General features: G+C 39.4%; 3 protein-coding genes across 3 annotated transcripts; 2 read left to right on the top strand and 1 right to left on the bottom strand.

Annotated features, from left to right (window-relative positions):
- Positions 1–16930: 16930 nt before the first annotated feature.
- Positions 16931–46106, top strand: LOC102081174 (mucin-2-like). The gene is made up of 51 exons (XM_025904617.1): positions 16931–17036; positions 17179–17434; positions 17982–18096; positions 18442–18532; positions 18619–18752; positions 18849–19065; positions 19283–19408; positions 19504–19618; positions 19704–19854; positions 19975–20088; positions 20169–20238; positions 20343–20480; positions 22136–22300; positions 22615–22709; positions 22793–22919; positions 23027–23282; positions 23394–23446; positions 23532–23644; positions 23826–23977; positions 24100–24238; positions 24716–24826; positions 24935–25114; positions 25385–25624; positions 25707–25863; positions 27290–27418; positions 27517–28207; positions 28862–29569; positions 30952–31092; positions 31292–31921; positions 32576–37088; positions 37768–37874; positions 38361–38903; positions 39258–39552; positions 39869–40510; positions 40632–40806; positions 40886–41133; positions 41237–41420; positions 41511–41721; positions 41822–41997; positions 42118–42187; positions 42329–42429; positions 42905–42936; positions 43489–43666; positions 43754–43858; positions 44220–44260; positions 44357–44479; positions 44606–44704; positions 44834–44962; positions 45061–45100; positions 45529–45652; positions 45756–46106. Exons 1-51 carry the CDS (start codon positions 16961–16963, stop codon positions 45961–45963), a joined length of 14034 nt encoding a protein of 4677 aa, XP_025760402.1. The 5' UTR covers positions 16931–16960; the 3' UTR covers positions 45964–46106.
- A 12255-nt stretch (positions 46107–58361) lies between these two features.
- On the top strand, positions 58362–64570 carry LOC109194580 (mucin-2-like). The gene is given in 22 exon segments (XM_025904618.1): positions 58362–58400; positions 58642–58753; positions 58981–59071; positions 59153–59286; positions 59403–59616; positions 60230–60355; positions 60450–60564; positions 60650–60725; positions 60727–60798; positions 60900–61013; positions 61089–61161; positions 61242–61379; positions 61668–61823; positions 61980–62074; positions 62151–62277; positions 62394–62649; positions 62790–62842; positions 62926–63026; positions 63211–63362; positions 63484–63622; positions 63886–63996; positions 64192–64570. Coding segments are annotated over 21 exon segments (2658 nt in total). The 5' UTR covers positions 58362–58400; positions 58642–58648; the 3' UTR covers positions 64402–64570.
- A 3046-nt stretch (positions 64571–67616) lies between these two features.
- Positions 67617–69911, bottom strand: LOC109200191 (uncharacterized). The gene is made up of 3 exons (XM_025904619.1): positions 69662–69911; positions 69216–69351; positions 67617–68930 (listed from the first exon to the last, which is right to left on the bottom strand). Exons 2-3 carry the CDS (start codon positions 69327–69329, stop codon positions 68178–68180), a joined length of 867 nt encoding a protein of 288 aa, XP_025760404.1. The 5' UTR covers positions 69330–69351; positions 69662–69911; the 3' UTR covers positions 67617–68177.
- Between the last annotated feature and the right edge of the window lie 2178 nt (positions 69912–72089).

Raw genomic sequence — 72089 nt, 5'->3', positions numbered from 1 at the left:
AGGACAATACTCGGTGTATAAATGCTCAATCAACAATATTTTATTTCCATACAATTCAACACTTAAGAGCATAAGAACCATCATGATGGGGAGACCTGCCTGCAGAGGGTCACAGCAAGTCTCAAAATGGTGACGGGTTACTCAGCCTTTTATAGCCTCTAGTAGCCCCCACCTAGTCGTAAAAGCCTAAACATTCGCATTCTTTCTCTCACACGGCGCCTAAGTTATGACCTCGGCTCCCTGTCTTTCTGCTCTCTGTAAAGGTGGGGGTATGGAATGTGGTCTGTCTTTTCTATAATCAGAACAACAAGGCCTTCTGCACCCAACATTCTCCTCATGATTCAGCAGTATGCAATGTCAAGAAACCATGTAACACGTTCAACAGTGTCGAATAATACAGATCAATCCAATAGATCTAATGATTTTCACACTCTTTTAGGTCAGAAGTATAATGCAAAATAAAACTACATACTGATCACACACTCTATAGTAAGAGGTATAATATGATCTACAGCAGTATCATAATTCAACTACTTTGATTACATATATAAGGTAACATATGATAACAGAATAATCTCACAGGGTCCCAACATAATTTCTTCAGAAGTACCAGAGGTGTGGACTCGAGTCACATGACTTGGACTCGAGTCAGACTCGAGTCATTAATTTTATGACTGTAGACTTGACTTGAAAAAAGGTTGTAAGACTTGTGACTTGACTTGGACTTTTACACCAGTGACTTGGGACTTGAATTGGACTTGAACCTGTTTACTTGAAAAGACTTGATATTTTACCCAAATCTAAAATTTAACATACATATTATATAAAAAGTGCGGACCATTAATTCACTTTATTCATTCATTCATTCTTACCACACTCCGTATGTATGTGAGCGTGGGCTGTAGCACAGCCAATCAAATTAACCAGATTTGAAAAAAACAAGAACAAAAACGCTCGAGCCAAAAATGCTTCCAAGAGTAATTTCTTTCGGGTACATAAACTACGAAGTAGTCAACAAAAAACGAAATGCAATATGCAAAACATGCAAGAAGAGAATCACAGACGGAGATGGAACAACTTCCAACTTTGTCCGACATTTGAAGTTGCATAAAGAACGGTAGGTGGTGCTTTTTTTTTTTTTTTTTTTGCTACGATGAGACAGCTGACTTAGCTAACTTCATCTTATTAGCAAATGTTCTTCGGGCTACGTTGATGATACTGTTTGGCTTTAACAGGTATGATATGTTTGTCATGCTATTTTAAACCCGGTCCTGCAAGCGCATCCAAAAATAACATGCAACTTGTTAGCTCAGAATTGTCGGTGAATGGTGAGCAGGGTCCGTTTCAGAAAGTGGGTTCTGTAGCTGTACTCAGTCTCTCTCCGTCTCCTCCCCATCATTAACCCCGTAGATTTAACCCAGTTTAGACTGACAAATATTTATTTTACCATCACATCACAATTCAAAATCACTGTGTTTAATTTGCAATTAGTGTATGGTCGTGTTTAACTTTTGCATGTCTGAGCCAGGGAAAAAAAATTTTTTTGGTTAGAAAATCTGGCCCACCTTAGTGTGTAATTGAGTAGTCCTGCTATACATGGCCTTTTTCTTCTGTCATTTATGTCAATACATCAAATAAAATACTTTGATCTTATATTATTAGCTGTTGTTTATTTGCAAAGGTTATTCTCAACAGGGGTGCTAGACAAAAACGGCGTTTTCTACAGACAGCCTAGCATACGCTCTCCACTTGCGAGTGAAAAAAGAAAAAGAAAAAACACCCCTTCCCTATTGGTGTTAGAGTTTACCATGTCAGCCAATCAAAAAAAATGATAAGGCAACATGTGACATTTGGTTGTTTAGGGATAAGGGGAAGTTTTTAGGAGTGACACCCGCGACGGAAAGCGGGCGAGCGAAAGAAAGAGAGAGAGAGAGTTTTCATATGTGAGACATTAGTGACGTTTAGCGTGTTTGGAGGCTGTAGTTAGTTTGTTGTGTAGTTATTGTTTTGTATTGTGTGTTGGTTAGACTGCTGAATTTCATATTTGATCTAAAAAAGCTGTCAAAGGCAGATTCCAGTGTAAACGCTGTCTCCACATAGAAAACTGGACTGTTGCACCTCCAGTTGTCAGACCTGCAGGGTTTAGGCCTGTGCTGTTCTCCTCTGTCTTATACTGAACACAAACTACATTTTTTGGACTGGCACAAATAATTTGTGTGCCTTCTTATTTGATGCAGCACACCTGATTGTTCTGTAAATAGATTTAAATGGTTATATAAAAAACGCCTGAGGCCTTGGCTGCATTTTTAGGTAAATAGTACCATATAACTTTGTTGTTTGCAAAACTTGTGCATAATTTTTAGAAATGTACAATTTCTATTTGCATTTCAAGTTATGAAAATGATTCGTTAAACATGTAAAAAAATATAACTTTTTTCTACTCGGATTCTGAATTTTTTGTCTGAATTTAGATCAACTGTGCTAATATAGTATACCAAAATGAAAAAAATAACTCAAATTTCAGATATTTGAGGTTGTGCTGTAAATAATGATACCAAACAAGGCAAGAATAACATATTTTAAAAGTGAAATATAGAAGTAAAATCAAAAGTAGTCAAGAACGGCCAATTATACCCGGGACCCCAGAGGGTTAAAAAAAAAGACTTGAAAGGACTTGAAATTCAAAGTTTCAGACTTGGGACTTGACTTGAAAGTTGTCTGTCTTGACTTGCGACTTGACTCTGACTTGCTTGACTTTACTTGAGACTTGACTTGTGACTTGAGGATAAAGACTTGGGACTTACTTGAGACTTGCAAAACAATGACTTGGTCCCACCTCTGGTAAGTACTGTATATGATGCCAGTATTTTCCCACATTTGTGTGTAAAATACCATCAAAATTAAGTTTTGATGGTAAGTTTTGAGTGAGGAAGTTTTATTCTTTCTCACATTTCTTTCTGTCTCCTTTCACTTTTTAAAGGTTGCCCTGCCATGCTGTTTATTCATGTGGTAAATAAATAGTTTATGAAAATATCACTAAATCTGTCTTTTATTATTTTTAATATTCAGTAATGGTCATGTCTCACCTCTAGTCTTCTCTGTCTTAATTTCAAGTTTCCACCATATGTTGTAGATAGTTCAGGAGGTAAACCAAGCAGTCTCTGGGTTTCGGCTAAGTACTGTTTAGAATACCAGAATAGGGAGAAAGGTGTAGGTTTAAGTTTATTAGACTGATACATATATACCAACAAGACAGTGTACATCACTGTCACAACGACGTTTGTTTTCATTCAAAGGCTTTACGGTTTTTCCCATAATACCTGGTGGGTCGGTCTCTAGTCAAAATGCCCGGGCTGATTTTTTGTCCCAGTCCAGCCCTGGCGCGTATAGGACACTGGAAACAAAGCTCCCCACAGGATTTTCCGCACCGGAAGTAGCATATGCTAACGTGCACATAGTCTATAGAAGAGATCTCTACACAAGGCTTGCTTTTCTTGATTTTACTGAAGACCTTTTAAGCCTTTTCCTCTCTCAAGGCTTCTCCTTGTTTTTTCTTTTGTTTTGTAACTGAAATATACAGAAAATTAAAAATAAATTGCCAGCTAATACACACATCTTAATAACAGACTTAATGATTAGCCTAGCTTGATGCATGCGTTACATTAGTGTCACATTTCAGTCTGTGTAACACATATCAAAGTTGTTTCTGAACACATTAATACTCAAAAAAAAAAACGTTTCCCAAGGTAGGGCACATTTAGCGTGTACATGAACTTGTTCACTCTTTCATTCTGCAAAAGCACAGTTCACAGCATTACTTAAGAAAATACATCAAAGATAGGTTGATGATGCAAGCGCTCTCTCGCTCCCGTTGCCATGCATACAATACAAAGATCGCTTGCGATAAAGATGTCTCGCTCTGATTTGATTTCAAACCCAAAACATTTTAACCGTTTTTAGCATGAATTTACTACAAACTTAGTTATCTCCTTGCTTACGTAACTTAATGACATCATGCACTAATTACTGTCTTTTGACCAAAAGGCATCACAACGCTGGTTAGTTCTATAGTACTCATTTTTGAAATTTTAGTTGTAGTCCAGAAGTACTTGTCTCATTTTTGATATCTTAATGACTGAATCAAAAACAGAATAACAAATGAGTGTCACTTTATGATCCAGAGGTTTTCTGAAATGGGTTTCTAACCTTATGTCGCCCGTTTTTATTTAAAGACACATTCCCTGCATGGCCTTCATCACCTTCCAGGTGAAAGTAGAACATTGTGTAACCAGCACCAAAATCCTGCTATAGCCAGTGGTCTGTTATTTTGCTGATGCCCCATAGTCTGTATCAACTGGTAATACTCTGTTACATTACCCTCTTTAAAATGTGGCTGAAACAGTTTAGCGGGGTAAGAGTGGCTGTCGACATGCAGACACATGAACTCAATGCGCAACTTTCAAAATTAAACGGGTTGCATCTATAACTACCTATAAATTTCTCATTTTTGACAAAACCAAGAACGACAAACTAAGGTAAACGTCTTAATACATGAAACAAGAAATGCATGTCCCTCCAGGCATGGAGAATGTTTTTTAAACACATTATCATAACAGTAGAAGGCGATCTGGCTAGATGGAAATGTCTACCTATATCACTAATGGGAAGGGTTGCCGCTATAAAAATGATGATCTTACCAAAAAAAAATTATTTATTCTCAATGATCTCAACTAAACCACCACAAGATTGGTTCAGATCTCTAGACTCATATATGTCCACATTCCTTTGGAAAGATAAACCCCACGTATAAGCATAAAAACACTACAAAAGACCAAATATAAAAGAGGGTTAGAATTACCTAACTTTCGGCACTACTTCTTAGCCAACAGGCTTCTATTTATCTCAGGATGGCTAAAACATACCTTCTTAGATGAACCTTGGCTAGATGTAGAACAAGCACTTTGCAATAATCTAGAGATTTCAGATCTACCATTTATCAGCTCAAACATCCAACGACATGAATGCTTCAAAAGCATCAGCATCAGCTCTTCTCTGACAGCATGGTGGGATTATCTAAAATTGACGGAGTCTTCATTAATCCCATGCAAACGTACACCTATCTGGAACAACCCTGACATATTACAAAACAATAATATGATAAACTTTCCAGATTGGAGTTGTAAAGGAATCAAATACAGAATGCTTCCTAAAACAGACGAATCAATATCATTTCCTATTGCAAAATGGGAAGCGTATTTATCAGTTAACTTAGACCAAACCCCCCACCCCCGGCTTCTGCTCCGCGGCTGCTGAGTGACCCCTCATCTGGGGCTCTCCTCAGCTCTTTCCGGGAGAGTGGCTCGTTGCCCCTCTGTTGATCTTCCTTCGTCTCTTGTGTGCTGAGGGCCTCTGGATGTCTGGAGCCTGGATCTCCTCCATACCTCCTTCATGCCCTGGAGGACAGGGCTATGGCCTCCAGCAGATCATTACATGAAGGAACCTTTTAAATACAAGCCCGCTCATGCTCACAGGTGTACACACGGGTGCTCACACACACAAACTACACCCTTTTTGGCTCCTACCTCAAAACACACTGTGCGCTGTCGATCCTATGTGCTGCACAATAATATTCAGTGTTTAGTATTTACTGTTATATTCACATAGATCATCGCGATGATGTTGTTTATTGTATTGCTCTGTTTTTTTTTGCTTGTTTTCTCTTTTTTCTTTCTCAACAGGTGTTCCAGGTGATTGATATATGTATTTTTTGTGTGTTTGTTTTGTTGGCTTTTGTTTTTTGCCCTTTATCACCATTCCTCATACCCGCTGTTTTTCTTTCCCTCTTTCTTTCTCCCTTTTCTTTCCCCCAGTCATGTCTGTCCCATGTGTAGCAAGTGAAAATAAAATAAAATAAACAATAAAAGCAAAGGTGACTCAAATAGACCAATACGGCAAGGCCGGGTTGGTCCATTTGTTAAAGTAAATCCATTGGGCATCTTTCTTTGCATTTAGACAATAATTCTGATGGCAAAAGAACCAAACGGGACAGGCGGAAAAAAACCCCCCCACACATTATCAGTGCCTAGCGTTAGCATGTTGTAGAGCTTTGCTGTGTGCCAACCTGACAGTAGCTGATACGCTCACCTTTTTTATGAACAAACTTGCTAACACTAAATGCAGTATTGCGCATTCTGATCAGCCATGAGAGAAAGTTCAAGGAGAAAGTTCAATGGCACAAATTTTAGACCCAAGTCAACACCAGTAAGCAAAGGTTTTTCTTGAAATAACAAATCAATATGTATTGGTGGTATTAACTCAACAATTCAGCTGCCTACTGTGTATTTTTCTCTTTCTACAAGTCCCTGATTATTTCCTTCTGTGTTGGTGTTATCCATTTGACTGGATGTATCTTTATAAAACAGGACTCTGCTGAACTGTGTGTCCAGGGTGTTCCTGCTGTAGTTAAGCATTCGATTATTCCTCAGTACAAGTTTGTCTCCCAGAGTGTTATCAACCTGAGGTTTTTTTTAATTTATTTTATTGGTCCTTTATATATCCAGGTAAGAATCTCATTGAGATTAAAAATCTCATTTCCAAGAGAGACCTGGCATCATGGCAACAAAAAGGAAAAAAGCGTGCATCCGGGATAATTTATAACCAAAATTTGCATCATTTGCATCATTGCATCATTAAATTTGCATCAAAATTTGCATCATTAGCCAAGTGCATGCTGTCTCCATGTGAAATTCTGAGACGCGTATAAATGTAAGAGTCATTCAGACCCAAATAATCTTCGCCTCTTGAAGGCGAAGATCCTCCGAAAGACTGCTGTCAAAGTGATGCACATTTATTGAAATGACTGAGTTCTGTTTGCAGACATTCTCCTGACTGGCTATGGATGAGAGCCATAATTGTTTAGGTTCAAAATGTCTTTTGATGAAACCCTGCATTGTTTCTCTGTTCCACGCTCTTCAGCCGACTGTCTTCGTCTGACAGCTCTTATCTCTTTGCCTGCTTTTTTGACAGAGATTTTATGTTTCTCAGCAACATTCATGTGATGCGCATTCCCTGGAGGCAGTCTTTTTGCAAGTCTGGCAGTGTACACCATCAGACCGCTCCCTTCTTGTTTTTCAGTATTAACATTTCTCACAATGTTTGAAACTACATCACTCACAACGCCCGTGACAGCCGATTTCAGATGAGACTTAGCGATTTTAAATCCTATTTTTGTCAATGGTGCTGCAAACCTAAACAGACTGTGAAACATTCCTTCTAAACCATTACAGCATTTCATACTCATTCCCGTAAAACCAAGGAGATCGCCACCTGCTTGATTGCGATTATAGTCGAGTCATCTGGCGTCATTCCTGGATTGGATACTTTGCACAGTTGACTCTGGAAACCTGTGGTTCAAACCTGTGGCCTTCCTTCATGAAGCTGGGTTGTTCTCAGTGTTCCTCAATGGGACCTGCCTTCTCCAGAATTGTACATTTTTAAAATGTATAGCTTGAAAGTGTTTAGTATTTGGAATGAAGGACAGTTTGTTTTGATTTTACAAACAATGTGACTGTTTTTCTGTAGTTATATTTACGGTTCAATTAAGACAAGAGCTGAGTAAGCAGGAGACAAGCCATGCACAAAATATTATGTTCACATAATATTTCTCAAGTATTGGAAGCTAAATTACATTTTATTCATCTTAAAATGTTCTTTTTAAAAGACTGTTGTGCATTCATGTTTAAGTATTCAAATATAAAACACTGCCTAGATTTTTGCTGATTGATGGTCATTATGTTTAGTGTAATAGAAGTTCAGTAAATGGTGTAGTCAACAAATGTCAGTTTTCCTCAGATGTCTAACAGTTATGCAGATGTAATGCTTGGTAACTATCTGTAATAAATGTGCCACTTTCATTTGTGTATTGATTGCTAAACCCCAATATTAAGCCCTAGAAATCACTTCTAACAGAAATCAACCAAGGCAGACCAGACATTGTGCATGTTGCTTCACACACGTGTCAGTAGATGGCAGCAAAAGACTGTAATTTAGCTTTGTAAGGTCAGACGTGCTCTGCTTTCTGTTGGGACAGACATAGGCAAGCCCCATCTCCCTGTCTTCTTCATTTGCTATTCTCATCTTAGTATGTAATGTAATTTATAAGTGACCTTGTGATTGAGTCTTCTCATTCAGGGTTAAAGCCAGTTATCAGCCTCCAGCCTGTGTTAGAGGGTACTCCTGTACTTAGTCCTTACTATGCAGCCTGGGATAAATAGCTATGTACACCGTACATCGTACAATTTGAGTGCTCAAGTCTAGCAGAAAAGCACTGAAACCTAGGAGTTTAACCCTGGGATGAGAGAAACTCAATGTTTTCAATAAACTGAGTTTCTTTTCTTTTCTTCCTTTCTTCCTTTCTTCCTTTCTTTCTTTCTTTCTTTCTTTTGATAATAAATGTACAGTCGCTGCCTACAAATGGAAGTTTGAACCTAAAGACACATTTCTCACAAAAGTCAGCTTATCACAAGTATTATAATGCCACATATTCATGGTGTCTTGTCTGTCAATTTTGAGACTCTCCTCCTGTTACGGTCGAATGCTGGTATTGGGGATCCATTGACGAGGGCTGTTCAGTACACATGTATGTGCTTAACTCCAGGTAAACCTACAGAGTGACTGAATGTACTCATATCTGTTCTGGACCTGAGAACTCAGATTCCATCTCAAAGTTCATCTCACAGCTGAAAGTGTTGGGATGGAATTATTTGAAGTGCCTCAATTCTATGCTTTATATTAATTAAAATGCCATATAACCATATATTGTAGTATTAAGTGGACACGACCCTGAAAATAAAGGCATTAGACAACGTGTCCTTGGGGGGTAGAATACTGTAGACTCTCGCTCACGCTTGCCTGGGAGAAAGTAGATAACAGGGGACCATCTCCTATTGGAAAGTTACTGAAACACTGTAGTTTAGACTAGAGAGGGACCAGCAGGCACCAAGACTGGAGAAACAAAGGTTGTTGATTTCTGTGTGTCAATGTGTGCTGCTAGAACTGCCCCAGTGGATTTTGATGTTGGATGCTGAGCTATGAAAATGCCCAAGTAGATGTAATAAAATTAATAGATGGTTTAGGCTCACTGAGAGAGAGAAAGAATGTGAATGCTTGTTGGGAGGGGGGCCGAAGCTATAAGAATGTGAGAAACGGTCAGACACTTTGAGATTTTGCTGGACACCCTCCTGTGCAAATCACCCATCCGGACGTTTGTAATGCTCAAAGTGTTGTTTGGAATAAAGAGAATTGCATGGACTAAAGTAATTGTTGAATGAGCATTTAACACTGAGTGTTGTTCTTCCTTCAGCCCAAAGATCAACGAATCGGGGTATTTTAACAAAAGCTAAGCTCTGAATGTGTTGAACCTGCTTTCAGGAACAGATTGCAGGTTTAACTCTTAGCCTAACTTTCAAGTCCAAGTTGGTTAACTCTAAGGTTGGCAGCTGACCTTTGACTATCACCTGTTATGGAACTTTAAGTATAAATAATTTGAATCCAGTGGACTAAGGAATGTGAACGCGTGTCAATGCTGACTACGATATTATTTTTTTTAAATGAGCTCAGTCATTTTAATCAGTGTCATCCAGTGTGTGTGTGTGTGTGTGTGTGTGTGGTGAATGGTGGTGGTGGTGGTGGGGGGGGGGGGGGGGGGGGGGGGGTCGTATTAATTAAGACTTTCTTACTAGACAAAGCTGTAATCCTACCTAATTTTACAGTCATACAGTTGGGTTTTTTTCCCATTTAGTGATTACTGAGATATATTGAATATATTGAATTGTGTTTTATTTTTGGGGTTTTTTTGGACCTGCAAAACATTTTTAAAATTAGCAGAATTTTGCAAACAAAAACCAAAAACCAATTTAAACAAAATAAATAGCACTAACAACATTTAAATGGCATTTTATATAGATAAGGAACAAATTTCTTAATTACCAAAGTGAAGAAAATGGCATCTTACACTAAGTTTGTTAGGTGAACCCCACTATTCTGGGTAGCAACTGGCTCAATCTTAATCCAGTGATTGCTTTACTTTTTCTATGGCCCCTGCTTACCTTCTGTATTATTTACCCATTTTTCCTTTTTCTTTTCTTTTTTTTTTTGTTTGTCAATTTGTAGCTAAAGTCTGTGTTAGACATGCCTGTAACAAGGTCTGACATTTAGCCTGTTCCCTGTGGATCATAGGCTGCCACACCTGTTTGCAGTGTTGGGAAGGTTACTTTTAAGATGTATTCCACTACAAATTACAGAATACATGCCTCAAAATGTATTTTGTAATGTATTCTGTTAAGCTACTCAATGACAGTAATGTAATAGTTAGTCATTATTAGTAATAAAACTCACACAGCAATAGTACACTGAAGATACTGAAGTTTCGCCCATCTCATTCTTCTTATGGTGGTGTGGAAATTTCCAAGTGAGACACGCATTCCTGCCTGTGGACTGCAGGCTCTGTTGTGCTGGCTCTGGGTCCATTGTGTAATTGACGCCAACAACATTAACAGGATGCTTACATTACAGCCTCTTATTGTGTGTTATGTTTGGGACCGCCGTGTATTCTATTTATTGCAACAAAGTAACTATATTCTGATTATCACCTATGAAATGGTAACTGTAACGGAATTTAGTTACTCATATTTTATATTTTAAATACGTAATGCTGGTACATGTATTCTGTTACTTCCCAACACTGCCTGTTTAATATCTAATAATACTTGCCTCATCCACCCTGACACACTCATGTTCTTTGCTTTCTGTACCTTCTGCTTGCTTTTGTTTCTCCCTATGTTCTTTGTTCATTCAGCCTGACTTCAGGAAACTCGTCTGCCTGCCTACTCTCATCATCAAACCTCCTCATATTCATTCCGTCTGACTCTGCCAATGAGGAACAGAAATCACAAAAATGCTGAAATAATAGATCACTGTCTGGCCTACATTTATAAGCCTCAGCTTTTGCAGATATCATGACAGGATTACATAGATGGCATATGTTTATAAAAACATCACTCTACAAATGAGCTACATGTTTCATTTTCATTAAGGACACAGTCACCAGTGCTTCTGCAGTGTGCGTTTTTACTACTGGATGAAGAGTAGTTTAACTGAACAAAAGTCACACATGGACTCGTAATCTCTGCAAAAAGAAGGGAAAATTTTTAACTTTTAAGTGACTAACATCAAGATACGTTCATTGAGTATTACATTTCAGTTGAGTACTTTAGTTGACATGTGGGTGCCCTCCAGAGGCCAATACATATATTACTATCTGGTTTTTACACATTACACATTACCAGTGTTGGGTAAGTTACTTTAAATTAGTAACTTAGTTACATTACTAGTTACTTCTCTAAAAAAGTAACTCAGTTACTTCAAGTTACTCGTTACTTTCAAAGTAACTAGTTACTAGGGAAAGTAACTTTGGTTTTACTCAGAATTCTCTTGTTAATGTGTTGCTTCCGTAACTGGATACCCAGCCAGACTGCCAGTCTTCTAGTTTGCTTACTTGCCACAAGTGCACTGTGCCACCTACCAATAGAAAGGAAAAAATAATGTGCACATTTCCACGAGAGAAATCCCACGCCTGGACCGTCGTTGACCGCTGCCATGATTCTAGCCTGCTTTTTACATCCAACACAAAAACTGCAGTCGTGGTGCTTTTGATTGTACTCAGAACTTGGAAATTCTGCCTTCTGAATAGGAAGATGTAGGTAACACCAGACTGCAGATGAGCTGCATACAGAGCTGGACTGGGACAAAAAAATCGTCCCGGGCATTTTGACTAGAGACCGGCCCGCCATTATAGGAAAAATCATAAAGCCTTTGAATGAAAACAAACGCTGTTGTGACAGTGATGTACACTGTTCTGATGGTATATATGTATCAATCTATCAATTGTTTGTTGTAAGACTCAGATAATTATTTTTTTAAAAGCGAGACATTTTAAATGAGAATAAGAAAGAAAAGTATTTCCTTGTCCCCCCCTTTCCCTGTTAATGCCCTACCTGGCCCCCTGGTTAAACTTTGCTAGACCCGCCCCTGCACAGTTACCAGCTGTCAGCTACATAGAAAAGGATCCTGGTGTTATTTGTCTCTCAGAAACAGTTCATAACTTCCCTTCAACTCATTCATGTCACCTAAAAGGTAAACCTGTTTCTACATCACCTGTTCAGCTCTGATGATTCAGTAAGGACATCTCCTGGTTTCATCTTCATGTTTCCCTCTCACCACATATCCAAACCGATATCATGACCAGCAGCTTTACAGCTGTGGCTCCAGCAAACATCAGCTGATACTAGAAATTAATATTAAATAAATTCTAACAACAGCTGATCAAGCTTAAACGTGCTGCTGTTGTTTAACGCGACATCCGCTGGTTTCCTCTTTCTGGCGCAAAGTGGGCGATAAATAAACAAGAGAGAAAAGCTGATCAGCTGATCATTGATCAGTTTCGTGATTGAAGTAGAAACAGGAGAGGAGAGAATGAGAGAAGAAGAGGCAGCTGTGCAGCTTCAGCTTTGTGTCTTTTTCATTGTAGCTGAAGTCCGGGACAAACTGTGTTCCTTTTCACCTCAATACGAAACGCGTAATATTTTCTCTGAATACCAGACGATTCTGTTTTTTAGGGGACGGTTGGCAACTCTAATAATTAACCGTATGAACAAAATAAAGTTCAAAATCAGTGACATAGCACCCACCCAGCTGTATAGAAACTCCGTCATGCTAGCTAGCACGCAGTACGAAAATGTCAGCATACCGAAAATAAACTCCACCTAAACTTGGTTTATATCTGACTCCGATAGACTGCAGGTCATAACTTCTTACCTGAAGTTCAGTTCACCTGACACTCGGACGGGCGGCCGCTTCGGGTCTCTCCTCTTGCCTCCCTTTTCCTTCATCCACCTGCTGGCCTCCACCACTTGCTAATGTTATTGAATCTGTGGAAGCTCCGCGATATCCACCACACGAAGTAACGAGTAACGAGCCTATCTAAATCCCAGTAACGAGTAACGCGTTCCTGGTTTTGGCATAATAACTAGTTACCGTGCTCGTTACCACAATAATAACGTAGTTACTGTAACGCGTTACTTAATAACGCGTTAGTCCCAACACTGCACATTACACATGTTGAAAGTGCAAAAATATTCTTGACATGCTGTGAATAATATTATTAAAATTGAAGGCTATTATACAGTGGCATTACTTTAAATAGAGCAAAACTGTATTTTGACTAAAGTTAAGGTCTCCACTTGTTTCAGAAAAAGCATTCTGTCATTTGTTTGCTTTATGCTTTTATGTTTGATTATGCTTTAAAGACATCAAAATGCATAGTGGGATTAGTACATATATATATATATATATATATATATATATATAGATAGATAGATAGATATATATATAGATATATATATATATGGCTTGGACAGTCTCGGTCGTTGTGTCCTTGGGCAAGACACTTCACCCGTTGCCTACTGGTGGTGGTCAGAGGGCCCGGTGGCGCCAGTGTTCGGCAGCCTTGCCTCTGTCAGTGCGCCCCAGGGTGGCTGTGGCTACAATGTAGCTTACCGTCACCAGTGTGCGAATGGGTGGATGATTGAATGTGTAAAGTGCTTTGGGGTCCTTAGGGACTAGAAAAGCGCTATACAAATACAGGCCATTTGCTATGCACAGAGAGTTGGGTAGCTGTGGCTACCACAGCTACCCACAGCTACGACCATCAAAATCGTCGTTTTTGATGGTCAACATAATCATGACTAGTTGACTAATCGTGGCAGCCCTAGTTCTGACTTATTAAACTATGATTTTTATGTCATTTGTTAGAATAGTGGCAAATTTTGGCCTAGATGGCTTGCCACAGTTGGGCGTCCCTGCTGCTGCAGGACTGGGGGGGAGATAGGCCACCACACCACCCGTCAGTGCATTGGTGGTTCTCGGTGCTCAGGCATGTACTGGCTTGCTGTCTGCTTGGTGGGACCTGGCCCCCATGGCTCGGTCGGGCGCCCTCAGGTATCTAGGCCCGGGGATTAGTCCACTCTGGCACAGTGTTGGTCGCAGAGCCTGTGGTCCCGTCGCCACAGCCCCTTGTGGCTTATGCATGGTCCTGTTTGTTTTGATTGTAATAATTTAAAAGTAATTAAGATCGAACAAATCATGACAATCAAGTGAACCAGTATGACAAAAGCTGTATTGACCCACTTGGGAAAGTAAATCTGTTGGGCATTTTTCTTGGCCTTCAGGCAATAATTCTGAATGCTACAGTACCAGACAGGACAGGCAAAAAGGGGAAAAAAAGTAATTCATGACTAGAGGTTGTGTAACTGCTTTTAGAAAACCCATAATATACTGTATTATATAACTGCTTATACTTGTACTTGTGACGCACAAATGCACAAAATCGAAACTCACTGAACATGCTGCCAAATTTTTACATTTAAAGCAGTTTGAAAAATGTACATTTCGTAAATTTTGTTTTGAAGAAACATCTTTAAAGCTGCATTTGATGTTTAGTTTTCCTCTCACTAAGCTGTTGAAGATTTATCCCATACAAATATTTAGTAAGCTGTTACCAAAATACAGATGTTTGGCAGAATTTGGTAGAAGGTGATGAAAGTAGCTTAATGTGTTCTAAAAGTAAAAAAGAAACCTACTGTCCAGACTATATGTGAGAGTTGAAAAGTTTACAGCTTAACATGCCACCAGACCTGTGCATGTAAACACGACACTGAAAGTCTGTAGTGATGGTCACTAAGGATGTAGACCAGTCAGTTTATTTGCACATCCTGTGCAATTCATGAGTCAGAAGCAATTTAGATATTGCCTTACACACTCTTACTGCACTACCAAATATTAACTTTATGTAAGTAATATAATTTTATGATATGTTTTAAAATATATTTTATTGTTAAATGGGAATGTCTTGATTTTACGGTAGCATTTATTGTTTTGTGGGATTTTAGTAGGATTTAATACATCCAATATTGCGGAAACAAAAAAATCTTCAACGGAGCTGTGTGTATTTATTCATATTATAATTTCATTCACAATTCTTGATATCAAGATACGATCACTGTCCCACAATTTGCTTTGCAGAGATGCTATTTTAATTTTGTTATATTCACTTTATTTTTTTTTATTTTCCATGTTGAATTAACTAAAGTAGTAGTTTTTTATCAGCATTCATATTATTAGAAAATACCTTATAAACAGGGAAATTAAAGATTAAACTCTCAAAGAGGGAGTTGTGTGTGAAGGCCATCCAGGTATTTTTTTAAACAAGTGTTGAATTTATGGTTATACAAGGCTGGACTCTGTGCTATTGTACATTTGGAAAGTTTCCAAGGCCAATTTACAATCACCATTTATTTACCATGGATGCTCTTGAAGTTCTGGGTGGGAGGTGGAGCTCCTGGAATAAAACTACTCATGGAACAGAGACAACAAGCAAACATGACGATGAAATTAGGATTAGGAGTTTGGAACCTTTTGTTGTTTTTTCTTTTTTTGCTGTAGAGATGTGATCGCTGCACCCCTGGGCATTTTCAGAGCAGATATTTTAAACATTTTCAAGGCTGCCAAACACATTGCCTCATATCACTATTGATAGACAAATAATAATAATCTTCCAGGTCTGACAGAGTAGCTTTGTTAGGAAAGAAACATTTAAAACATTGTAATATTTTGACATATAGAACAAAATTAAATAATAAAATAAAGTTGGGGGGGATAGTGTTTGCACGCTCGCCACTGAGGAGCAGTAGAAGGCCAACAGCAGCTTCAGGTCAAGGATTTTCTTCCTCAGGACAAATAAAGAGTGTGGCCGCTGCTGGGCTCTCTTTACCTGGGCGTTGGTATTTCAGGTCCCAAACGTAAAGTACAAATATTTAATAAGTTATTTAGTTTTAAGGAGCTTCAGTTTCAGTTTATTTTCTGTGCACCAATGGGATCAATTCTCAACCTCCACCCTGTACGCTGTCTCATCTTCATCAGAGATGAGCCCAATAGCGGTGGTGACATTGGTATACTCAGCAGTGACATTGGTTGAGTTGGTGTTCAGTCATAGATGTATAGGGCATACAGTAGGGGGCTGAGAATGCAGCCCTACAGGGATATATGAGTACACTGGTGAAAATTAGTTAAAGATGTGCATTGGCCAATTGTATATGTAATGTGTAAAACACACCCGATCAAATTGAGACTTTTCTTTTCTCGATTTGAAGCTCCTTCCTGCTTGTGAATTTGCAACATTCCCAAGAATGAGCTACTAGAGATAAAGCTGAAGGAATCAAACCCTGCTGCTTAATGGCTTTTGAGTAGAACATGAAAGCCTTGACATGAATAAGCTCCTGAGTATTGCAGGATGTTTGTCAATGATCTTATCAAATGTAAAGCAGATGGTAGACAAGGTGGCATAGGCTTTGTTTAAAGCAGCTCACGTAGGTTTCAGATTATGTTAGGTGATACCTGCATGGTCATAGTCACTCATGAGATCTTTACTTTCTTGGCAGATTTGTAAGAAATCTTACATCCCAGTGTCTCATTTTTAACCATTCATTTCGATTTCTAATAAATTATAATTATTGGGTTCTTATGAAACAATAGATTTAGAACAGAGGAGCATGCTGTCAGTAAAGCTGTTTCATTGCTGCCTCTGTCGTCTTGAAATGAAGATATTTAACTGAAGTGCAAACATACTTGTTCAATCAAGAGGAAGGATGTAATAATTAGTTATATGGGAATTGTGAAGGGCGTTGGACAGCCATCCAGCACATGTTTTCCACGAATGGCAATAAATCTTCATGTCTTACTCAGAAATAAGGTGTGAAAAAAAAAGGTCAGCTCTCAATATAAAGGGCTGTCAAGAACAACTTTCTACATTATCTGCTCTGGAAACAGCAAGTCCACAGTGGCAAAAATGAGGGGGAGTTTGGTGGGGTTGTGTGTCCTTGCTTTGACTATAGCCCATGTCACTGAGATCCAAGCCAGATGGGGTAAGGCTCAAATAATTATGGTCTGCTTTTAAACGTCGATGATTTAAATAGAATTTTTCTGCTTCAATAATGCATATATGAACACAACATTTATAATACTTCTACCAGTATTCAGCTTTTATTTATGTGAATGTTTTTCCAGTCCGCAACCATGTGAGCAGCATCTGTAGCACATGGGGCAGGGAGCACTTCAAGACGTTCGATGGTGATGTGTACCAGTTTCCTGGCATGTGTGAATACAACCTGGTCTCTGACTGCCATGACACCTTCCCGGAGTTCTCTGTGCACATGAAGAGGAAGGAAAACGATGGAAACCCAACAGTCAGTTATGTGGTGGTCACCATCAGCGATTTTGCATTTCACCTCAGCAAGGATGTGGTCACTGTAAACGACCTGCCGTAAGTTAGAAAACAAGCAACTCTGATATAATTATGATGACAATGATAATCTTTTATCTCAGATATATAAAACCAATATATACACATATTCCTAATGACATGAATTAACCACTCAGTCATCAAGTCTGAAATAGAGTAGGAAGAAATATCCACATGCTTATTAATCTCTGATTCACTGATTCATTGATTGATTCACCATGTTCATCATTACCCACACTTCCCCTCAGCACTTGTATACACTAAAAAAAAAACGACACTAAAATAGCATAATTATATATATTATCAGTCATCAATTTCATTAATTTCACATTTTGTTGACTCCAAAGATAAAATGTTAGTGTGGTCGTTGAATCTGGCTTCACTTTTATACATTAACCCAGACTTTCAGACAGTACTCTTAAGTATGGCAATATAAGTGAACATTTGAAGTACACAGAGTGATTTATAATGCAAAATACTTTATTCAGTACAGAGATGTGTCTTATATATGTTAATTATAGATATAAATGAATTATAATTGTTAAAAAGATATTATTTTTCTTCTCAGTGTCAAACTTCCACACTACCAGGCCGGAGTACAAGTGGAAAGAAATGCAGTCTACATCAAGCTCCAGTCCAAAGTTGGCATCATTGTCATGTGGAACCTTGATGATGCAGTCATGGTAAATCCTTAAAACAGACAGATCCAATAGGACATTTTATTTTAACACATTTCTTTTATTAATGACTAACAGCCCAACCTCCAGAAATACTGAGCCATACTTTTATATTTTTGTCTGTGTGACATTTAAATAAAAACATTGCCTTTGAGTAGAATTGCCGACTACCTGATTCACTACAACAATAGTTACAGTGGTTACTATTGTACCTGTGTACATGTAAAGTCCTTGCATGTGGCAATTTTGATGCATTAATTTCATTTTATTTTGTCATGTTATATATTTTTATATCTTAAACATGTCATGTCTGGTTTCTAAAACTTTTTCTTTCTTTACTCCGTGTTTAAGGTGGAAATTGATAATGATTACACTAACCGCACTTGTGGACTTTGTGGAGATTTTAACGGTGTTCCAGTCTACAATGAGTTCCTCCTTGATGGTAAAAGCTGTTTATCATTTATTATTTTTTAAATCTATAATATGCTGACTATTGTGTGTCCCTACTAATGTAACTGTATGCAAAAGGTCGCAAAATCAGCCCCATTGAGTTTGGCAACATACATAAAGTCCATCGTCCAAATGATGATTGTGAGGACCCATATGAAGAGGAAGATGTGTCACAGGAAGCTATGAATGTGCCAGAGTCATGCAAAGAGTTTGTGAGTTTTGTTACCTACTTCAGCCAGGTTTAACGAAAGAGATCTGATGGTTTTTATTTGCATTAACTAATTGTGCATGTGTTTACTCTCTTTTAGCAAAACACCTGTGAAGAGATGCTGCATGCAGAAACCTGGAGCTCCTGCACCAAACTGATTGAACCTGAGCCTTACATTCAGGCCTGTGTGCAGGACATGTGTGGCTGTACCAACCATTCAGATGACTTTTGTGTCTGCAGCACACTCTCTGAGTTCTCTCGACAGTGTTCCCATGCAGGAGGGGAGCCTCCCAACTGGAGGACTTCTGAGTTCTGTGGTAAAATTTTGTTTTCTCTTTCTGTTTGGCTTTTATTTTTGTCTTTTATATATTAAGGGGTAGAGAGAGTATCAAAACACTGAAATATATATCAAAATTTGGGAAACGTCAGAAGTAAAATAAGTGCACAAAAAAATCTGGTGTTCTAACACACAAGTGAAAAACTTCAACAAGTTGATGTTTAAACACTTTGCGTAAATCCCCACTTCCTTCACAGCCAAACAGTGCCCATTCAACATGGTTTATGAAGAGAGTGGATCCCCTTGTGTGGATACCTGCACACATCAAAACACAAGCTCATTCTGTGAGGACCACAAAATGGACGGCTGCTTCTGTCCTCCTGGTTAGTGCTCATAACAAATAAGTTTCTTTCTACACACCTGTTAAAGCTTCCCTTTTCATGGGACTTTATCATCAAATGCCAACCTTCCGTTTCAGGAACTGTGTTCGATGACATTTCCATGAGGGGGTGTATTGCTCAGTCTGAATGCCAGTGCAAGCATGAAAAAATCTATGAATCTGGTGAAGTTTACAAACAGGAGCGAGAGGAATGGTAATGTTCATAATGCTACCAGAATGTAATTTTTTACAATGTGTTCATACATTTTTTAATCTTAATGAATTTGTTTGTTTTTCAGCACATGTTTTGAGGGTAGATGGGCTTGTGAAAGTCTTTCAACACCTTCTACATGTGCGGTTGAAGAAGGTTCACATGTAACCACCTTTGATGGGAAAGACTTCACCTTCCACGGAGACTGCTACTACACCCTGGCCAAGGTGAAAAGAAAGGTAAATGAGCCTTAGCTTTGTACTATCAAATTTTAGAAGATACTGTGTTGGGCACATGCAAGGTAAAAATAATGGATTAGGCTAATTTGTGTACTTTTTCTCACATTATGTATATTCCAGGATGATGCAAGCCCTAAGTTTACCATCCTGGTCCAACTGGTACCGTGTGCACACCAAGAGTATGACACCTGTCTGAAGACCCTCAAAATCCTGCTGAACAATGACAGAAACAATGTGAGTTCAATACTGGGCTCGTGCTTTAAATAGATACTGACAGCTGCAACATTCTAATGAGCAATTCTGTTTTTATTCAGGTGTTAACATTCACTGCTGATGGTGCAGTAAAGCAGAATATGCAGACTATCAGTTTGCCGTACTTCTCAGGTTGGTCAGAAAATAAGGAATTTTCGATTTAAGGTGTTACTTTCATTTATGCTGAGACGTAAGAAGTTAGCCAAACTGATTTTTGTCTTTCTCTTTATTCACAGGGGATATCAGTGTATTCCATGCTTCGTCCTTTCACATCATCCTCCAGACCAGTTTTGGTTTGCAAATTCAGATCCAACATGTACCCCTCATGCAAGTCTATGTCAGCCTGGAGCAGAGCTACAGAGAAAAGACACGTGGTAAGTTTTACATTAGTCTTAAAGCATTATATCATGAGGACTAATATGCATTTATTAAATAACCATTTACTGCAAGACTTGAAGAATGTTGTCTGTTGAAGATGATTATAGTAATTTTGATGTATCTGTGTATTTCGAAACAAACCTTGCCATTTGCAGCTTAAACAAATTAAACACCAGGAGATTATATTGACTTCAATGATTGATATGTTTTTCTTTAAAAATTAAACACTTTAAATGCTTTTTTTTTTTATGCTGTATGATCAGCGATGTGCTTTAAAACTAGTTTTGGCTAAAAGGTTGAAATAAATGACCTCACTCTTAGAGTTACGGCGAGAAATTTAGAAATAATGAGGGCACTCGTAGTAGAGTGTTAGCTTCTTCAGATGAAAAGGAACCAGCTAAGATGGTGTGGGCAGCTAACTGGTATGCCAAAATGAAAAGCTTATCTGGAAGGTTCAGCGCGGCCACATCCAGATGCCTTCCTGACCGCTCCGCTCCGACTATGCACCTTTGTAGTTTTTTTACTTATTTTTGCTCTGGTTTACATTCCAAAATCCTCTAGTTTTATAGTCTGCGGTTACATTTCACGGTGTGTTATACTTGTATAAGTATGCATGTGACGAATAAAGAATCTTGAACCTTGAAAGAAGTCACTGAGGTAGCCACAGAACATAACAAAGAAATTTTGTGTTATGTGACCTAGGATGATCTCAGGATTGTTCCACTCTGAATACCACCCAACAAGCAAGCCATTAAAAACTATTTGGTTTCATACATTTATTGTGTGGATGCCTCAGGCATCCACACTATTGAGTTCCTGTTTCTCTTTAAACTTTATTCTTCAAGTTGCTCACCCATTTTTCGGCACTTAACTAGTCCCTCAGTTTTCAGCCGATTTTCTCCGTTCAAACTCTAAACTGTTCTGCTATTTCTGCTAATTCCAGCTATATCTTTTGGTGTTTATTACTATTATACTTTTTAAAATATTACACTTTTTGTGTCCCATTGAAATGAATGGAAAACTTCCACAATTCTGCTAAAACTTGCTTGTTTTTCAAACTTAACTACACTGGTGACGGCAAGCTACATTGTAGCCACAGCTGCCCTGGGGCGCACTGACAGAGGTACAGCCTGAAGTACACAGCCTGATGAAGCACACAGAGGCAGTACCTCTGATTGGTGAATTTGAGCAGAACCAGGTTGTTCTGCCTCTTTTCAGCAGAAATTCTGCTCATTCACCTCTTTTCAGCGCAACGTTCTGCTTCTTTGCCTCTTTTCTGCAGAAATTCTGCTGATTCACCTCTTTTCTGCAAAATTTTTAGCCTTTTCACCCCTTATCAGCACAATTCTCAGCAGCTTGTGCTAATTTCAGCGGAATTGTCAGTCTGTCCACCTCTTCTTTGCGAGAATGAGTTTGGGTCAATTAGATGAGTAACTGCCTTGAGTCTGGCAGGGCCAGGTTCGAATCCTGCTCAGGGTGACATTTTTTTTTCACCACCATAGAACTTTTTGCAACTTTTCATCTTTTTCAGCTTTTCAGCAGACAGCTTCAGCGTTAAGGCATCCACACAGCATTTTCGCAGGAAATGCAAATGTTTCTAGTTTAATTTGCATTTCATGATCATTTCTTCATTAAAAATCTGTATTTTTAGGTTTATGTGGGAACTACAACATGGTCCTGTCTGATGACATGAACACTCGTCAGGGAATTGTGGAGGGAAGTGCAGCAGCGTTTAGTAACTCCTGGAAGGCTAGCCATGTATGCCAAGACAGAGAAGAAAGACTCGATGACCCTTGTTCTTTCAGCGTGGAAAATGGTAGGATAATTAGTAATTCTAAATTGCCCATAGGTGTCAATGTGAGAGCGAATGGTTGTTTGTCTCTATGTGTTAGCCTTGTGACAGACTGGCAACGTGTCCAGGGTGTACCCTGTGTCCAGGGTGTACCCTGCTTCTTACCATAAGATGCCCCCCCCCCACCTAGGATAAGTGGAAGAGAATGGATGGATGGAAGTTTATTTCTTTAATTGCTATCATTTGCTTGAAACTGATTTTCCAGGTTCTAAATGCAACATATTTCAACAAGCAAGAAGTATAAACAAGAAATTAAATTTGTACTCATCTACTTGTAGAAAAGTATGCCAATCACTGGTGCGCCTTGCTACGACAGCCAAATAGTACCTTTGCAGAGTGCCATTCTGTGGTGGATCCTGAGATTTACTACAAGGTACAACAAAACCTCTCTGTGTGTCTTAAACTAAATACGGTGGGACTGTAATACAATAAAAATGTGTTCAATGTTTTTTACAGCGATGTATTTATGCTAGCTGTAACTGTGAGAAGAGTGAGGACTGCCTGTGTGCTGTTTTCTCCTCCTACGCCAGAGCTTGTGCATCAAAGGGAGTGTTATTGACAGACTGGAGAGAGAATGTGTGCGGTAAGGGTATCTGAAACAGCTCAGTAATGAAGTTTGATGAGCATGTTCTCTTTTATTAGTCAGTCCAAAACTATGAAGTAATCACTGTCATATTTTCTGTAAAACAGACAAATACACCAAGAACTGCCCAGAATCTCAGACCTTCTCTTACAAAAATCAAAGATGCCAGCTGACTTGCAGATCTTTGAGCTTAAAGCAGCAGAGCTGCACCTCTGATTTCTTGCCTGTGGATGGCTGTTCCTGCGCTGAGGATCACTACCTAGATGACAATGGCATCTGTGTCCCAGTGGCAAAGTGTCCCTGTTACCATAATGAAGTCTACGTTAAGTCAGGCAAGTCCATCAGCATCAACAACGAGCACTGGTGAGTCATTTCAGGACTTCAAATGAAAAAACCCTAAACTAAGGATTAAGCAGGACTGTAACACATTTAGGATTTTTGTGTTGCATTTTTATATTTTGGTGTCTTTTTTAGCGTATGCACTAACGGAGTTCTTCATTGCCATTCTGGGAGAACCCGCATGTCAAGTCAGTTTTTTCTTCTTCTTCAATGCAAGCATTTTGTTAAGACAATATACAGCATATTAAAGCAATTTTTCTTTTCCCCCTACAGTTTCTACAGCTTGCCCTTCTTCTAAAGAATACTTCAACTGCTCCACTGCAAGCACAGGAGTTGTTGGAGTGCAGTGTGTTCGAACTTGTTTAAATCTGGAAAATGATGATTGTGTGAGTTGTTTTTGATGCTGTGCTTTAGCTGATCTCTCAGTCTCAAAAAACTGAATCTATTATATATTATTTAATCTTATACGCATACACTCAGTAGTAGACAGTTTTGTATGACAATTTTTAACTGTGTCTGATATTTTTTATTTTATTTTTTATCAATGTGGTCTTTGTATCCTCCCAGGATGCCACCGAATGTGAATCTGGTTGTCGGTGTCCCAGTGGCCTCCTTGATGATGGTAAAGGTTTCTGTGTGAAAGAAAGTGACTGTCCATGCAAACATGAAGGCCATCTCTATGCCTCTGGAACACGAATACCAAACCAGTGCAACACCTGGTAGGATCTTGTTGTATTTTCTAATGAATTACTGTAGATTAATAAACAGTGTTTGACATATATGGCATGTTTTTTTCACAGTATTAAAATTGTATTGTATTTACTTTTCTTGATACATTTAGTACCTGCCAAAGTGGAAAATGGACATGCACAGAGAAAAAATGTCCAGGAACTTGCATTATTTATGGAAGTGGTCACTACACCACATTTGATCAGAAAAAATATGCATTTCAAGGACAGTGTGGCTATATTGCTGTAAAGGTAAATAATGTATGCCAAAATCATCTGAAGAACAACTGTCACCTGAATTCACCTCCTCATGCCCTTGTCCAATGTTTCTCATAAAAATGAACATTGAACAATTAAGAACAAAGTCTGTCATGTAACTCTAAATTCCATAGTAAAAAAAAGATACATGCCATTCACACTGTATCTTTTGTTCACCAAATACAATTACTTGCTTAGAACTCTTTGGTGAAATTGCAAGAATATGCCATATATTTTAAATAATATCAGGATGAGGAATCAGGAAAGTCTTTTGTAAAGATTTCAGACGCGATTAAGAATTACCTACACTGTGACTCCAAAATTCATTACATAAAGATTCACAGGCTGTTAGTCAATATATAATGCATAAGTGCATAATATTGATCTGGTTATCATCTACCTTAACTACAAAAAACACAAAATTTAACAATTTGTTGTTGTTGTTTTGTTTTTGGTTTTTTTTTTTTACAGAACAACTGTGGCAATAAAACAGTGCATGACAGCTTTGGAGTTATCATTGAAAATGTACCTTGTGGCTCTACGGGCACCACCTGCTCTAAAAAAGTCAGAATTCAACTGGGGGTAAGATCAGATACAAACACTTTTCTCATGCCAACAATAGTAAATCTAAATAAATATATTTTTAGCATTTTAACTGAACCAAGATGAATTTAATTTCCTTCATTACAGAGAATAGAAATCAAACTATCAAGGGGAAGATTTGAAGAGGATGATCTGGGACATGGGCCTCTGATCAAGTACAGAATAAGGAAGGTTGGCTTGTATGTGGTTGTAGAATCTGTCATCGGTGTGGCAGTGATGTGGGATCGCAAAACAGCTGTTCGGATTCTGCTGGAACCAACACACTTTGTGAGTCACAGTGACTGTTACATTAAATCCTTACACTAAAGTGGTTAATATTTGATATATTCAATGCAGTATACCCCTTTTGTCTCACCGCAAACTTCTTGTTTGCAATACCAAATATTGAAAAAATACAAAGAATCACTTTTAAAATAAAAAAAAAACTTCTTAAAAGAGCCTAATGTATTAATGAAATGTATGGTAACTGTAAATCACTATATTATATTTATCAACATCACACATTGTTTGATTGACTCTTTTTGTATGACTATACAGGGAGAGGTGTGTGGCCTGTGTGGAAATTTTGATGGTGATGGACAGAATGACTACACCACCCAGGGTCAGCTGGTGGTGAGCAATCTACTCGAATTTGCAAACAGCTGGAAAGTGTCTAGCTCTTGTCCAGATGCGGAGGAGAACATTGATCCTTGTGCAGTAACCCCCAGTCGACATAAGTGGGCAAAAATGATGTGTAGCATCATAATTGGAGAAACATTTAAAGAATGCCACAGAAAGGTAATGCCAATTTGTAGGATTCCATTTCATGTAATTATGAAACACTTTGCTAAAAAATTATCATCAAATTTGCACTGGACAGGTTAGCCCCATTCCATTTTATGAAAACTGTGTGAAAGACTCATGTGCCTGCGACACTGGGGGAGACTGTGAATGTTTATGCACAGCAGTTGCAGTTTATGCTCAGGCTTGCAATGAGCATGATGTTTGCATTGCATGGAGAACTCCAGAGATCTGTCGTAAGTAACATTTTTTTTAAATTTGATTTTCAAACTTTTTCTGAAACATGACTTTCTCTTTGAGGCCTTAAATTCTTGTGAGCATAGTGTTAACAATGACAGAAATGTCTGTTTTATGCATCAGTTTGCTCAGGAAATAAACCCCCTTCATTTTTTATACTTTGTATATTGTTATTAATTAGTAAGCTTAACTTTTTCTGTGTCAAGCTATGCTCAATAACCAATAACATCCAAACTGGACACATGTTTTTGTAAGTTTATGAAAAATCTGAAACTGAAATCTCTCATTTTAAAAACATATTCAGACCATTAATTAATTAGTGTATGGTATTTAGTGACATATATCAATGAGACTGCAGATTTGCAGCCGAATCACTAATTTGGAATTATACTGTGTTGATCTTTATAAATAAATGCATGTAATATATGGTTTTTGGGATCATTAAAAAAGCTGATTATGTGTTTAATTGCAAAAGACAATGGATGTAGCAAAATGATTGTTCCAGAGTTGTACTCTATGGAAAAGGATATACAGTTATAGAGGGATCATTCTTAGATAACAAAAAGTTTTTTGTATGTAAAAATAAAGTTAAAGATTTTATCATAGCATGGCTTATAGTCTTACAGAGCATACTGTATATAACCCATGCTTTCATTTGTTGTACTGTTTGACAATAAAGCAGATTTTCTCTTCTGTCTCATGCAACATAAGAATTACCCATTATTAGCAATTATTTTTGTAGGAGAAAAGTGTGAGGAGGCCACTCTCATGTCCAAAATGGCCTTTCATTTTCCATTTGGTCCTGTCTAAATGAGTCAGTCTTGATACATTCACAATGAACAAGCACTTGGCAAACAATAAAGGAAGAGCTTGTTTAAAAAAGGATTATGAAAACAACAGGATTCACCTCACTATAGTTTTTTTCTAATCATGATATTTTAGTTTTTCATTGTTAAAAGCAACATTTCTTTCTAAAAACACATTTTCATAGTAGAATATTGGTTGTAGGTATTATCATTTTCTGATTAATGATAATTGTAACAAAATATGTGGAAAAAGTAAAATGCATCCCACATATTTGCATTCAGAATAAGTAAAGACACTGTAGATGTAAACTCAGATCCAATATATTGCAGACAATATTTTAATCAATGTGTTAGATTTGCATATGGAACACCATTAGTTCAATATAAACTCAATCTATAATGTACTGAGGGTCAGTTATAATTAATCTCAATCCCACCTTTTTTTTTTATCACTTAATGTGCTCCATCATGAAAAGTCTGAAAGAATCAGCTTATAAATTGTAATGTGAGATGGTATAAAGTGGAGTTTACATTCACATTGCACATAGAAATTTCATATATTTCAATTAACATTTTAATTATCTAAATAAATAACATCATTTCTATCCTCTCTTCCTAGCTGTCTATTGTGATTACTACAACAGCCCAATGGAATGCATATGGCACTATTACCCTTGCCACCGTCCATGCTACAAGACCTGCTTGAATCCAGAAGGCGTATGTTTCAATCCGATACCAACCCTGGAAGGTAGGGGGTTAAGTCATGTTAGTTTGTATGACATTACATGAGATAAATGTGCCATTCAGAAATGTTGAATGAGGCTTTATTATGTGATTTTTTTACAGGCTGTTACCCTGTATGCCCAGAAGATAAGCCCATATTTGATGAGGAAAACCAAACATGTGTGGATGTATGTCCAGAGCCAAATACAACCACTTCTCCCACTACCACAACTACAATGACACAGCCAACTCCTACAACTACCACCACAACTACGATAAGTACAACCACAATGTCATTGACTTCTTGCATTCCAGAATTCAAATGTGAGTGGTCAGACTGGTATGATGTGCATGATCCTACGGACGAAAGTGACTGGGAAACATACAAAAACATCACAGATACTGGTCTTCAAATATGTAACAATATTGAAGGTATTGACTGTAGAGCAGTAAATTATCCTGACAAAACATTTAATGACTTTGTGGCTGAAACTGGCCAAGTTGTTACTTGTCAAAAGGACATTGGTTTAATATGTAAAGTAGAGGACCAGATCAGACCACCAAAAAAGTGTTTTGACTACAAGATCAAATTAAAATGTTGTGATGTGATATGTTCAACCACAACCACGTCTCCTACTACAACTACCACTATGACTCCAACGACTTCTACCACTACATTTACAACTAAAACTACCACCACATCTCCAACTACCACCACATCCCCAACTACCACTACGACTCCAACTACCACCACATATCCAACCACAACTACCACCACATCTCCAACTACTACTACAGGGCCAACTACCACCACATATCCAACTACAACTACCACGACGACTCCAACTACTTCTACCACCCCATCTACAACTGCAACTACCACCACATCTCCAACTACTACTACAGAGCCAACTACCACCACATCCCCAACTACCACCACATCCCCAACTACCACCACATATCCAACTACCACCACATCTCCAACTACTACTACAGAGCCAACTACCACCACATCTCCAACCACAACTACTACTACAGGGACAACTACCACCACATCCCCAACCACAACTACCACTACGACTCCAACCACTTCTACCACTACATTTACAACTACCACCACAACCCCAACTACCACTATGACTCCAACTACCACCACATCTCCAACTACTGCTACAGAGCCAACTACCACCACATCTCCAACCACATCTACCACCACATCTCCAACTACTATTACAGGGCCAACTACCACCACATCCCCAACTACAACTACCACTATGACTCCAACAACTTCTACCACTACATTTACAACTACTACTACAGAGCCAACTACCACCACATCCCCAACTTCCACTACGACTCCAACTACCACCACATATCCAACCACAACTACAACCACATCTCCAACTACTACTACAGAGCCAACTACCACCACATCTCCAACTACTATTACAGGGCCAACTACCACCAAATCCCCAACTACAACTACCACTACGACTCCAACTACTTCTACCACTACATTTACAACTACTACTACAGAGCCAACTACCACCACATCTCCAACTACCACCACATATCCAACTACTACTACTGAGCCAACTACTACCACGACTCCAACTACCACCACATCTCCAACTACAACTACCACTACGACTCCAACTACCACCACATATCCAACTACTACTACTGAGCCAACTACCACCACATATCCAACCACAACTACACTCACATCTCCAACTACTACTACAGAGCCAACTACCATCACATCCCCAACTACAACTACCACCACATCCCCAACTACAACTACAACTACCACTACGACTCCAACTACTTCTACCACCCCATCTACAACTACTACTACAGAGCCAACTACCACCACATCTCCAACTAGCACCACATATCCAACCACAACTGCTACCACATCCTCAACTACTACCACGACTCCAACTACCACCACATCTCCAACTACAACTACCACTACGACTCCAACTACTACTACTGAGCCAACTACTACCACGACTCCAACTACCACCACATCTCCAACTACTGCAACGACCCCAACTACCACTAGCACCACATCTCCAACTACAACTACTACCGTGACTCCAACTACAAGTACCACCACGACTCCAACTACCACCACCACCACCACTCCAACTACCAGAAGTACAACCACAATGTCGCCATCTACTTGCATTCCAGAATTCAAATGTGAGTGGTCAGACTGGTATGATGTGCATGATCCTACGGATAAAAGTGACTGGGAAACATACAAAAACATCACAGATACTGGTCTTCAAATATGTAACAATATTGAAGGTATTGACTGTAGAGCAGTAAATTATCCTGACAAAACATTTAATGACTTTGTGGCTGAAACTGGCCAAGTTGTTACTTGTCAAAAGGACATTGGTTTAATATGTAAAGTAGAGGACCAGATCAGACCACCAAAAAAGTGTTTTGACTACAAGATCAAATTAAAATGTTGTGATGTGATATGTTCAACCACAACCACGTCTCCTACTACAACTACCACTATGACTCCAACGACTTCTACCACTACATTTACAACTAAAACTACCACCACATCTCCAACTACCACCACATCCCCAACTACCACTACGACTCCAACTACCACCACATATCCAACCACAACTACCACCACATCTCCAACTACTACTACAGGGCCAACTACCACCACATCTCCAACTACTACTACAGAGCCAACTACCACCACATCCCCAACTACCACCACATCCCCAACTACCACCACATATCCAACTACCACCACATCTCCAACTACTACTACAGAGCCAACTACCACCACATCTCCAACCACAACTACTACTACAGGGACAACTACCACCACATCCCCAACCACAACTACCACTACGACTCCAACCACTTCTACCACTACATTTACAACTACCACCACAACCCCAACTACCACTATGACTCCAACTACCACCACATCTCCAACTACTGCTACAGAGCCAACTACCACCACATCTCCAACCACATCTACCACCACATCTCCAACTACTATTACAGGGCCAACTACCACCACATCCCCAACTACAACTACCACTATGACTCCAACAACTTCTACCACTACATTTACAACTACTACTACAGAGCCAACTACCACCACATCCCCAACTTCCACTACGACTCCAACTACCACCACATATCCAACCACAACTACAACCACATCTCCAACTACTACTACAGAGCCAACTACCACCACATCTCCAACTACTATTACAGGGCCAACTACCACCAAATCCCCAACTACAACTACCACTACGACTCCAACTACTTCTACCACTACATTTACAACTACTACTACAGAGCCAACTACCACCACATCTCCAACTACCACCACATATCCAACTACTACTACTGAGCCAACTACTACCACGACTCCAACTACCACCACATCTCCAACTACAACTACCACTACGACTCCAACTACCACCACATATCCAACTACTACTACTGAGCCAACTACCACCACATATCCAACCACAACTACACTCACATCTCCAACTACTACTACAGAGCCAACTACCATCACATCCCCAACTACAACTACCACCACATCCCCAACTACAACTACAACTACCACTACGACTCCAACTACTTCTACCACCCCATCTACAACTACTACTACAGAGCCAACTACCACCACATCTCCAACTAGCACCACATATCCAACCACAACTGCTACCACATCCTCAACTACTACCACGACTCCAACTACCACCACATCTCCAACTACAACTACCACTACGACTCCAACTACCACCACATATCCAACTACTACTACTGAGCCAACTACTACCACGACTCCAACTACCACCACATCTCCAACTACTGCAACGACCCCAACTACCACTAGCACCACATCTCCAACTACAACTACTACCGTGACTCCAACTACAAGTACCACCACGACTCCAACTACCACCACCACCACCACTCCAACTACCAGAAGTACAACCACACTGTCGCCATCTACTTGCATTCCAGAATTCAAATGTGAGTGGTCAGACTGGTATGATGTGCATGATCCTACGGATAAAAGTGACTGGGAAACATACAAAAACATCACAGATACTGGTCTTCAAATATGTAACAATATTGAAGGTATTGACTGTAGAGCAGTAAATTATCCTGACAAAACATTTAATGACTTTGTGGCTGAAACTGGCCAAGTTGTTACTTGTCAAAAGGACATTGGTTTAATATGTAAAGTAGAGGACCAGATCAGACCACCAAAAAAGTGTTTTGACTACAAGATCAAATTAAAATGTTGTGATGTGATATGTTCAACCACAACCACGTCTCCTACTACAACTACCACTATGACTCCAACGACTTCTACCACTACATTTACAACTAAAACTACCACCACATCTCCAACTACCACCACATCCCCAACTACCACTACGACTCCAACTACCACCACATATCCAACCACAACTACCACCACATCTCCAACTACTACTACAGGGCCAACTACCACCACATATCCAACTACAACTACCACGACGACTCCAACTACTTCTACCACCCCATCTACAACTGCAACTACCACCACATCTCCAACTACTACTACAGAGCCAACTACCACCACATCCCCAACTACCACCACATCCCCAACTACCACCACATATCCAACTACCACCACATCTCCAACTACTACTACAGAGCCAACTACCACCACATCTCCAACCACAACTACTACTACAGGGACAACTACCACCACATCCCCAACCACAACTACCACTACGACTCCAACCACTTCTACCACTACATTTACAACTACCACCACAACCCCAACTACCACTATGACTCCAACTACCACCACATCTCCAACTACTGCTACAGAGCCAACTACCACCACATCTCCAACCACATCTACCACCACATCTCCAACTACTATTACAGGGCCAACTACCACCACATCCCCAACTACAACTACCACTATGACTCCAACAACTTCTACCACTACATTTACAACTACTACTACAGAGCCAACTACCACCACATCCCCAACTTCCACTACGACTCCAACTACCACCACATATCCAACCACAACTACAACCACATCTCCAACTACTACTACAGAGCCAACTACCACCACATCTCCAACTACTATTACAGGGCCAACTACCACCAAATCCCCAACTACAACTACCACTACGACTCCAACTACTTCTACCACTACATTTACAACTACTACTACAGAGCCAACTACCACCACATCTCCAACTACCACCACATATCCAACTACTACTACTGAGCCAACTACTACCACGACTCCAACTACCACCACATCTCCAACTACAACTACCACTACGACTCCAACTACCACCACATATCCAACTACTACTACTGAGCCAACTACCACCACATATCCAACCACAACTACACTCACATCTCCAACTACTACTACAGAGCCAACTACCATCACATCCCCAACTACAACTACCACCACATCCCCAACTACAACTACAACTACCACTACGACTCCAACTACTTCTACCACCCCATCTACAACTACTACTACAGAGCCAACTACCACCACATCTCCAACTAGCACCACATATCCAACCACAACTGCTACCACATCCTCAACTACTACCACGACTCCAACTACCACCACATCTCCAACTACAACTACCACTACGACTCCAACTACCACCACATATCCAACTACTACTACTGAGCCAACTACTACCACGACTCCAACTACCACCACATCTCCAACTACTGCAACGACCCCAACTACCACTAGCACCACATCTCCAACTACAACTACTACCGTGACTCCAACTACAAGTACCACCACGACTCCAACTACCACCACCACCACCACTCCAACTACCAGAAGTACAACCACAATGTCGCCATCTACTTGCATTCCAGAATTCAAATGTGAGTGGTCAGACTGGTATGATGTGCATGATCCTACGGATAAAAGTGACTGGGAAACATACAAAAACATCACAGATACTGGTCTTCAAATATGTAACAATATTGAAGGTATTGACTGTAGAGCAGTAAATTATCCTGACAAAACATTTAATGACTTTGTGGCTGAAACTGGCCAAGTTGTTACTTGTCAAAAGGACATTGGTTTAATATGTAAAGTAGAGGACCAGATCAGACCACCAAAGAAGTGTTTTGACTACAAGATCAAATTAAAATGTTGTGATGTGATATGTTTAACCACAACCACGTCTCCTACTACAACTACCACTACATCTCCAACTACCACTACGACTCCAACTACATCTACCACCACATCTCCAACTACTACTACAGAGCCAACTACCACCACATCTCCAACCACAACTACCACCACATCTCCAACTACTACTACAGAGCCAACTACCACCACATCTCCAACTACTACAACTACCACCACATCTCCAACTACTACGACAGGGCCAACTACCACCACATCCCCAACTACAACTACCACTACGACTCCAACTACTTCTACCACCCCATCTACAACTACAACTACCACCACATCTCCATCTACTACTCCAGAGCCAACTACCACCACATCTCCAACTACCACCACATATCCAACCACAACTACCATCACATCTCCAACTACTACTACGGAGCCAACTACCACCACATCCCCAACTACTACCACGACTCCAACTACCACCACATCTCCAACTACTACTACAGAGCCAACTACCATCACATCCCAAACTACAACTACTACCACGACTCCAACTACCACCACATCCCCAACTACAACTACAACTACCACTACGACTCCAACTACTTCTACCACTACTTTTACAACTACTACTACAGAGCCAACTACCACCACATCTCCAACTACCACCACATATCCAACCACAACTGCCACCACATCCTCAACTACTACCACGACTCCAACTACCACCACATCTCCAACTACAACTACCACTGCGACTCCAACTACCACCACATATCCAACTACTACTACTGAGCCAACTACTACCAGGACTCCAACTACCACCACATCTCCAACTACTGCAACGACCCCAACTACAACTACCATTACGACTCCAACTACTTCTACCACCATATCTCCAACTACTACTACAGAGCCAACTACCACCACATCTCCAACCACAACTGCCACCACATCCCCAACTACTACCACGACTCCAACTACCACCACATCTCCAACTACAACTACCACTACGACTCCAACTACCACCACAACTCCAACTACTACTACTGAGCCAACTACTACCACGACTCCAACTACCACCACATCTCCAACTACAACTACCACTATGACTCCAACTACCACCACATATCCTACCACAACTACCACCACATCTCCAACAACTTCTACAGAGCCAACTACCACCACATCCCCAACTACAACTACCTCTACGACTCCAACTACAACTACCACCACGTCTCCAACCACAAATAACACCACATCTCCAACTACTACTACAGAGCTAACTACGACCACATCCCCAACTACAACTACCACTACAACTCCAACTACCACCACATATCCAACCACAACTACCACGACATCTCCAACTACTACTACAGAGCCAACTACTACTATAGAGCCAACCACCACCACATCCCCAACTACAACTACCTCTACGACTCCAACTACTTCTACCACCACATCTCCAACTACTACTACAGAGCTAACTACCACCACATCTCCAACCACAACTACCACAACATCTCCAACTACAACTACCACCACGTCTCCAACGACAACTAACACCACATCTCCAACTACTACTACAGAGCCAACTACGACCACATCTCCAACCACAACTACCACCACATCTCCAACTACTATTACAGGGCCAACTGCCACCAAATCCCCAACTACAACTACAACTACAACTCCAACTACTTCTACCACTACATTTACAACTACTACTACAGAGCCAACTACCACCACATCTCCAACTACCACCACATATCCAACTACTACTACTGAGCCAACTACTACCACGACTCCAACTACCACCACATCTCCAACTACAACTACAACTACCACTACGACTCCAACTACCACCACATATCCAACTACTACTACTGAGCCAACTACCACCACATATCCAACCACAACTACCACCACATCTCCAACTACTACTACAGAGCCAACTACCATCACATCCCCAACTACAACTACTACCACGACTCCAACTACCACCACATCCCCAACTACAACTACAACTACCACTACGACTCCAACTACTTCTACCACTACATTTACAACTACTACTACAGAGCCAACTACCACCACATCTCCAACTACCACCACATATCCAACCACAACTGCCACCACATCCTCAACTACTACCACGACTCCAACTACCACCACATCTCCAACTACAACTACCACTGCGACTCCAACTACCACCACATATCCAACTACTACTACTGAGCCAACTACTACCACGACTCCAACTACCACCACATCTCCAACTACTGCAACGACCCCAACTACCACTAGCACCACATCTCCAACTACAACTACTACCGTGACTCCAACTACAAGTACCACCACGACTCCAACTACCACCACCACCACCACTCCAACTACCAGAAGTACAACCACAATGTCGCCATCTACTTGCATTCCAGAATTCAAATGTGAGTGGTCAGACTGGTATGATGTGCATGATCCTACGGATAAAAGTGACTGGGAAACATACAAAAACATCACAGATACTGGTCTTCAAATATGTAACAATATTGAAGGTATTGACTGTAGAGCAGTAAATTATCCTGACAAAACATTTAATGACTTTGTGGCTGAAACTGGCCAAGTTGTTACTTGTCAAAAGGACATTGGTTTAATATGTAAAGTAGAGGACCAGATCAGACCACCAAAAAAGTGTTTTGACTACAAGATCAAATTAAAATGTTGTGATGTGATATGTTCAACCACAACCAAGTCTCCTACTACAACTACCACTACATCTCCAACTACCACTACGACTCCAACTACATCTACCACCACATCTCCAACTACTACTACAGAGCCAACTACCACCACATCTCCAACCACAACTACCACCACATCTCCAACTACTACTACAGAGCCAACTACCACCACATCTCCAACTACTACAACTACCACCACATCTCCAACTACTACGACAGGGCCAACTACCACCACATCCCCAACTACAACTACCACTACGACTCCAACTACTTCTACCACCCCATCGACAACTACAACTACCACCACATCTCCATCTACTACTCCAGAGCCAACTACCACCACATCTCCAACTACCACCACATATCCAACCACAACTACCATCACATCTCCAACTACTACTACGGAGCCAACTACCACCACATCCCCAACTACTACCATGACTCCAACTACCACCACATCCCCAACTACAACTACAACTACCATTACGACTCCAACTACTTCTACCACCATATCTCCAACTACTACTACAGAGCCAACTACCACCACATCTCCAACTACAACTACCACTACAACTCCAACTACCACCACGACTCCAACTACTACTACTGAGCCAACTACTACCACGACTTCAACTACCACCACATCTCCAACTACAACTACCACTATGACTCCAACTACCACCACATATCCTACCACAACTACCACCACATCTCCAACAACTTCTACAGAGCCAACTACCACCACATCCCCAACTACAACTACAACTACCACTATGACTCCAACTACCACCACATATCCTACCACAACTACCACCACATCTCCAACAACTTCTACAGAGCCAACTACCACCACATCTCCAACCACAACTACCACCACATCTCCAACTACTACTACAGAGCCAACTACCACCACATCCCAACTACAACTACCACTACGACTCCAACTACCACCACATATCCAACCACAACTACCACGACATCTCCAACTACTACTACAGAGCCAACTACTACTATAGAGCCAACTACCACCACATCCCCAACTACAACTACCTCTACGACTCCAACTACTTCTACCACCACATCTCCAACTACTACTACAGAGCCAACTACCACCACATCTCCAACCACAACTACCACAACATCTCCAACTACAACTACCACCACGTCTCCAACCACAACTAACACCACATCTCCAACTCCTACTACAGAGCCAACTACGACCACATCCCCAACTACAACTACCACTACGACTCCAACTACCACCACATATCCAACCACAACTACCACCACATCTCCAACAACTTCTACAGAGCCAACTACCACCACATCCCCAACTACAACTACAACTACCACTATGACTCAACTACCACCACATATCCTACCACAACTACCACCACATCTCCAACAACTTCTACAGAGCCACCTACCACCACATCTCCAACTACTACTACAGAGCCAACTACTACTATAGAGCCAACTACCACCACATCCCAAACTACAACTACCTCTACGACTCCAACTACTTCTACCACCACATCTCCAACTACTACTACAGAGCCAACTACCACCACATCCCCAACTACAACTACCACTACCACTCCAACTACCACCACATATCCAACCACAACTACCACGACATCTCCAACTACTACTAAAGAGCCAACTACTACTATTGAGCCAACTACCACCACATCCCCAACTACAACTACCTCTACGACTCCAACTACTTCTACCACTACTTCTCCAACTACTACTACAGAGCCAACTACCACCACATCTCCAACTACCACCACATATTCAACCACAACTACCACCACATCTTCAACTACTATTACAGGGCCAACTACCACCACATCCCCAACTACAACTACCACTACCACTCCAACTACCACCACATATCCAACCACAACTACCACCACATCTCCAACTACTACAACAGGGCCAACTACCACCACATCCCCAACTACAACTACCACTACGACTCCAACTACCACCACATATCCAACCACAACTACCACCACATCTCCAACTACTACTATAGAGCCAACTACCACCACATCTCCAACCACAACTACCGCAACATCTCCAACCACAACTACCACCACATCCCCAACTACAACTACCACCACATCTCCAACCACAACTACCACCAAATCTCCAACTACTACTACAGAGCCAACTACCACCACATCCCCAACTACTACCACGACTCCAACTACCAGCACATCCCCAACTACAACTACAACTTCCACTATGACTCCAACTACCACCACATATCCAACCACATCTACCACCACTTCTCCAACTACTACTACAGAACCAACTACCACCACATCTCCAACTACCACCACATATTCAACCACAACTAGCACCACATCTCCAACTACTACTACAGGGCCAACTACCACCACATCCCCAACTACAACTACCACTACGACTCCAACTACCACCACATATCCAACCACAACTACCACCACATCTCCAACTACTACAACAGGGCCAACTACCACCACATCCCCAACTACAACTACCACTACGACTCCAACCACAACTACCACCACATCTCCAACTACTACTACAAAGCCAACTACCACCACATCCCCAACTACAACTACGACTCCAACTACCACCACATATCCAACCACATCTACCACCACTTCTCCAACTACTACTACAGAACCAACTACCACCACATCTCCAACTACCACCACATTTTCAACCACAACTACCACCACATCTCCAACTACTACTACAGGGCCAACTACCACCACATCCCCAACTACAACTACCACCACATCTCCAACTACTACAACAGGGCCAACTACCACCACATCCCCAACTACAACTACCACTACGACTCCAACCACAACTACCACCACATCTCCAACTACTACTACAAAGCCAACTACCACCACATCCCCAACTACTACCACGACTTCAACTACCAGCACATCCCCAACTACAACTACCACCACGACTCCAACTACCACCACATATCCAACCACATCTACCACTACTTCTCCAACTACTACTACAGAGCCAACTACCACCACATCCCCAACTACAACTACCTCTACGACTCCAACTACTTCTACCACCACATCTCCAACTACTACTACAGAGCTAACTACCACCACATCTCCAACCACAACTACCACAACATCTCCAACTACAACTACCACCACGTCTCCAACCACAACTACCACCACATCTTCAACTACTACTACAGGCCAACTACCACCACATCCCCAACTACAACTACCACTACCACTCCAACTACCACCACATATCCAACCACAACTACCACCACATCTCCAACTACTACAACAGGGCCAACTACCACCACATCCCAACTACAACTACCACTACGACTCCAACTACCACCACATATCCAACCACAACTACCACCACATCTCCAACTACTACTACAGAGCCAACTACCACCACATATTCAACTACTACTACAGAGCCAACTACCACCACATATCCAACTACTACTACAGAGCCAACTACCACCACATCCCCAACTACAACTACCACCACATCTCCAACTACTACTACAGAGCCAACTACCACCACATCCCCAACTACTACCACGACTCCAACTACCAGCACATCCCCAACTACAACTACAACTACCACCACAACTCCAACTACCAACACATCCCCAACTACAACTACAACTACCACCACGACTCCACCTACCACCACATATCCAACCACATCTACCACCACATCTCCAACTACTACTACAGAGCCACCTACCACCACATCTCCAACTACCACCACATATCCAACCACAACTACCACCACATCTCCAACTACTACTACAGGGCCAACTACTACCACATCCCCAACTACAACTACCAGTACGACTCCAACTACCACCACATATCCAACCACATCTACCACCACATCTCCATCTACTACTACTGAGCCAACTACCACCACATCCCCAACTCCAACTACCACCACATCCCCAACTACTACTACAGAGCCAACTACCACCACATCCCCAACTCCAACTACCACCACATATCCAACCACAACTACCACCACATCTCCAACTACAATAACAGTGCCAACTGCAACCCCAACCCTGACTTCTTCGACAGTAGCAACACCAACAACAACAAAGAAAGTGGACTGCCCTGACTGGGGTGTTTCAGTAAGACCCTTTATTTATCACATAAAAATGTTTTCAATAACTTTGTATTTAAAGAGACATATGTATTTTGACTTATTTAGTAACTAACTTCATTCTTGCTTTTTGTGCTGTTTTCTTGAAGCAAAATGAGACCTTCTATTTTTGCAACTGCACCATGGCCAGATGCATAGAGAACAACACAATAGAAATTATTCCATATGAATGTCCCCCTCTGCAAAACATAACTTGCACCAATGGAAAGGAACCAGTCCTTGTGTATGATGAGTACTACTGCTGTCAATATTATACTTGTGACTGTAAGTTATTCTGTAGTTAAAAAGATTTATTCCATTCATGTTATTTTTTCCTACCTTAAATATTTTTTCTCTCTTTTAGGTGTATGTGAAGGGTGGGGAGATCCGCATTACATCACATTTGATGGACTTTTCTACAGTTATCAAGGAAACTGCACTTATGTTTTGATGAAAGAGATTTTACCAATACATAACTTGGAGATTTATATTGACAATATCTTTTGTGATCCAACTGAAGACGTTTCTTGTCCACGATCAATAACAGTGGCATATGTATCACAAGTCATTACACTCATTAATCATAATCTTATTGGAGCTGCACAATTGGAGGTGAAGTTGGATATATTATTTTATTGTATTTTTCTTCAAAATAAGAGAAGATGGATTATTTTTATAGTATATTTTTACATATGGTGCAATTATTCTTTTGTAGGCACTGAAAAATGGAGAAAGTTTAAACCTACCTTATTCTCAACAAGGTGTTAAGATTGTGAATTCAGGTCTGAACCTGATTTTAGAGATTCCTCGACTAAAAGTAGTTATTACATTTGGAATAACTGGCTTCAGCGTAACCCTTCCATTCCAGTACTTTGGCAAAAACACACAGGGCCATTGTGGTAAGAACATTACCTAAAGTGGTCATATTTTTCAACCCTTAGTTTGAGGTTACACTGCAATAATATTTTTTTTTTTATTACTACTGTCAGGAACATGCAACAATAACCAGGCTGATGACTGCATGTTGCCTGGAGGTAAGCTGGTGGAAAGCTGTGCAGTAATGGCTGACTATTGGCCTGTTGAAGACCCTTACAAACCTAACTGCTCAACACCACCAGCATTACCTACCAGTGCACCTGAACCACCACCGACCTTAGCTCCATGCAAACCAGACTCCATGTGTGACCTGCTTAAAAGCAGGTAAACATTATCTGATCTATCCCAACACTTTATTCCTGTACCATTAACAGTTCACAATTCAAAACTGAATATATATTTTTTTGTTTCTTTTTTTAAACAGTCTCTTTGCAGAGTGCCATCCGTTTGTCTCTCCAGAAAATTTCTACAGAGGTTGTGTATTTGATAGCTGTCATGTTTCCAACCCAACAGTGGAGTGCACAAGTTTACAGACTTATGCTGCAGCCTGTGCTCAGGCTGGAGTTTGCATTTACTGGAGGAACCACACCAAACTGTGTGGTAAGCAACCCCTCATCATTTTGTCAATGTTTTGGATTGTTTGGAATCCAAGTGACAATTTGTCAGCATGTATGTTAAAGCCAAAACACAAAACAATGAAGTTCTTTTCTTCATCATCAGCTGGTGAATGCCCATCAGGCAAAGTTTACAAGCCTTGTGGTCCTGTAGAACAGCCAACCTGTGAAGACAAGTACGTTTTTGCAAAACTATGCAAAAGCAGGTCCTATGACCATAACAGAATGTGGCAATAAATATGTTTATAGTGGCAACAAGTGAAAGGGAGACTGTGTATTAACTTACCTGAATTGTTTCAATGTAACTTGTTTTATAGTCCCAGTGAACCAACTATGAACTACACTACTGAGGGCTGCTTTTGTCCTGATGGAATGAAACTTTTTAACCAGGAGTCTAGAATATGTGTTGAAAAATGTGGTGAGTATTTTTTTTTTATATTTTTAATATATTTAATATTTAATTTACTACTACTGACCCCCAAAAGTTGATTCTGTCCATCTAGATGTAGCGTTTTCAGTGGGAGAAACATTTCGTCATCGAAGTGACTTCTTCAGTCTTGCCTGACTGCAGGTTTCCCAAACCTTATAAACAGTACATTTGCACAATGACTGGCCTCACAGCCAACTAAATGAACAACGGGCTGTGTGGTCAGTTCCTTGATCATTAATATGCAATATGTCATGACCATTGATCAACAAGCACTGATGAAAGCCCATTGATCAAAGACTATTGATCAAAGTGACGAAACGTTTCTCCCATTAAAAAGGCTACATCCAGATGAACAGAATCAAATTTGATGAGTGACCATGCATCAAGACAAACTACTACTGACTTAACTACATGATATAGATTTGTTGAGTTTTTTGTTTTCTATTTTTTAATTTTCTAACAGGATGTCTTGATCCTGAGGGCATTCCTCGTGAGGTGAGCATGTTTTTATTTTAAACTTTAATTCAATTCAACTCAAATTTATTTATACAGTGCCAAATCATAACAACAGCCACCTCAAGGTGCTATATATATAGACCCTACAATAATGCATACAGAGAAAAACCCAACAATCATATGACCCCCAATGAGCAAGCAATTTGGCAACAGTGGGAAGGAAAAACTCCTTTTTAACAAGAAGAAACCCCCAGGGAGGGGCGGCCAACTTTTGCAACTGGTTGGGGTTGAGAGAAGGAAGACAGGACAAGACATGCTGCAGAAGAGAGCAAGAGATTAATAACAAGTATGATTCAATGCAGAAAGCTCTGTCAATACATAGTGAGTGAGAAAGGTGACTGGAAGCTGGTTCCACAGAAGAGGGGCCTGAAAGCTAAAGGGTATCCATCCCATTGTACTATTGAATACTCTAGGAACCACAAGTAAGCCTGCAGTGCCAGAGCAAAGTGCTCTAATGGGGTGATAAACTTTAAATCTCTATTGTTTACTTACAAGAGACAAATAATTCATTGTTGTGATTTATTCTTTCAGTTCAATGAAAGATTTGAGTACAAATGCCAGGACTGCATCTGTGAAGAATCCACCAAGACTGTGACTTGCAAGCCTAAGGTGTGCCCACCACCAGCCACTACAGACTGCTCTACTCCTGGGTTTGTCCTTGTCAACCAGACCAGTCCATCAGACCCCTGCTGTTCTATTTATGTTTGCCGTAAGAAATGTAGTTTCAAAGTACATTTCATTTTTCCAGATTGTTATTTGATTGTGGTAATTTCTCACGGTGACATAATCTCTGCAGAATGTCAAGCTAACACCTGCCCAGTCACCAATATGAACTGTCCAATTGGATATAAGCCAGTTGTCAGTGTCCCTGTGGGAAAATGCTGTCCAGAACATACATGTGGTAAGTTCATGAACATCTATCTATTTATCTGTCCTGATGGTATTGGAGCACTAGGTGTAGTGACTGCCAAGCTAGGCAAGTCGCTCAAGCAGATCCTAGGAACAGCATTGGAGATCTCTGTCCAGATGAGCGCAGTCCTAGGAACAGCTAAGATACTGCACAGGACCCTCAAGCTCCCAGGCCTCTGGTAGAGGACCCGAGCTTGAAGGATTGACCGCCCGCAGGGGCGAGGGGGGAATTGATATATATATATATATATATATATATATATATATATATATATATATGTGTGTGTGTGTGTGTGTGTGTGTGTGTAACACTTTCATGCAATTCACCTCGTCTTCGTCTGTCTCTTTCCTAGAACCTAAAAGAGTTTGTGTTCACAGAGAAACTGAATACCAGGTAAATAAGAAGCAGAAAATATGTTATTTTCTCACCTTTTTTTATCTTTAAGGATGCACATAATTATGTATGGCTTTTTTTATCTTTATTTACCAGCCTGGATCTTCAGTTCCTGTGATTGCATGTCAGGATTGTACCTGTGCCAATGAGATGGACCCAAAATCTGGTCTATTAAAAATAATTTGTGTGTTTCAACAATGTAAAGAAAGCTGCGAACTGGTATGAAACAATAAAGCAGTGAATTCCACCATACATCCCAGTTTTTTTCCTTTGGTGGCTTTAGTGTGTCACTTGCTAGATTGGGCTTCACAAGCTAAACGTGCCATCTCTCTCGGTGTCTCACAGGGATATGAATATGTGGAAACTGATTCAGATGAATGCTGCGGGAAGTGTGTACAGACACACTGTGTTGTCAACATTAATGGAACCAAACAACTTTTGACTGTAAGCTGTTTAGAACTTCATGTGTTAATTCATCTAAACCAAACAAGCAATATGTGTTGATTTATGTATTAAATAAATACTACTAAGTTTGTGTGGATTTTTGTATACATCTATCTCACTGCTTTCTAGCAAGGAGAAACCTGGTCACCACCGGGGAATAAGTGTGAACATTACACCTGTGTCAAGAATGGTGAGACTTTAACAGCAAGCCATTCACAGACTGTCTGCCCACCCTTCCAAGAGAGCAACTGCCAACCTGTAAGTATGCTTTTAAAAATTAATCTTCACTGATTGACTGTATCTGTCTGAAATGAAATGAAACAAATTTTGTTAATGTTGTATATTTTCCTCGTTAGGAAACAATTCAAACTGCAGCAAATGGCTGTTGCAAAATTTGTGAGTATAACATTTTGATATATAATATTTTAATCAGGGGTAGCACAGTGGTGTGGTGGATAAAATTGTTGCCTCACAGCAGGAAGGGACTTGTTTTGAATCCACCATCTATCCGGGGTCTTTCTGTGTGGAGTTTGCATGTTCCCCTAATGTCTGCATGTGTTCTCTCCGAGTACTCCATCTTCCTCCAATAGTCCAAAGACATGGAGTTAGTGGAGTTAGGTTAACTGTTGATTCTAAATTCCCCATAGGTGTGAATTTAACTGTGAACGGCTGTCTGTTGGTGTTAGCCCTATGACAGAGTGTCGACCTGTCCAGGATGTACCTGCCTTTCAGCCTATGACATCTGGATAAGCGGAACAGTATGGATGGATGGATTTACATTAAATAGAAATAAAAGAAACTAACTCAATTTTTTTTTGTAAAAGGTGTGGAGAAGGAGAAGGGATGCAAGTTAATGTCCATGAAAACCCATATTACATTCAACGGTTGTCAGTCTGCCAAGGAGGTAGAGATGCCATATTGTGAAGGATCCTGCAACACTTACACCATGTAAGGATACCGTTACTATTATCTCATATTTCCCTGGAAAGTTACAAAAAGTGTTACTTTACACTTTGAGTATATTAATAATCCTGTCCCCCGCTGTCTTTAGGTACTCTGAAGCAGCAGCAGCTATGGAACATTCCTGCTCATGCTGTAAGGAGATAAACTTCAGCAATCGCACTGCTGACCTGATCTGCCTGAATGGAGACACGGTCCCCTACACATACATGTATGTGGAGCAGTGTGGGTGTACCAAGACGGACTGCACCAGAGCTGGACATCATGTTCGCAGGAAGAGAAGCTTCACACTGCTGTGATGAAACAGTCCATCTCTTCACAGATGTGGCATACAATTGTTTCTTCCCATATTTTCTTAAAAATCATTATATATCTTACAAAGTAATTGCTATTGTAGTTTGAGTATTGATCTGCTGATCAAAATAAAAAAAATTGCACCTCAGTTCATGTCTCATCTCTTCCATCTTCTTTTTTTCTACTAAAACAAAATCTAAACTTTTATTTTGTGTTTACATCACAAAAACCCTAAATGTACTTTCTTGTTCTCTGCAATAACATTAAAGTATAGCCAGCTGGGTTTAAAAAAAAAAAAACAGAATAAAGTTGGCAATGTGAAATTTCAAAATAAAAAGACCAGGAGAATCTGCATTTTGACTGTTCTTGGTGAAGCAGTAATAAGTACAAATAGGAAAGAGTGGAGATGTGCTTCTGGACTGTAGATATAGATACATAATATGAACACACTTTCATTAAAATCTGTCAGGCTCAGGAGAGACTCAAAGGCAGACCGTCTCAAAAGGTTCACAATTTATTAACAATTGACACCAGGTGCGAATATATACAAGTGGGGGGGGAGGTCACGGGAAGGTGGGTCTCCAGGGACACAGGCACAGGGAAGGAACACACGGGCTATGTACAATCTCTCCCGGACGCTCAGGCTAGCTCGTACTCCGGCTAAAGCTCACCAAATGGCGATCCTCAGGCTGGCGAGAAGTCTGACACAGGAAAGGAGAATAGGTAAGCAGCGGCACGAGTGAAACTCAGAGAAAGCTTGATTAGTAATGACACTAACAAGTGTTACACAATAATCCAGCGACGAGGGGCCTCCAGCCACCTCCTTAAGTCCCGAGCCAGAGTGGAGATTGTTTGCAGGTGCGGGAGCCAGGGGCGGGAGCTCACAGAGAACTCCGCCCCGGTGGTGTGCAGAGCACGAGAGGGAAGAGAGAAGGGACAAAAGAGACAAAAACACTTGTAGCCAGACCGGGCTAGCCGGGGAGGCACAGGGCCATGACAAAATCACTAAAAACATGGAGTATTTGAAAAGTGGTAGGGGTGAAACAATAAGCTGTTACAGTATTAGTAAGTATAAGAATGAAACAAAAAAGAATTCAGTAATAATGCTTCTTATCTGCTTGGATGTGAGTGATGATTGCTGGCCACATAGATGTGATTGAGTTACAGATTGTTAAGCTTCAGTGATACAGTTGGTGTTTATTTCAAAGCAGTTATACAGGATGAAAAAAGACGCTAGAATGATGAGAGAGCCAGAGTTTCCATTACTTTGAATTCTGCTTTGACAACAAACCAAAGACATGCTTTACCTTGCTATTTTACCACAGCCAGTCCACTTATGTAGATGGAAACATGAATCCTATTTATTTTTAGAATTTAATTTATTTTTAAAAATATTGGATACAAACATTCTATCACTTCAGTCCTTTATTGATCAAATCAGATCAATTTGAAATTATTATTATGAAAGTATTCTAAATTTATATACAATTTTTATCTGAATCCAGATACAATATTTTCAGCTTCTTATATTTAACGGCTTCACTGCATGCAGATAAGTGAATAAACTGTAGACTAGTTACAATGATTTAGTACGTAGTAAACATAAAAAATAAGTGAAGAAGCACTTTAAGATTTGTGCTTTAATTTGTAAATCAATCAAATATAGCAACACACCTCTGCAATGCAAATTAGTATAACTTTTGAGAAGGTTACTAAAACAACCAGAATACCTTAATAATCCATAAGGAATTTGTGTAAATAATAATGATGAATACTTAAGAAAAACTGAAGTCTGGAATAGTTCAACCTATGTTTAGTGTCTGTTTGGGAGCTTCAGGGTTGTTTGGGGCTTTTTGTTTTGTTTTGTTTTTGTTTGTTTTTTTAGAATAAGCTGAAGCAATTGCAAAGACTTTACACCTTTCTTTTTACATATATATTAGGAGCCAGCAGAGTAGGCCAGTGCATTTAGCTACTTGTAAATAATGAACACCCCTCTGCTGGGTATACAAGAACACGGCACAAATAACTGTCTGATGCTATAAGATTTCATTTTCCTTCCATCAATCCGTTTTTCTTTGCTGCTTGTCCAACCAGGCTGGAAACCATTCCCAGCCAAAACTGGGTAAAAGCCGTGGGTACACCAGTCCATAACCAGTCTAAAACACAGAAATAGACAACTACACACTCACACTCTCACAACTACAGTCAGTTTAGCATCACCAGTTAATCTCATACACATGTCTTTGTACTCTGGGTGGAAATTAGAGTGATGTTAGCAAATTTTCAGACTCAGCTTTAATGTCATTCAGCTATTTGAAATGATGAACAGTTACGTGGGTCTCAGTATATGCAGTATGCTACTAAACACAAGGCAGTATAACTAACTAGGTGAAAAACTAAAATAAACACACAACTAAGTGCTGAAATATGCTAATAAATAGTGTTCACACACACACACACACAAACCTGTGTTTAAATGGAGCACTCAATTAAGTAAATGTTTTGGGGATTTTTGGAGGCTCTAGCTGCTTTGGATACTCATGTAACCTGTTTCTCATCCAAGCACACTAACCATGAATTGTATTTGCTAAAGTCTGTTTACTCAGTACTTCATCTGGGGTTCTGGAGTACAAACTGAAAATACCAAGGTAATTTGAATGTTGTCAAACAAATACTCAGGTGAGAGCTCCTCCAAGGGCAAATATGAGCTGGCAGTAAGAACAAGGAAGGAAGATCAAGTTCTCAGAAGCAGCATGCACTGTGTTTATTCAGGGAGGACAAATGATTACACTGAAGCAGTTTTGGTCACTAGGACAGCTGCACACTTAATCCACAAAGATATATTACTATTTAAGTTCCAACACCTTTGATCATCCTGTAAAACCTACTGTCTGGCACTTTTAACTGTCACTAAGACAGTAGTGTGTCAGATTGCAACACAGGCTTTAAATTAGAGACATAGCAGTAATGTGATAAAACTCTATGCGAGATACTGTGAAATGTAGAGTAGAGTTTCATAGTCCATGTTAAATAATAATAAATCAATAACAGATAATCTGTTGTGATGTGTTAGCACTTAAATGTTAAATGTTTTACTGCATCTGTTTTTGACTACAGTACTTTAAAGAAAACCTAACCTCTAAAGCAAAAGGCAACCTGGCTAAATGCATAATGCATAATGCAAGTTTTAAATGATTTTGTGATTTAAAGAAATGTAATTCTTAAATCACCAATGTGAAAACGTAACCGCCTCTTTTTATCGGTCTCTCATCACTCTGTAATTTTAGGCACATATATTTATAAAACCTATTCGGCTTTAATTTAAACTGTAACTGGATCATAAAAACTAAGTGTATAGAGTCACCAGTCAAATCTAATGAAAACCACTAAAAGAAACTTTTTAAATTATTATTATTATTATTTTTTTTATTTTTTTTTTTAATTCATTTGGCGTTCCACCGTCTTTTCTGTTACACAAATCTCCCAAGTATTTAAACCCAGATTTCTAACAGTATCATGTCTTCGCATCGTAACATCTCTGGTCCAGTTCAGCAAAGAAATTAGTAGAGACGGGCCCTGGTGTGCAAGACTGGCTACAGCTGCACCTGGCAATCAAAGCAGCCTTGCCTCTAACTTTAAGCTTGAACAGTATCCAAATCAGTGAATTCACCCATCGTTTAGTTGTTACTGTTCAAAAGCTGTAGAAATGCATTTTAATTGTTAATGTGGGCATTTCACCATAGGAGTCTGTGGGATTTAGTTTCTCCACTTTGGAGTCAATGTCAAACAGCCTTTCCAGGACCTGCGTTTCTAGCACTTCCGTGTAGACGTTTCTGCTTGACTAAATTTTCTGAGTTAAAGCCAGATGATCTGTTTGCTTTGAGTCAGACCAAGAGTTTCTGTTTTCATTAAAGCATGCAAAGACAACAGTGCATGTGCTGCTATAACACACGAAAACCAAACATTGTCTACTTTGACATGTTTTTGGGAAAGGTTTTGTTGACACAATTAACATTTGCTCTGGTAAAACAAGCAGTTCATTGTTTCTGACCTTAAAAAAAATAGGTACATGGGCAAGAGATAGTCATTATTTATTATGATTATTGTTTAATCTAAAAGATATCAGGTGGTCATGTAGGACTTATTTTGAATGTGAGTCTATAATCTTGATATAATATTTATTATTTAAACTGTTTTACCAAAATCCAGATAAACTTAGTGTTAATTAAAAAGAAATTATACCTCGTATTACTGCAGCTGCAGAAAATGTAGGCAAGTTAAATTAGTATGAAATACTGAAAAGGGTGCTTTGATATAGGCTTGGGCTAGACATTTGTCTTGGTTTACGCTTTCCAAGGCACATGAGAAGTTTAGGGTCATAAATAAATACTCTTAATCTGAAAATGAAAAGGTTACATGTAGGGGTTAAAGTGGGATTTAGCAGGTGGGGGAACTCTAAGGTGAGTGTAGTGTGAGGGAAAAATATCCCTTAGAAATAAGTCGCATACTTATATGTATTGTTAACTCCACTTTATATTAAAATGTGTACAAATTGTGGTCAGCTGACCTGTGACGCTGCTCTTTGTGGATTTAGCCAACTGAATTCAACATGACATAAGCAGATATCTCATGCCTACACGGTATAAAGCTAGTATAAAATGTCAAATTTGGCGAGTAAACCTTATCAGCATTAAATACATGTCTGCTACACTTAATGCATCCTAATACTAACCATGTACACCCCATCCTTTGTATTACACAATTATTATTATATATTTACAAAAACAAAACTCTGCACTATATCATATACAGTTCCAATATTTGATTAAAAAAATAATTAGGACTTTAAGTAAGGAAAATTTCTGTCCAGTTTATCAAATGTCACGTACAGTGCAGTTACCTTTGAAAAAAACAAACAAAAAAAACCCCTACTCATCTTCCTGTCTTTCATACATCTTACTCTGCCAGTGTCAGGCCTTATTGTTATTTTCACTCTCTACACAATAGAGGCACAGTAGCTACATTTACTTATCTAAATCTTAAAAGTTTATGTTTGGTGAAATCTGCTGAGCTGCTGAGATTGAAAAGATTAAAATGTTAGTCTGATTATGTTCGCCCTATTTTGTAGAGCTAGATAGAATTAGCTATTATAAACACAACTTTGGGCATCTGCATCATAAACACGCCACAGGGATTACAAGTTAAAAACAATGTGTTGGAGGTGTAAGCGGGCTTTGGCATGCCATTATTTTCCTATTTCGGAGTAAATATCTCTGTGCTGTAAACCTTACTGTGTATAACCTGCCTATCAGGTTTCATTCTCACTCGTAATTCAACCAATGATGAATGCAAGAGTCTTGTAGTCACTCACTTGTAATCACAGGAGGTTGTTGTTGCTAGCACCAGCCGTGGAAAAGTGCAAGAGGAGGGACAGAAGTCTCAACAACAGTGAGGAAAAGAGAGGAAGGTGAAAATAATGTGGTTAGAGCCGAGATAATTAGGAAGCAAGAGATTCAAGGATTCAGGTAAAATCAATGGCTAATTATACCATGAGCCACTCTTAATACCTAAAGTGTAGCTTTTGACTGTCATACACTTGAAGTGCAACAACTGTACCAACCCGATGAAGTTTGTTTTTTTTTAAAGGAATTTATAACATAATATGTATATGCATGAAAAATATACACCACCAGTCAAAAGTTTTAGAACACCTCAATTTTCATATTTTTGTTGAAAATTATGAAGTTTAATATCTCTCACTCTGAAATGAAAGCATAGTAGAAAAAAAGAGAGAAAGCAATTGAATCATGAAATTAATTTTTTAGACCAAAATGTATTATAAACTTTTGACTTATCAAAGGAGCCACCTTTGGCAGATATACTAGCTGAACACACCCGTGGCATTCTTTCTACAATAGAAGTCAAATATTCTTCAGAAAGTTTTCCCGTAAATGTGTTGCACTTGTCGGTTGCTTTGCTTTCACTCTTTTGTCCAGTTCATTCCAAACCAGCTCGATGGGGTTTAAATCTGGAGACAGTGCTGGCCACTCCATGTTTTTAAGCTTACCATTATGTTCTTTTTTTCCAGAGTTAGTTCTGGCATAGCTCGGACTTATGTTTTGGGGTCATTATCTTGTTGTAGGTTGAACCCCTGACCAACTAGATGCATCGCAGAGGGTATTGCATGACACTGCAGAATGCTTTGGTAGCTGTTTTGGTTCAGGGTGCCTCTCACTCTGTACCAGTCACCGGCCCTGGATTCAGCAAAACAGCCCCAGACCATCATGTTTCCTCCTCCAGGTTTGACAGTTGATGCCTCACACTGTGGACCCATCCTTTTGCTTTGTCTTATTCTGACATCTTAGCAATGGCTTTCTTACTGCAACTTATCCTGTCAAATCTGAGACTTGCTTACTACGACCACTATTAAGCTGTGCTTGAAGCTGTTGTCCGGTGAGCTGCCTATCACGGAAGCTGTTAATGCCCAGAAACTTGTCCTTTGACTCAGTTGTGGCTTTGGGTCTGCCAGACCTCTTTCTGTCAGAGCTTGCCCCAGTTTCTGAGTGCATTTTGATGGTGAAGGAAATTGTATTCAAGGACAACTTGACTTTCTTTGTATTTTCTCCATAGGAAAGACCTACATTTTTAACTGTTATAGTGGTCTGTCTCTCTTCCATTGTTAATTACTTTTTTTCACCATTTTTTTGGACCAACACACTACTTTCTGCAGTACAATACTGTTCAACTGATGCTGACGAGGGAATGGTACCACAGTGTGTTCCAACACCGCTTTCATAAAGACACAGTAAGTAATCCAGAAAAGTTGGAAAACTTGTAGAAATTAGTAGCACCAGCTTCCAAGGCTTAATCAACCTCTATCACTGCAGAACAGCTCTAAATTGTTGTTGTTGTTGTTGTTGTTTTCAGGGAACCCTATTCTGTTCCCTGAAAAAGGCCTTTTGTATTATTCTGCAATGTTCATTATTTTTCAGTTTTGGATAACCCTACCTTTTTTTAACCTCTGGCAGTTTACCAATTACCTTTGTACCATTTCAAGCTATTCATTTGATTCGAACTGCTTTTGCAGTGAACTACTTCAAATAATTTAATTGCAATAAATAACTGAAAAAATTGGGGTCTTCTAAAACTTTTAACCAGTAGTCTATAGATGAAGACCTATTTATTTATTTAGTCCCAGTCCTGTACTTTCCAGTGATGGTGTTTGCATAAGCATAAATGATCCAGGTTAACTTACACAAGTTAGAATGTGCATTTAGTGTTAAGCTGCCAGTGTGTAATTAAACTACGGGGCGCTCTGTGGTTTTAGTTCTTTTAGACCTGTCCTCTGCCTTCGATACGGTTGATCACGACATCCTCCTTTCAAGGCTTGAACATGTAGTTGGTCTTAAAGGCAAAGTACTTTCATGGTTTAAATCATACTTAACTGAGAGGTCTTTCTCTGTCTCTATGGGGAATCATTCCTCCCCCTCCGCACCCCTCCGTTGTGGTGTGCCCCAGGGGTCTGTGTTAAGTCCTACGCTGTTCTCTTTATATTTGCTACCCCTGGGACAAATTTTCAGAAATCATAATATTTCTTTCCATTGTTATGCGGATGATATCCAAATCTACTTCCCACTGGATTTGGATCTCCAGTCCCCGCTATTGCCGTTACTCAACTGCTTGTGTGATGTTAGAGACTGGCTACTGCACAACTCCCTCACCCTTAATGAAAACAAAACAGAAATTATCATCTTTGACAGTCACATGCCCTTGAAACAGCTATCGGAGACCTTAGGATCCTATGCCAGTCATCTATCGTCTACTGTCAGGAACCTTGGAGTAGTGTTGGATAGTTCCCTCAAATTAGATAAGCAAGTGGCTGCAGTGGTGAAAACCAGCTTCTACCAACTGCGCCAAATTTCTAAAGCAATGCCCTACCTACGACACAATGACCTTGAAAAGCTCATTCATGCTTTCATAACTTCAAGATTGGACTACTGTAATTCTCTTTATTTAGGCCTCCAACTTTCCCTCATCCAACGCCTGCAATTAGTCCAGAACGCCGCAGCATGCCTTTTAAGCGGCACCAGAAGACATGACCATATCACACCCACCCTCGCCAACCTCCATTGGCTCCCTGTCAAATACCGTATCGTTTTTAAAATTCTTTTATACACTTTTAAAATTTTAAATAACCTGGCACCCAGTTATTTGATCGACCTCCTTAATCTATACATCCCCACGAGAGCACTCAGATCCTCTAACCAGGGGCTCTTAATGCAACCAATGTCTCGACGGAAGACTAGGGGGGATCGTCAGGGCTGGACTGGGACAAAAAATCGGCCCGGGCATTTTGACTAGAGACCGGCCCACCAGGATAGAGATTGAAAATGTGACGTCATTCAGGGGTAAAACCGCAAAGGATTCTGGGAACTTGAGGCAAGAAGTACTAGCGCACGCAGGCTTTCAATTGAACTCAGTTACACAGCGATAAAAAGAAACCCCAAAAATGGCAAGAAGCTGTTGTATTATTAACTGCAATAGCCGGTCGTATGACAGCCACGGGAAGCCGACGGGTAAAGAGATCGTTTTTGTTATCGGATTACGTTGTTGAAGAGAAATTTTTTAAGCCATGTTTCTGAAGTAAGAGCCGACGGATGGTCTGGATATACCAAATATAACGTCTCAGAACACTCCAGCTCACATGTTAGTCTGCTCCAAGCATTCCCACAAAGGTCAGTGTTTTGTAGTAGTTAATACGTCATTTTTCTTAACATAATTGGTGATATAGGTTACAAGCAAGTCTGGTACTGAACAGAAATTGTCGCTATGCTCCTTTATTTATTGTGCATAAATAGTGAATTGTCCTGACACAATATTGCGTTTCGCTTCTGTTATTACCATGGTACATTGACAAAAACATATACTTTTATTCACAGGATAAAACAGTTGTTTTGTATCACTAATTGTCCAGTGCGATTACAACATACAATATTATTGTCACTGCTACATTTCTGAAAGAAAAACCAAGAAGGTATTGGAACCGGAGAATGAACGTTTTGCGGTGCTGCAAATGCTTGCATTTGATGCGGTACTTGGATTGTTTTGCCTCGAGTTCCCGGCATGCAATGCGCGAAAGTCACGTGATCTGTCAATCGCTATAGGAAAAACCTTAAATTAAGACCAAGAACACTAGAGGTGAGACATGATCATTAATTAATATTAAAATTAATAAATGACAGACTTAGTGATATTTTCATAAACACCTCCTTTCCTTTTTTTGTTCTCCATTTTCTTTAGTTCGTCTATAAGATTGCTAAACAAGGGGGAGGGTGCATCCGGCCTCCTCGGCTGTAATTGGTCCAGCCCAGAGTCGATCATGACCAATTGGCCAATCCAACACCTTTCATTATATATACCCTTCCTAAAAAAAAAAAAAAAAAAAAAAAAAAAAAATCCATCGGCCCATAAAAACAAAAAGTCGCCAGCGGCCCACCGGGCAAATGCCCGGTATGCCCGATGGCCAGTCCAGCTCTGGGGATCGTGCTTTTGCTTTAGCCGCACCAAAACTCTGGAACAGCTTGCCGTTTGATGTCCGTGCGTCGGAATCCATCCAATCCTTCAAATCACGGGTAAAAACCCATCTGTTTAAGCTTGCCTTCCAAACAACTTAGTTTTAACTTTTCCCCGGTTCATGCTTGTTGTCACGTCACCATTCTATAACTGTATTTCTTTTGCTGTCAATTGTATTTCCTGCTCTTTTATTGCTGTAACCCGCAAATGCGGCTCATCTGTGAAGCACTTTGTTGTACTCGTGACTTTTAAATGTGCTATAGAAATAAAATTGAAATTGAAAATTGAAATTGAAATTAAACTTGATGGTGATGAGAGGAAATGCAAAAACTTTGAAATCACAGTTAAAATTCTTTTTAATTGTTGCAGTGTTTTTCCCCCATAGACATTTAATGCATCATCACAGGCCACACCGGTGTTGACGAGTCACAATGAATCTCTCTTAAAAAAACAACAACAACAAAAAAAACGTGTGAATATGCATGTATATACCATAGCATAAAACATGTACAGGGCCTGAAGCAGGGGTGGCCACACTTTTGCTAATTATCCATTCATCCTCTTCCACTTCTTCAATTCAGGGTTGTGGGGGTACTTTAGCCGATCCTAGCTACCATAGGGTGAGAGGTGGGGTACAATCTGGACATGTATCCAGAGAGGGCTAATACAGAGGACAGACAATCATTTGCACCTATGGGCAATTTAGAAACATCAGCTAACCTAACCACACCAAGTCTTTGGAATGCAGGAGGAAGCTGGAGTACTTGAAGAAAATCCACGCTGTCATGGTGTGTGCTTTATGGCAGGCAGAATGAAGGCCCCAAATGCAGGGCTCGGAAACGGAAGGTTAAACTAAAGTGCAAGTGCTGTTTTCCCAGAAGAATACATTCATACATGCTACTACTGCACATTCACCTAATGTATATAATATACTATATGTGAATACACGCTGGTCTCAGACTGCAACAATTCCCCAAAGGAGTTCTCAGTGGACATAAAAAGAAAAGAGAATGAAGGAAACTCTACAATAAGTTTTGTGGTGGTGGACATTATAAATATTTATTCCTTTAACCTAAGCAAGGATTTGGTCACTCTGAATGACCAGAGGTAAAAAACAAACAAAAAGAACCCAACACCAAGTCAAGCAACAATTCTTTATGTCCCCAAACAGGCACGTGCAGAGGGGGGGGCGGAAGGGGCTTGAGCACCCGCCCCTTTCCTGATGGGTGCCCAAAGTGCCCTTTTGTTAAGGCAATTTTTTTTTTAATTTTAAATTTTTTTTTTAAATGTGTGTGTGCGTGTGGAGTCCTGTCTGTGCCCCTCAACAATAATATTTAACTATTAATCACATTTTTGCTAAATAAAAGGATCTGGCTTGCATCAGTCACATGATCACCATTAACCAATGATCGCCCTTGACGGCAGAACGCGCTGGTTACGAGCCGGGAACGAGCTCACAAAGAGCACGCGCATTTTTTGCGGTCCGGAGCTGTAGGAGAAACACAAATTAACTCAGAGACACAGACTGATGCGACAAAACCAGTAAGTAGGTGTACAGCGTACACTGTAGTCTAAAGCACACAGGAGTATTAGCTTGTTACGTACACGTTGGTAAGCTGTCTTGTGGCAACTGACGAACTGAAACAAATGAGCGTGCTGTGTGTGTAACAGCGCGACAAACTTTACCTGTCCTTTTATTAACTGCACAAGTAGTGCTGGTCATAGCTGCTGGCTCACTGGGTAAGGCTGTCATGGGTCTGTAGCTCTGTCCGCCGTTTTAGGGAACATATTTAGTTTTAAAGTAAGTTACAGGGCTTTTCCTGCCTTTCTGGAGAGCTTATATTTCACTTAAAACGATCTAATATGCATGTCCACATAATTATGGATTATTATAATTATAATATTTTAAAAAACACACTGTATTTTAAAGAACATACATTAAGAAACAGATTATATTAGATTTATATTTTAAATAAGACAAAATGCTGATTTTACAGCAGCAAAATTATTGTATCTCTACAGTTTAAAAATGTAATAAGCTTTCTTCCTGCACAGAGTGGATAGTGAAACAAATGGAATCATCATAAATACATTATTATAAATTTATTATTTTTTTTCCCTCATTGCTTTATTATTGTAGCTCTAGTAATAAATAATAAGGGAAGGATTCTGGATCAGCACCATGATGGAAACTTGTGCCCACAGTATATACAGTATTCTGAAGAAGGTCTAAAATGTCACTGTGTGTGCATGCATGTGTGTGTTTTATGTATATGGATTTTTGAATTATTACTCATAATATAACATTGTCCAGACATGGCTGGTAAGGACATGAGGAGGAAACAGTAGGAGCTGTGTGAGGCTACTAAAGGCAGTGGATCCCTCAGCAGCTGGATTACAAAGAGCACAGGTAACATTAACACATGTACCAGTTGTTGGAGAGGTATTCCAGTATAAAAATAATAATAAGCACAACTGAAATGTTTTGCTTCTATAACATTTTTCTGTTATCATTAAGTGTGGAAAATTAAATAATAGTTTATTGCAATAGCAAGTTGTGCCTTGTTCTCAGATGGACAGCAAGTGGAGAGTGATAGATGAAATGAGTGGATGGAAGGAGGAAGAGAGGCAAAGAGTGATTCACAGGCAGGGTCTAGTTTATTTCTCAGTTTTTTGTTGCCTTATGGTTCCAAGCGCTGTCACCAATCTTTGCATTTTGTTATTATCTCATGACACTTGTTTAATCAGCTACCATCTCTCCTATGGACTTTTTAATGTCTACAGTCTCAGATCAACACAGCCCTGCCCTCCAACACTATCAGCAGCAGGAGCAGCAGCAACCCCTCAACAGCAACATTGTACCCATCAGGTAAAACATAGGCTACGTTTGCTTTGCCTCACAACAGTGATATAGTATGATGCGATCCCATATTAGATTCTTGATGAATGTGTGTTGTTGTTATTCACCCTGGTTCAATGTGCCCCTTTTTAGCTTTGAGCACCCGCCCCTATAAACGTCTCTGCACGGCCCTGTCCCCAAAATTAACAGATGAAGCCAAATTTCCTGTACTTTCTCTCTTTTTTTGTTTGTTTCTTTTTCTTTTTCACAGTGTCAAAATGCCATACTACCAGGCTGGAATACAACTGGAAAAAAATGACTTTCACATCAAGCTCCACACAAAGGTTGGCATCACTGTCATGTGGTACAACAATGCAGTCATGGTAATAATTCAGACTTCTTTTTTTTCTACACTGTTGACATTTACAGAGAATCAAGACACGAGATTGAAACAGTTAAACATCAACATTTTCTGAAGAAGAATAAAAAAGAACAAGAAGAAGAGACAATACTTTTTTGCCTTTGATTAATCAGTGGTTCAGTCATCTCATTGCTTAATAAACAACAATAAATAATATGAACCTTTTCCCGTGTTTCCTTTGTTTTTCAGGTGGAAATTGGTGATGAATACATTAATCGCACTTGTGCACTTTGTGGAAATTTCAATGGCAATTCAAACTACAATGACTTCAGTGATGAAGGTGTATATTAATTTCATATTAATTTGTTTTACCTGTAATATGAAGGCGGTAGAATGTAACCATTAATGTCATCATATACAGGTCAACAAATCAGCCCCATGAAGTTTGGCAAGAAATGGAGAACCCCTCGTCCAAATGATAACTGTGAGGACCCCAATGAAGAGGCAGATACATCACTGGAGACTGAGAATGTGACAGAGGAGTGCGAGGAGTTTGTGAGTTTTATTATCCAGCTAGCTTTAACAATAGCTATGTTGTGATATGTATTTGCGTAAAACCTTCTGCACAGATTAACTATGCCTCTATTACCTGTCTCTTCTGTACCTTTAAGGAAAACATCTGCAAAGACTTCTTTGAAGATAAATCCTGGAGCTCCTGCACCGATCAGATTGACCCTGAGACTTACATTAAAGCCCGTATGCAGGATATGTGCCGCTGTAGCAATACAAATGACTCCTGTGTCTGCAGCACATACTCTGAGTTCTCTCGACAGTGCTCCCATGCTGGGGGAATACCTCCCAACTGGAGGACTCCCGAGTTGTGTGGTAAGGTTTTATGTTGTCATTTTTACTCCTTTCTCAAGACGTTGACAAATGCATTTAAAGAATTACATTTTCTCCTGCAAAATCTTCCTGGAAGATAAACAGATTAACAACCTGATAACTAAAGACGCTAACTATTATTCAGCTTTTGAAATTCTAGGCGCCACGATCTTGCATTTTGAGAGCAATTTGTTTTCTTACTACTGAATTTAACAATGAAAATATAGATAGAAAGTTTCTGTGACAATATGGAGTATTTTATGCACAGAAGAGTGATTGAAACCTTAAGAAACAGGAATCTAGCTGATAATAAAACATTGGGCATTCCTTTAGTAATGCAGACATACTGCACTCTTTATTAGTGTCAGTTGCACTACAAATATCTAGCAGGACAAGATGAGTTCATAGAACTTATGAGAAAATTGTTGGTAATGTTCACCAGTGTTGTTTATATGGTTTGATGTCCTAACTTAAAAACACACTTTTCCTTCAAATAATTCCTTAAATGTAAAGTGAATAAAGATGGAAAAGGATTATTGATTTAGTGGTACAATAGATAATAATAAATCCCATCCACGTATTCACCATATTTTAATTGTAGTATATATATTCACAGCTAAACACTGTCCGCCCACCATGGTATATGATGAGTATGGGTCTCCTTGCATCGATACCTGCAGATTCCCAGACACAAGTTTACTTTGTGAAGATCAAAACATAGACGGCTGCTTCTGTCCTCCTGGTTGGTGCTGTTTCTTTGTACTCATCATGCCTGAATGTTTAACTACCAGTAACATATGCAGTCTAAAAACATTTTCATGTCATGTCTTCATCAGGAACTGTGTTTAATGATGTTTCCATGAGGGGGTGTATTCCTCTTTCTGAATGTCCGTGCAAACGTGACAAAATCTATGAGTCCAATGAGGTTTACCAAGAGGAGGGAAAAAACTGGTATGTTTCACATTACTCATGTTACTCAGAAAGTATTATTTGTGATTCATTAGTGTGTGCTTTTACCTTAAATCTGTTTGTTCAGTACATGCTTTGCAGGTAAATGGTCTTGTGAGAGTCTTCAAATGCATGCTACATGTTCAGTTGAAGAGGTTCATACATACCACCTTTGATGGGAAAGACTTCAACTTCCATGGGGACTGTTTCTACACTCTGGCTAAAGTGGAAAGCAAGGTGAATGAGTCAACGCCTCCAACTGTTAAAGATATACAGTCTTCTGATATTAAGGTAGCATTTTATATAGGCATGCTTATAGTGTTCTATCTATATTTCAGGATTATGTGAGTCCAAATTTTACCATTCTGGTCCATTTGACACAATGTGCAAATCAAGAATACGACACTTGTCTCAAGACCTTGAAAATTCAGCTGAACAGTGACAAAAACAATGTGAGTGTAAAACTATAGTAATTGTAATAATTTACAATGAGCCACACTCTGATAGCAATTTATTTTTTCATTTAGGCCATCATTTTCACCTCTGAAGGCAGAGTGAAGATGAAGAATGGACAGGAGGACATTTTGCCTTATGACTCAGGTATGTCAGAAACTAAGATGTAGTTCAGTGTTTTATGTTAAATATGATTTTCTGATTGTTATTTTTCTCTTGACTCACAGGAGACATCAGTATATTCCATGCTTCGTCCTTTCACATCATGCTCCAGACAAGTTTTGGTTTACAAATTCAGATCCAGCATGTGCCTCTGATGCAAGTCTATGTCAGTCTGGAGCAGAGCTACAGAGAAAAGACACGTGGTAGGTTTCATATTAGCCATTAACCATGATCAGAAGTACAACTTTCAGTTAATATGTATATATTAAAATATCAATATACTATGGGTCTTGAAGGATGGAGTTTATCTCAGCGGGAAGGTAACAGTAATTATTATCATTTCTGTGTTGTTTGTTTTCCCCACAAAGTCATCACACTGTAATAAAAAATCTAATCAAAAACAGAAGAAAAAGAAAAAAAATGCTCAAAACTGTTATTGAGTCAATTGTTTTTAGAGCCTTTGTACTTATTGGATTTCTTTCAATTCTTAGGTTTATGTGGGAATTACAACATGATGCTATCTGATGACATGAAGGGGATGGTGGAGGGAAAAGAAGCAACTTCTAGTAATTCTTGGAAAACTGACTATACATGCAAAGATGGACAAGGACGACTTGATGACCCTTGCTCTCTTAGCATGGAAAATGGTAAACTGTAACTATTATCATCAAGCATATTATCATCAATCAATATGTCTTTTCATTTTTTCTTTGCTTAAAACAGATTTTCTGTGATATATGTATTTGATCACAAGAGAAATATAATAAGTGCAAAAATCTTCAAAACTGTTCATCTTCTTATAGAAAAGTATGCCAAGCACTGGTGCGCCTTGCTACGACAGTCAAATAGTACCTTTGCACGGTGCCATTCTGTGATGGATCCTGAGATTTACTACAAGGTATAAATAAACCTCTCTGTTTGTCCTTAATTCGGTGGGACTGTAATATAATAGAAGTGTTTGCTGTCGTTTGCAGCGATGTATTCATGCTAGCTGTAACTGTGAGAAGACCGAGGACTGCCTGTGTGCTGTCTTCTCCTCCTATGCAAGAGCTTGTGCATCAAAGGGAGTGTTCTTGACAGACTGGAGAAAGGATGCATGCAGTAAGTTCATCTTTCACTATGTTGTGAAATGGTAATGAAGTTTGAATAGCATGTTCTCTTTTCATTGGTTGGTGCTAAACTATGAGGTAATCACTGTCATATTTTTCATAAAACAGACAAACACACTAAGAACTGCCCAGCATCTCAGACCTTCTCTTACATACATCAGAGATGCCAGCTGACTTGCAGATCACTGAGCTCAAAGGAGCAGAGCTGCACCTCTGACTTCTTGCCCGCGGATGGCTGTTCCTGTGCTGAGGATCATTACCTACATGACAACAACATGTGTGTTCCCAAAGCAAAGTGTCCCTGTTATCATAATGAAGAAACCACTGAACCAGAGAAGACCATCAGCATCAGAGATGACCATTGGTGAGTCACTTCAGGACTCCAAATGAAATATCCTAAACTAAGGATTAAGCATGACTGTAATGTAAGCAATATGTCAGATTGATAGAAACTACATTTTAAAGTCCTTTTGTATTTCATTACATTTTTTGTTGTCTTTCTAGCGTGTGGACTGATGGAGTTCTTCATTGCGATCCTCGGGCAGCTGGCTCTTTAAGTCAGTTTTTTATCCTTTTTCTGCTATAAAATTAATTGTAGTTAATTTAAAGAATACTAAAGTAGTTCCTGCTTCTGTTACAGCATGCCCTTCTCCAAAAAAATACTTCAACTGCTCCATTGCAGATGTAGGAGATGTTGGACTGCAGTGTGCTCGAACTTGTTTAAATCTTGACAATGAATGTGTAAGCTGTTTTTGCAGATCAAGTCCCATTATGTTCGGTCTACTACCTACTTTCAAGATGTAGATACATATTGTGTGTTTAGTTCTTTACGCTTATCAGTTTTAAGTTGGTTTTACCAACTCGTCTGTTTTCTATTTTTTGTGTGTGTGTTGTTTCTCTCACTGTGATCTTTCTATCCTCCCAGGATGCCACTGAGTGTAAATCTGGCTGTCTCTGTCCCAGAGGCCTTGTCAATGATGGTAAAGGTTCCTGTGTAAAAGAAAATCAATGTCCATGTCAGCATGGCGAGAAACTTTATTCCAGTGGAGACAAAATTGATGTGAAATGCAACACCTGGTATGATTGGTTGATTGACTGATTAATTGACATAGCATCATTGAAATTAATACTAGATTATTTTGGAGTTTTACTCTGATTATAAAATATATTTAATTTCAACCCTTTCTGAATCATATAGTACCTGCAGAAGTGGCAAATGGGAATGCACAAGCAATAAATGTCCAGGAACATGCATTATTACTGGAAGTAGACACTACATTACATGTGATCAGAAAGCATATGAGTTTCAAGGACTGTGTCCCTATGTTGCTGTCATGGTAATGTCTGCTTACTTTATCCCAAATATTTGTATGCTTATTTTGTTTTGCTCACCTAGGTTTTCTGGGATAAAATATTAAACATTCTTATCATAAGAATCATAATTAACATTAAAATTCAAAAGCTGTCACAATATTTTTAAATATATTTTCTCACAATTTTAAATAAGCAATCTATTTAGCAATATTTAATTATAAAATTCAGGGAATCTCAGGCCAAGCTGAATATTTATTTAATGAAATCTCTCTTTGTCTCTTTGAAGAATAACTGTGACAATAAAACAGCTGAAGAGAACTTTAGAATTATCATAGAAAATGAGATGTGTGAATCTTCAAACACCATATGTTCCCGAAAGATCAAGATCCAGCTGGGGGTAAAGCCAGAAGAATTCAATTTTAAAAAAACAATTGAATAAACATGCACATCAAAAAGGGAATGGATTAGTAATTATTGGTCAGTAGTGGTAATAGTAGTAGTAATTTGTAAAGGTTTCTTTAAAGACTGTAAGTCCTTTGTAAAGGATTTTTGCATTTCATTAAAAGAAATCCCCCATTCATTTCCATTATAGAGAAAGGAAATCATACTATCAAAGGATAAATATGAAGAGGATGAAAGTTTTCAAAATGATAATGAGATCTGGTACACCAAAAGAAAGTTTGGTTTCCATCTGTTCATCCAATTTAACATTGGTCTGACATTTGTATGGGATCACAAAACAAATCTTCACATCCATCTGGAACCACAGCACAGTGTAAGTCAAAGTTTAACTGAAGACTAAATTTTTTCTATGGAAAATATTCATGCAGCATATGTTTATATATATCTAATTAAATGTATTATATGAAAGTATTACAAATGCAGATTTGTGTCTGATTTGTGTAATGTTTCAACATTGCAAGTTATAGATTTGTATATTTTCTTTGATACATTAAATTGCCTTAAAAACATTCAAAGTATCAAGTCCAGAAATTTGGCACATGTGAAGTCAAATGAAGTTTTCTTTTTATTCTTTTCAAATTGAAAGGAATGCCTTCCATTCAAATAAAGACATTACTACTCTTTGAGCAGAAACTTACAAATATCCTCTTGCTTCCCTGAAAGTCAGATATATCTGGCTGTCTTAATGCTTGGCTTTTAAATGAAAAGCAGCATAAGCAGTATTGGGAAGGTTACTTTTAAAATGTATTCCGTTACAGATTACAGAATACATGCCCCAAAAATGTATTCTGTAACGTATTCCGTTACGTTACTCAGTGAGAGTAACGTATTCTGAATATTTTGGATTACTTAATATATTATCATGCTTTTTACAACTACGTGAATGTACTATTGCTGTGTGATTTATTACTATTACTGAAGGTCCGCGGCTCCAAACCTTAGTAAAGGGACCTCTGACTAATATGTCGGGTTCCGTGTCGGGCTCGTAGCCGAAAAATAGCTTTACTTTGTTGTGTGGGTCAACTTTGCTTGCGAGAGACAGAGAGAGGCATTGAAAGGCTGCTCCAACGGAACTTATTGTTTCGGAGGAAAACACGAACACAGTGTACAGTCGAGTCTTAATAGCGTACTTACAACTGGGCTCGTCAGGCACTCTTCTTGGCTGCAGTGGTTATTATTATATTTATATGCTTCCATCTCCAGTTTTTGACTTGTGTCAAGCCAGCCTCCAGTTCGAGACTTGCAGTCAAGCCAGCCTCCAGTTTATTTTCTGTTCCCTGTGTATTCAAAGTATTACGGGAAGGGATGTGGAAACCGGATTTCAAAATAAAAGCCAACTTCGAGTGAATTAACAGATATGTTAAGAACATAATAACATATAATTTAGGCTTTTTTCTTTAGTCTGATTTTACCTTTCAAAGTAATGGCCCTTTGAAATTGCAGATATTTGACTTAATCTTCTAACGATTCAAAATGCTCAAAAATGGAAAGTTCTTTTTCCACAGGGTAATTTCACTTTAGATCAACAGTATACAACCCCATAGTGATACCATATCAATATCAAGTTATTCTGATGTTGCATTATTAAATAAAGGCCTTTTCAAATTGCCCATATACGACCGACTCTTTTAACGATTTCAAAATGCTCTAAAATGGAAAATTGCTGTTTCCACAGGGTAATTCCACTTTAGATCAACAGTATACAACCCCACAGTGATACTATATCAATATCAAGTCATTCTGATGTTGCCTTCCAAAATAAAGGCCTTTTCAAATTGTCCATAATTGACCTAACTTTCTGTGATTTCAAAATGCTCTAAAATGGAAAATTCCTGTTTCCACAGAGTAATTTCACTTTAGATCAACAGTATACAACCCCACAGTGATACCAAATCACTATCAAGTCATTCTGATGTTGCCTTCTTAAATAAAGGCCTTTTCAAATTGCCCATATACGACCGACACTTTTAACGATTTCAAAATGCTCTAAAATAGAAAATTCCTGTTTCCACAGGGTAATTCCACTTTAGATCAACAGTATACAACCCCACAGTGATACCATATCAATATCAAGTCATTCTGATGTTGCCTTCCAAAATAAAGGCCTTTTCAAATTGTCCATATTTGACCGACTCTTTTAATGATTTCAAAATGCTCTAAAATGGAAAATTGCTCTTTCCACAGGGTAATTTCACTTTAGATCAACAGTATACAACCCCACAGTGATACCATATCAATATCAAGTCATTCTGATGTTGCTTTCAAAAATAAAAGCCTTTTCAAATTGCCCATATTTGACCGACTCTTTTAATGATTTCAAAATGCTCTAAAATGGAAAATTCCTGTTTCCACAGGGTAATTCCACGTTAGATCAACAGTATACAACCCCACGGTGATACCATATCAATATCAAGTTATTCTGATTTTGCTTTCAAAAATAAAAGCCTTTTCAAATTGCCCATATTTGACTGACTCTTTTAATGATTTCAAAATGCTCTAAAATGGAAAATTGCTGTTTCCACAGGGTAATTCCACTTTAGATCAACAGTATACAACCCCACGGTGATACCATATCAATATCAAGTTATTCTGATGTTGCCTTCCAAAATAAAGGCCTATTCAAATTGTCCATAATTGACCTAACTTTCAGTGATTTCAAAATGCTCTAAAATGGAAAATTGCTGTTTCCACAGGGTAGTTCCACTTTAGATCAACAGTATACAACCCCACAGTGATACCATATCAATATCAAGTTATTCTGATGTTGCCTTCCATAAAAAAAGCCTTTTCAAATTGCCCGTAGACCACCTACTCTTTTAATGATTTCGAAATGCTCTAAAATTGAAATTTGCTATTTCCACAAGATGAATCCGTGTTAGAATGGCTCACAAAATAGAGGAAGCTACACGTGAGCAAAGCTCTTCATCTGAGTGGCATCAGCTCCGCAGGCCCAGAGTGACTGCCTCTAGGTTTCGGGAGGTGTGTCACGTCAGAGGCCAGAGCTCGGCAGAGTCACTAGCAGAGCGTATATTGAAGGGAACAAGGCAGACAGCAGACATGAGGAGAGGAACTGAGATGGAGCCTGCAATAGCAGCAGAGTATAGTAGGCTAATGAATGTTAACTACTCACCCTGTGGTCTGGTCATTCACCCCATTGCCCCCTGGCTTGCTGCATCTCCTGATGGTGTTGTTTTTGACCCCAATGAATACCCCCAGTTTGGCCTTGTCGAATTCAAATGTCCCAATGTACAAAACTTTATTGACTGCAAATATGTGCAAATGGAATGTGGTACCCCTAAACTAAAACAGAGCCACGCATATTACTGGCAAGTGCAAGGACAACTGCTCATCAGTGGGATGCAGTGGTGTGACTTTGTTGTGTGGGCACAAGAGGACTACCTAGTACAAAGAATATACATGGACACAGATGTGCACAATGCAATCAGAGAAAAGGCTGACTACTTCTTTTTCTACATATATATGCCAAAATACCTGTGTTTGGAAAAATGAACAGTGAAAACATAGCAAAAAGGAAAACAGATCCTTCAGGCTGGCTGGAACAAAATAACTGATGTTTTATTTGCAAAGTATTTCATGAATTTTTTTGTTGTTACATGTTACTTTTATGTGAAATCAATAAACTGTTATTTAAGCAATGGCATCAATTTCATTTTTTAAAAACACACAATAAAACATTGAATTTGTGCAGAACTTATTTACATGGTAAGTATTTAAAAATCCATGCCTAGCATACTGACATACATTTAGACAATAGCACAACTGAATGAAGAAAATGACAAATGGTATTTTGGATGTTACAAAAGCACAATGTCACTTATGATTTTAAAACGATTTAGTGATTTACTTTATAATTTTGATAAACAATTTTGTTGAATATGAATAGTAATATAGTAGTATAATTAAACAGTATTATTAACATTCAACATTTGCAATGAATTAGAATTATCAATAACTGGAACTCAACTATCAGCACTCAAGTAACAGTTCTGTAATCAAGTTTTGTCAAGGAAGAAATGCAACTGTAGTGGCCTCAGCTGCAGGTCATTTTCCATAAGTTGTACTGGCACTGGTGTCTTGGGAAAAGTCCATCTTGTCTCACTTAACCCATTTTTTAACTAATGCTGTGTTCTGGTAATTTGACAGCATACATGCTACTGCAAACATTTGGTTGATATTGTAAACATGTGACATGGTAATGACGCTATCAAAAAGTTTGTTCTGTTTTATCCTCCTAATGACTCGCTCCACATGTACCCTGAGTCTGGCTATGGCCTGCGTCTCCTTAACCTGGTATGCTGGCATCTGCTTCTGCTTAGATAGAAAAGGTGGGCAGTACACTTTGCATTTACAACAATCGGTGATTAGGAAGCCCTTATCTACCATCACTGCCATGTCTTCAGTCAACTTCTCAGCAATGCCTGATTGTTTGAATAGTTCCTTATCACTAACCGAACCAGCATACAGATTAGAGATGAATGTCACTGGACCATGTGGAGCTATGCCAACCAGGGCTTTCATCGTACAGTGGGATTTGTACGAAGAGTACATTTCACTTTGGAGAAGTGGTGAGGATGGTGTCTGACACCTCAGCTCTGTACAGTCAAGGATCATCTGGGTGTCTGAGAAATCTTTGAATTCCTCAGGGAGGTAAGCTTGCACTTCTTCACGTGTAAGCCAGATGCATTGAGACCCCAGTGCAGTGGCAAGAAAATTTGTCCATGTTGCAATAATGCGGCTCACTGTGGACTGGTGTATGTTAAACCGGTGTGCCAGGTCCCTCTCCTTCAAACCAACTGACAGGAAAACCAGGAAAAGAAAGAACTCGTCAATTGGCTGTAGCAGCTGCCTCTGGAAGGTGAAAACAAAAGGGAAAATGTTACTCCTTAAGCTATGAAATAGTAAAATTATGCTTTTCTTGGCTAAATGTTTTGTAATGGTTATGCATACCATACTGTACCATGGGGTAAACAATGAGGTGCTGTAGTACACAGGTGTATGTATGTAAAGGATGCTGAGTCATTTAGCATATATACACCTGTGTATGTATGCTATTGTACATAATGTAATGTAATTGTACATAAATACATTAACATTACACCTTTAGTTCTAACTACCAACAAACCCATAACCTACCGTTGATGTGCGTGCAGGTGTCAACACTTCTTCGTTCCTATTGGCAGCTGACTTGGCTCTTGAAACCCGGATCATTTTATAGATGCAAGGCTCAATCAAAAACCAAAATGCCATCAAATGATCATAGCTTGGAAATCTATTCACGAGAGAGACATACATCATGTCAATCATTAATTAACATTACACACTGACATAAAAATAATGTAAACTGTGACAAATATGCTAATGGTATGCTGTATAACAGTCTGATTAAGAGTCTATTTGGTGTTGTATTTTACCTGTAGCATATTGTTTAAATACTAAAGCATCTACATGAAACATACAATCAGCAGAGAAAAAGTAAATATCTATTTTGTTTTCATTAAGACTGGAAACACTTTCGAAATTTAACTGATGGTGACTTTGGTATATTTTAAACAGTTAGCTTGAATAGAGCTTAGGTGTACCTGGTATAGAATCGGATGTCAGTGTCGGAGCCAGCAAAACGCTGTAACCCAAATTCTCGCTGGACACGTAACTCCTGTATTTCCTTCCTCAGAGTCTCCACGTCTTTGGACAGGTCTTCTGCAGCTGATGCAGATATGTCTAATGCAGACGGCTCAGGGACTGAGCAGTAGTCATGATCTCTTGTAAGACTGTGCTCTTCTTGATCGTCAGCAGGAACTAGATCAGGGCGTCGCTCCTTTCTCTCCCAAACACTACGCCGCGGTGGTTCACCTTTAAAGCCATTCTACTCAAAAAGTGTTGGTACAGCACCTTTAATAAGCCGCCTTCGACCATCAAGGGTTGTTGGCTCTATGAGTTGATCACTGGCAAAGTGTCTGCTGCAGACCCTGGTGTGAGAGGTAATCGTGAAATGATCCCGGCGTATGTTTACTAGCCGTTGTCTTCTCAAGTCGGAATAGGTCGGAAAGCCATGAAAACTTAGTATGCCGTTAAATTTGGCTGAAGCCGAACAAAGTGGGACACAGCAATGCTCGGAGTATTTCTTCTCCTGTTTTTGAAAATGTTCTGTTTTAAATACTTTCCTTTTTATACTCATTCTGAAGTAACATTAGCATAGCTACCGATAGATAAACAAACATACCGGAAACGTCCAAGCTGTAGTATTTGGAAACGGAAATACGTCACATGCCCTAGTGCAAATAGTCCATAGGCAGAATGCTACAGGCATAGCTCTAAAGAATGTAGCCTCATGGGCAGTGTAGTCCGTGTTGCAGGGAGAATGGACTGCCATATACGTTATGTGTCTGTGAGCAAGAGGAGGGAGAAAAAGGATAGTGGAAAAGTACGAGCTGTCATCGAGCAAAAACGACTGGTGTCAAGCCAGCCTCCAATTCCAGCATTGCAGTCAAGCCAGCCTCCAGTTTATTTTCTGTTCCCTGTGTATTCAAAGTATTACGGGAATGGATGTGGAAACCGGATTTCAAAATAAAAGCCAACTTCGAGTGAATTATCAGATATTTTAAGAACATAATAACAAATAATTTAGGCTTGTTCACTATTAGCGCCCTGTGAATATCAAGGCCATCTTATTTTGGATTTCAAAGTAAAAGCCCTGTGAATTTTGATTTTTGAACTACTCTTTCAATGACTTCAGAATGCTCTTAAAATCAAAAGTCATATTTCCAAAGAGTAGTTGCATTTTGTATCAACACTATCCACCCACAGCAATTAGAAATTGTCCATATTTGACCGACTCTTTTAATGATTTCAAAATGCTCTAAAATGGAAAATTGCTCTTTCCACAGGGTAATTCCACTTTAGATCAACAGTATACAACCCCACAGTGATACCATATCAATATCAAGTCATTCTGATGTTGCTTTCAAGAATAAAAGCCTTTTCAAATTGTCCGTAATTGACCTAACTTTCAGTGATTTCAAAATGCTCTAAAATGGAAAATTGCTGTTTCCACAGGGTAATTTCACTTTAGATCAACAGTATCCAACCCCACAGTGATACCATATCAATATCAAGTCATTCTGATGTTGCCTTCCATAAAAAAAGCCTTTTCAAATTGCCCGTAGACCACCTACTCTTTTAATGATTTCGAAATGCTCTAAAATTGAAATTTGCTATTTCCACAAGATGAATCCCTGTTAGATCAAACGTATCCAACCCCACTATGATACCATATCAATTTTGAGTCAGGCTGATTTTGCTTTCCAGTATAAAAGACTTTTCAAATTGACCATAAAAGATATACTCTTTTAACGATTTCAAAATGCTCTTAAATTAAAATATGCTGTTTCCACAGGATAATTCCACTTTAGATCAACAGTATCCAACCCGACAGTAAAACCATGTAAATTTCAAGTTGGTCTGATTTTGCCTTTCAAATTAATGGCCCATCGAATTTGCCCATATGTGATATACTCTTTCAATTATTTCAGAATGTTTTAAAAATGAAAATTGCTGTTTCCACGGGATAATTTCACTCAAGATCGACAGTGTACACTATCACAGGGATATCAAGTCAATTTCAAGTCGCCTTGATTTTGCCTTTCAAAGTAATGGCCCGTTGAAATTGCCCATGTATGACCCACTCTTTCACTGACTTCAGAATCCCATTAAAAGCAAAGTTGCTGTTTCCACAAGATTATTTCACTCTACATTGACAGTATACAACCCCACAGTTTTATCACATCAATATCGTAATTATAATTGTTTATTTGGTACTTTTAATAATTAAACGCGGATGCTGTTAACAGGACAATTACTATTTCCACTAAGTAATTGGAGTTCATGCAAACCATACACAACCTCTACAGTGGTAACATCTCAATCTCAAATCAATCTCTTTTGCATTTCAGAGTAAAAGCCTTTAGGAGCTTGTCTTTCCATAACTTCAGAATGGCATTAAATGGAAAG

This window comes from Oreochromis niloticus, unplaced genomic scaffold, assembly GCF_001858045.2.
Source record: "Oreochromis niloticus isolate F11D_XX unplaced genomic scaffold, O_niloticus_UMD_NMBU tig00002753_pilon, whole genome shotgun sequence".
NCBI lineage: Eukaryota > Metazoa > Chordata > Actinopteri > Cichliformes > Cichlidae > Oreochromis > Oreochromis niloticus.
Note: the sequence above shows the minus strand (reverse complement) of the source record. Positions and strands in the feature narration are given on the sequence as shown.

What these genes read in the sequence shown, in the direction of transcription:
- LOC109200191 (XM_025904619.1), bottom strand. Translation starts at nt 69,329, where the DNA reads ATGGCATTTTGGTTTTTGATTGAGCCTTGCATCTATAAAATGATCCGG. An exon ending in CACCTGCACGCACATCAACG is followed by an intron (nt 68,931 to 69,215) that starts GTAGGTTATGGG and finishes TTCACCTTCCAG; the next exon opens with AGGCAGCTGCTACAGCCAAT.
- LOC102081174 (XM_025904617.1), top strand. Translation starts at nt 16,961, where the DNA reads ATGAGGGGGAGTTTGGTGGGGTTGTGTGTCCTTGCTTTGACTATAGCC. An exon ending in AAGTCAGAATTCAACTGGGG is followed by an intron (nt 24,827 to 24,934) that starts GTAAGATCAGAT and finishes CCTTCATTACAG; the next exon opens with AGAATAGAAATCAAACTATC. An exon ending in CTGAGGGCATTCCTCGTGAG is followed by an intron (nt 42,937 to 43,488) that starts GTGAGCATGTTT and finishes TTATTCTTTCAG; the next exon opens with TTCAATGAAAGATTTGAGTA.